The 72,089-nt window shown below is 40.6% G+C and overlaps 1 protein-coding gene, 1 long non-coding RNA gene and 1 pseudogene across 4 annotated transcripts in view; 2 read left to right on the top strand and 1 right to left on the bottom strand.

Annotated features, from left to right (window-relative positions):
• Positions 1-13,487: 13,487 nt before the first annotated feature.
• Positions 13,488-39,588, bottom strand: LOC122657094 (protein FAR1-RELATED SEQUENCE 5-like). Of its 2 annotated transcripts, XM_043851864.1 has the most exons (5): positions 39,432-39,588; positions 38,047-38,613; positions 29,616-29,626; positions 14,131-14,153; positions 13,830-13,883 (listed from the first exon to the last, which is right to left on the bottom strand). In XM_043851864.1, coding segments are annotated over exons 1-5 (633 nt in total). In that variant the 5' UTR covers positions 39,433-39,588; the 3' UTR covers positions 13,830-13,852. The 2 variants fall into 2 exon arrangements, with proteins under 2 accessions (XP_043707798.1, XP_043707799.1); XM_043851863.1 differs by lacking the exons at positions 14,131-14,153; positions 29,616-29,626 and having other exon boundaries at positions 13,488-13,883; positions 38,048-38,613; positions 39,432-39,587.
• A 572-nt stretch (positions 39,589-40,160) lies between these two features.
• On the top strand, positions 40,161-41,876 carry LOC122656199 (annotated as a pseudogene).
• Positions 41,877-66,130: 24,254 nt separating this feature from the next.
• The window catches only part of LOC122656526, a 16,993-nt gene continuing 11,034 nt past the window's right edge, over positions 66,131-72,089 (top strand). Inside the window, exons 1-2 of one of the 2 annotated variants that reach the window (XR_006332116.1) lie at positions 66,131-66,658; positions 68,846-68,848. This is a non-coding gene — a long non-coding RNA (uncharacterized LOC122656526). Of the gene's footprint in view, positions 66,659-68,845; positions 68,849-71,181; positions 71,187-72,089 lie in introns of both variants that reach the window. The other variant, XR_006332117.1, reaches the window with a different exon arrangement.

Here is a 72,089-nt window from a genome sequence, read left to right on the forward strand (position 1 = left end):
GACTTGGATCTCAATGGTTAAAACTCCCAGAACCTTTCTTCTTGTGTTGTCATATGCTCGGATTGTCTGAGCAGAGGTTTTCATACGAGTGAGGTCTAGCCCCATGTAACCTGCCACCTTGAGAGGTATGACATTGGGAGCTGATCCGTTGTCTATTAAGATGTAGGGGACCCAATTCCCATTACATTCTACGGTAATGTGTAAGGCCCAATTATGATTCTTTCCTCCAAGTGGCAAATCATCATCGGAGAATGAGAGAGAATGTGTGGCATAGGTAGCCCCACAATGTTTGAAAGTTCTTATGGGCCCATCTCTATTGGTACCTGAACTTTGTTGAGTGCTTTCAGAACTGCTTCCCGATGTGGCGATGAGGCCATCAATAACCCCTAGATAGAGATATTGGCTTGTATCTTCTTTAATTGGTTCAAAACTTGATTTTCTAGATCGTACTTGCTCTGAGGTAAGGCAGGCGTGTACGGTTTCTCCACAATTAGATCCTTATCTTTGAAATTTCTTCCACTCCGGGTCTTGGATACTTTAGGTTCTCTTCCCTTGACAATGAGCTCTACCAGGCATAGCTCGTCATCTTCTAGGTCACTTTCAGTTATTACCAAGGTTCCTACCATTGGGCTCTTCCTTCTTGGATGAGTGACTTCGCCTTCCGCTTTCAAGGCAACGATCATCTCTCGGGCCTTTCAAAGAGTCTTGGACAAGGCTTCTTGCTTCCCACAAATATGTCTGACAAGTTGGTCACGTTTTGGTTTTCTTGGGCCTACTGGCATCATCTGCTGGATCATTTCAAAGACCTCACTAGCTAACTTTTGGAACCTCATGGCTTCATCTAAGGATCCGAAATGTTCTTCATTTTTTTTATGTTTCCTCACCATTGGAGATCACTGAATGAATGTTGCTTGTAGGGTCTCTCATTTGATCATCCACATTGATGTTGTAGAGATAGAACCTATCATGTGCCTGTGCCCATTCGTGATACTCCTCACTTCCACGGTCTAGAGATGCTGGAGGACTTTTGCACAAATCTTTTGCCAAAGCGAACACGAGAGCAACCTCATCCTCTTCCTGATAGCTTTTGTCTGTAGGTACCACCTTAAAGAGCATTTGGTGAATCTTATCGACCATTTTGAGGATCCCCCTTGCTTCAAATGGAAGGGACCAAGCTCTTGGCCCACAGATTTCTTCATACTGGTTGACCTTAGGTTCTTCTTCTGTTTCAAATGCTTCATCGGGTAGTTCACAACCAGTGCTTTCATCCATTACTTTGTTGTTCAGAATTTTATTGGATGTTTCTTCTTCTAACGCTTCTTCAAAATCCTGATGACTTGGATCCTCTTATTCTTCCCCACTGCTATCAATAGGGTGAATTTCTCTTGTTGAATCAAAGTACAGGTCACCGGTATTGATGTTGCCGACCCAATTCTCCCATCCTCCCATCATTCTTAGTGGACCGGCATAGGGGAACTCATCTGAGTATAACATAGGATCTTGGGGTGGATTCCCAAAGAAATCCTTAGTTAATGCCAGGTTAGCCAGGCCATGTTCCTCAGCTCATGTAGCATTCTCTGGAGTGCATCTTCTTCTGCAGGTAATTCTATCTTTTCAACTTGTTCTGCCAAATGGGCACACACCATGTTCGGGAAGCTGGAAGTTGCTTGATACATGATGTCATGGGCCGTGGATATTAGCTCAAGGATGTCTTGCACTTGATGGAAGACGCTCATGCCCCATCTATTGAAGTCTTCCTCTTTGATGAACCATGCTCTTCTCGGATTTTTAGGAGACCTTTCTCCCTTGCTGCTGCTACTTCCCTCATTTTCAGGAGTTAAGGGTTGGATGAGATCAGTTGGGTCAACTCTGTCATTATCTGCTCCAATGTTGTTTATTGTAGTTTCAAGGGAGAAATCATCTTCAGAATGTGACTCGAAGTCTTCTTCTTCACTGTCATTGGCACTTCCTTCCATCTGGATAAAGAGTCTCCAGAGAGAGTCTCGCCAATGGCTAGCACCAATACAACTTGGATCAGGCTTGGTGTGACCTCTTCAATGATTTTTGTATTATCTTCAGGTGGCATTCCCCCAATTGGTTGAATGTGAACCATCAGGTTAGTAGATTCATCTTCGTCTTTTGAGTTTTCCACATATGCCATGTGGCTGATCTTGTAGTCGGTGAACCCCGACTTACTCAATTGTGCATGAGGCCCAAGGCTGTCTAATCCATTCTCTAGGTATTCCAGCTTCATTGTGCGATGATCGAAGGCTATTCCCTCCCCTCAATCACACCGCTATCCACCTTCTCTGAATTTTCCATTACAATTGATTCTGGCACAGTAAACACATACCATCATCCTTTTTTCTCTCCTCTTCCGAGCGTATCAGCTCCGTCCGCGAAAAGGTGTTGGTTGAGCTTCAATCATTTCTCTCCTATACATATCTCTTAGGAAATTGCTAATGTTGGTTCTAGCTTCTGCTAAGAGGTCCATCTGCCACATGAGATGCATCTTATCCCTCCAAACTCTTTTTAACTCCTTTAAGGGACCCCCTACGGGCTGAATCAAAGTGGTTGGGTCTAAACCCGAAACATCCTCTTGCAACATATTCACCCCATGGTTTGGCAAAGGGTTAGTAGTTATATTGGGCTGCTGTTCCACTCTCAATGCTATCTTCCCTACCTCAATCAGGTCTTGTATGGCATGCTTGAAGTGTATGCATCTGTCGGTCTGGTGACCTTTCTGATTGTGATAGTAGCAGTGAAATTCTGGCTTGTATCCTAGAGGCAGATTGACCAAATCTATATGCCTCTGTGGTACGACATCCAACATCCCTTCCCTCTTGAGCTTGAAGAAGAGGCAAGCAGGACTTATATTGCCAAAAGTAAACTGTCTAAGAGAGGCTGACTGTTCTGCTTGGATAACCAATGGCGTCGTCACTATTGGCAAAATCTTCTTCTCAGTGTACTGGCTAATAGTGACTGCATTCACTTCAGGACCCTTCCCCCTTCCTACTTTACTGTTCTTGTTGAGGTATGACCCAGAGGCCTCCTTAGTCGAAGCCTATGCTTGTTTTCCCTTGAAGAGCTTGTCTTCAATTCGCTTTCCCGTAGCTATGAGTGCTTCAAAGGTTTTGATGTGCTGACAGTAAAGATGGTCATGGTACTCCCCATGTAAGTTCTCCAGAATCATTTCCACTTGCTCTACTTCATTTGGATGTTTCCACATCCTGGATGCGTTCTCACGGAACCTCATGATGAAATTGGAAAATCCTTCGTCGGCTCCTTGCCTCAAGGTCTCCAATTCACGCTGAGTAATACCTACCTTAGTGTTGTAAGAATACTGCTTGGTGAACTCCTTCACCACTGCCGACCAACTTTGAGTTTGAGTCTGGTCTAACTGGGTGAGCTACCTCAAAGCTGATCCAGCCAATGAGTAAAGGAAGGCTTGACCCATTTGATCCTCAGTAAGATCCCATGACTTGGCCACAGTAATGAAGATTTTCAGGTGGGCTTTCGGGTCCCCCGTCCCGTCGAACTTGTCAAGCTTTCATTTAAAGTCTTCAGGTATTCTTCCCATTGGGAAGAAGACCAAATCATCTTCTGGTTTTGCTACCACTTTTCCTTGCAAAGCAATCTCCAATTTTTCAACTTTCTCCCTCATCTGTTTCTCTCTTTCAGTCTCAGGGGGATTCTGTGGGGGTGTTGAGGACCACAACATCTTCTTCCTCTATCACCACCTTGGGTTGTACTTTGGGTACTGGCATCACCCTAGGTTCTCCGGGGGTTTGTGCATTGTCTCCTCGAGACTGACTCTGCCTCTCCTAAACCATCTGTGTGACTAGTTGGCTCATCTCAGTCATCTCTCTTCTCATGCTGACCATTTCTTGACTCAAAACTTCTCCAGAAGAATTGGCCTTTGGTGGATCCATGGTACTCGTAAACGGAGGTCCTATTGGACTCTGCCTTGCGGGACTAAAAGATGGACTGTGATTTCTGTTGGACGAAGGGAATGGAGACTGGTGGAGGTGGGCTCAAGTCAATCGGCCAGCCTGACGGTCCCAAGCGGGTAACAAAGGGATCTTTCGTCCATAGTTGTCATGGCGTCCTGGCGCTGGAGAAGGTTGCATGGCGACCTACGCCATGGCGTCCCTCTTCAATTTCTTCTTCCTGTCTTCGATTTCTTCTTCCCTCTTCGATTTCTTCTTTCCCTCTTCGATTTCTTTCGATTTCTTCTTCAATTTCTGAATTTTCTTCTTAAAACTTGTGAAACAATAGAGAAAAAATAAAACATGGCTTGAGTATACATCTATTAAAACATCAAAAATATAGAAAATAAAAAATAAAACATGGTCGACATGCTCACCATGGCAACGCCATGGCGGGCGACATGTCGATATATCGACATGACACCCCTCCACCGACTTGGATCGCCATAACGCCGTGACAACTATGCTTCCGTTGTGAAATTGTGCCTTACAAGGGCGAAAGATTGTTTTAGGATTTCATGTGACAAACAAATTATCATTTTTCTGTGTTTTTTTATCTTTTTTAATTTTTTTCTTTTCTTATGGTTGTAGGTATACATATCTATGTTCTGGTTTACAAAGCAAATATACAAACAGTGGTTGGATGGCATAACGATCCATTCCTGACCTCTTTGCTCCACTTCTGGCCATAAATCCTCTCTTGTTTAATGGCTCCCAGAGATTGTATTAGGATCGTCACGAAAGGGGTTTCCCGAAGATCTCCTAATGGTCTATCTTCAGTTAATGTAGAGTACCTTCCATTTTGGGATAACCAGAGCTCCATTAATGACATAATGTACCAGGCGGTGTACCATTTTTTGAGGGACTATCGAGGCTACATTTTTTTTATACACCATCCCGGACGATTGTGTTGCTTTCATCGAGGGACTATCGAGGGACAAATGGAGCCCTTCCTCATGACAAGTAAACTACATTAAGGAGGATATACTGCTAGGATCCTCGTTTTCGGCCCCGAAGGGTTGCTACGTTAGCTTGTGGCGTATCCTAATCATATATGGTCTAATTTCCTCTATATGATGCATGCAATGGGTAGGCTGATAGGACAAAAAAGGTCACCCTTGACAAAATCGATATACCTATCGCTCGTGGGCGCGAGTTGTCAGTACGTGGTCCTTTTGAGATACCTGGAGCATAGGTCACACGATCTTAGAGTACTCAAACTAGTCTTTTCGGGTAGCAGAGTACCCCACGACACACTAGTGAATACCCTCATCAGTGAGGTCACACAATCCCAGAGTAATCAAACTAATGCCCTTTTTGAGTAGCGGAGTACCCCACAACACACTAGTGAATACCCTCGTTGGTGACTTTATAAACTCGTACAGTAAATATCAAGGGTTGTGGCTTCGCCGTGAATTACTCATATCTACATATGGGGTCCAACGACTAACCACGGGGCTGTGTGTTTCTATGCAGTGTTGTGTGTGCATGATAGTGGTGGCGGAAGCAGGTATCATCCGATCTCAGAATACTTAGTATGATGTGCCCCACCTCCCCGGGGATAGAGGCACAACAGGTAGTACCCTCATCGTTTGACTTGACTTCGAACACGCATGATGTAGTTAGTACACAAAAGGGGTTAGCCAAACATGTCATCAAACAATAATGTAGAAGGAAGAATATTCTTACGTTCAACGGTAGCATCTAGTATTGAAAGCTTGACCATCAATCTCCAGCAGAGTCGCCACTGTGAGGATCCGTTCCCAGAACCGTGGGGTTTCTGCAGCTCGGTGGGGTTTGGGGGATTAGCTCCTCGGTTGGAGAGAGAGAAGAAATGCCTCTTCTCAAATGGTTGTGATTCATTGGGGGATGGGGGTCATACAATTGAATGAAATGGAGTCGCCACCTAGGATTAGGGCCTAGGACCCATGGGTGTAGCCCTTTGAAGGGCTACGGGACTTCGTTTGGTTTGGTTAGAGATTCGGGTTAAGTGGTCAGGTTACGAGAGTGGGAAGGTGTTAGGCACCCACCTCATCCGGGTAAACTGGTCTTTCTATTAGATGCTGGTTTTTGAATATTCTTCCTTCGTAGATGTCATATTTCCACATGTTCAGCTAAAATGATGAGCACATTGCTTAATTAAATTAACTACTGTACACTACGCAGTTATAATTTAAAGGACTAAATTGCTACAGAATTAAAATGCGGTGAAAGAATTAAATACTTGTATGCGTTTAAACCAATGCAGTTATATGGGACGAATCGTGTCCCCCAGCTCAAGTAGAGGTAAAAGACTGGCTTTGTCCTTTGTCGAATAGAGTAATGACGTTCAAAAGTAATTACCTAGGTGTCAGGCAGAATAACGGCATCAAAAAAATATCTGGGAAGTACTTACCCGGATGTTGGGTAGCTTAACGGCGTACGGGTGTCGGGTGCTGGGACCTTGGACAACGTAATGGCGTCGGAGAGCTTCGGAAGCTAGGCTTCTTCAAATATCGAACAGAGTAATGGCGCGTAGGTGTCGGATACTAGGACCTCAGACAGAATAATGACGTCGAAAAGTGCTTCGAAAACTAGGGATTAGGACATCGGGCAAGGGGACTAGGCCATGGGAGGCTTCGGGTTTTTGGACAGAACTGGGTTAGAAAGGCGGGTCCAGAGGACCTGGACTCCAAACAGAGGGACTAGGCTCGAAGGCTCGAAATCGGACAGGGGCATGGCCCCGAAACTAGGAAAAAGATAAAAAATTGAGAAAATAGAGCTCTGGGGTCCCCCCTCTCCTCCACTTGAGAACTTGTGGAAATGAGGGGTGGGGTGCTATTTATAGGGAAAAGTTCATCTGATGGGGGCCATGGGGGATTTGGCGGGGCCACGGGATGAAAAATCTCGTCTGGGGTACCCTGGCAGCACCGCGGCCAGGGGTGCGATGTCGTGGCCAAGGAATATTCCCTAACAGCGGCGCTGCCGCACGATGCCAACGTCGGGCATGGTGCTGCCCTGCCTGGTGGTGTCGCAGTCGTACGCGATGCCGCTGGGCGTCTTGGGGGTCATTCCAGGAATGCGGAGAGTCTGTGAGTGGAAACACAATGGAACCGGGGGTGTCCGAGCTATCCCAAAGGAAAGGAGTATTTAAAGGGCATTGCTAGTCTTTCGCGTCCGATTGTTGGCATTGCTGGGGGGGGGTGTGACAAAATCCAGCGTCTACAGTAGGCAATTGATGTTGTACTATCTCAAGATCTATACCAAGCATATCTTCATAGGACCATTCAAAAACCTCCTCAAATTACTTCAGGAGAGCTATCATTTGGCAAACTTCTTTTTCATTGGGAGAGGAGCCAATTTTTACCATTAGGGGGTATTATTCTGATCCCAAAATTATGGAGCAAGTGTCCCCGCGGATGGGTTGTGCTTTCCTTTGTTTCAATTGTTTTATTAAATGGCGGTGTTCAATAACATCACCATCATCAAAGGAATAGAGAGAAAAAGAAGAAGACAACATATACTCGGAATCATAAATTTCATTCATAATAAAAGCTAGAGTACAAGTGGACTCAATAGATTGGAATACATTCAAAAACAAACTCGATAACAAACTTAGACGAGATTGACCTGGAGTTGGCTACATCCTTGAGACTCTATGACATGGAAACTTTCAGAGACACTTGTCCAATTCATGAGAGGCTCGCGGAGAGGGTGAATTAGCAACTGTGGTGTCGGCCCTTTTCAGTCTTCAGTAGGAACCATTGCTACTTCGAGTAGACCACCGATGTTTAGATCCTCCTTACTTGCTTTCAATTCCATCTGCTCTAATTCATATGTGATCTGGTCTAGGTTATCTTGGAAGAAGGTCTAAAATCCCATCTGGAAGTTTCCTATGTTGTTGTCAAACCATGGTTCGATATTCCTACAGTATGGGAAATCCTCTCCTTCTTTGACAAAGTACCCATTCAGAGTCTTGAAATAGGGGGTTAGGTCCTTTCGGGGCTTTCCTAACCTTAGAGTAAATGTCGCAGCCTTTTGGTTCTTCAAACCACTTTAATGACTAGCCTTGCCTATTCCCGCAAGTTTCTCTTCATATCCAAGTCCATGACGATTGGCATTGATTGGAAAATCAAGGAATTGAGGGATCCCTTGTTGATTCTTCCCCAATTCTATAGGGATTAGTATACATGAAAGTAAGGGAAAATTATAGCACATCACACATAAAGCGAGTATTGTACATAGATGATGGGTTATGATAATACCATGCATAATGAAATTACAACAACTATGAGACATGTGAAAAGGGAGTAAAGCCTGGGCTAGGTGCATGCACGGAGGTATGCAAGGCATGACAGGGTGTGGACCTAGTATGTATGAATGGCAAAAAAAGGGGAAGGATCATGGAGCAATGAATGCATAATAATAGTGAGCATGGCATGGTGGGAATAAGACATGATGATACTAAGTACTCAAGAAACTCAGAGACAAAATGCATAAGCATGTGAAAATATTGCAATCGTGATACGATGAGGAAAGAAAGTAAAGGGGAATCTTAGTTATAGGGGATGAGGTTCATACATTGAAGACTAAAGACATAATAAAGAGGATTATGTATAATCACCATCTAAAAAGATGGGATCACACATCCCAAGTGGAGATGCAAAGTAAAAGAATGAAAGAAAGTGATAAACCCGGTGAAAACAAATGAAAAGTGAGTCTTACCTACTGGGAAAAGACTTGAACTCAAGATGTTGGAGGCTTCCCTTTGTGACTCAAGAGGAGAAGTATTCATAGATAGTATCACTACTAGTATGGGTTGCTCTTGTTCTCCCTTGGACAACACTTCATCGCAACACTTAAAAATCACCAAGTGTTGATGACTTTAAGCTATCAACTAAGGACTCAAAAATCCAAGGACCCTTGAGAGAGAGAGAGAGTGTATTTATAGTTGTAGAGAGGTGTGTGCACTTCCAAATTTGTGCTTGGATCAGAGATTTATCTGGATCGCTGGTGAAGCATCAAAGAAGGTGTTCTCGCATTGACGGTGGGTGTTTAGTCAAACTTATGGCCAATGCGGTCTGGGTAAGTGGTTTGTTGCCAAAGTTTAAGTTTTTTTGGGGCCTAAGGGAGCCAAAGTTCAGATCCAAGTTACCAAAGTCATGAAAGGAAGTGAAATCAGAGCTAAACATGGTAGTTTGTGTATCCTATAATCAAAATTGAAGTGGGATTGAGTTGATATCGAGGAGGGGTAAGGTCGACATCGACCTGATGTCGATGAACAAGCGTCGACATCGGTGAAGTATTTTTTTAATGTTGGTGATAAAGGGTCTGAATGTCGAGGGTACATAGATATTCTAAGGGCTCTATTTGACATTCACAGGGGGAGGGTAGGTTCAATATCGGTTTGGGGTCTTTGAATGTCAGCCCTGGGCTCAAGTGTCAACAAGAGAATTTGGGTTGTTTTTGCTGGTTCTGTGCTAGGCCAAGTTGGTTCGAAGGAGGACTAGGTCGGGTCTAGCCCTTCCAGGGGTGGTTTGGAGTATCTATTGGTGTTTATTTTGACTCCGGTGAAGGTTTGTGGGGTTGATCCTTTCAAGGGTATTTTGGGTGAAAGATTTGTGAATAGATTTGGGAAATATGCACTTGCGTTACATCTATAGATACATCGAATCTATGCCTTGAAGGGTGCTCATCATTGTAATGGAAAACCTCCAAGGGAAATGACAAAATGAGGTGTTTATAGTTGTGCAATGATTCTCTATCCTTAAAGATTGCAAGGATCCTCTTATCCTCTAAAAAGATTTGTCAATGTGTAATTTCTCCACCTATTATATTGAAAGGAAAATATTAGTGGAATTTTCTCAAAGTGTTGTGAGGAGTGGACGTAGACTCTTGGAATCAAACAACTATAAATCTTATGTCCTCTTTATTTGTGTGTTTGATTTTGAATTATTTAACTTACAATTCCGCATCATATAAGAAATTCACTTACTTATGTAATTATTCGAAAAAGAGGCAAAATCCACTAGTAATAACCTATTCACTCCTTCTAAGTTATTTCATATGCAATGTATGAGAACCTTGTTAACATAAAATAAAGTATGCAGAAGTTAATATACTAATCTTTCTTTATTATTGCGTGGATATTTGCTCAATTGAACTATTGCCAATGAATGAGAACCTAGTTAATGAAAAATAAGATATATCGAAGTTTGTATAGTTACCTTTTTGATTCTATGAAGATTTCTCAATAAACATTCTTCATGTTTATATTTGACAAAGAATCTCATGTTGAGGGAGAGGTTTTGCTTCCCACATCATCATAGTTTGTCATCTCAAAAAGGGAGAGATTGTTGAACCTAGAAGATTCTAGATGATTGTGTGTTTTGGATATGTGGGTGTTCTAGCATGTTTGTTAATGTGCTAAGAAAAGGATGAAACCCAAGTACTTGGTGCAACTATTGATGGAAGAAATGACAAGTTGCTTAAAGATCTGTTGTCGACATACTTCCGTGAAGCTAAAGATTGATCCAACTTTGAAGAACAAATTGATAACATATCAAGATGAAATCCAATCAAGTTGAAGGCATCTGAAGATATAAGATTTTCTCTTTAATTGTATAATATGTAATCCTTATGTCCAATCATGTAATCCTTACGTTGATGTCCACAAGATGAGAAAGCCCAAGTAAAAGTCAACTAAAGATCTAAATGAACAAACCCAAGAAACAAGGTGGTTTGACTTAGAAAAATAAATGACTTTACTATTTACGGACTTCCATGGGTAGTATAGCCATCTATCCTTACCAAGGTTCTAAAACTCGGGTTTCTACCAGCTAGAAAACGAGTTCATCTCGGTTTCGACCATGTCTCGATCGAAACTTGGGACTTTCTCCAGGCTAACTTGAACTTGGTTTTGAGGCCCAAAAGTTTTTTTTTTTGCCCTGATTCTTGTTGTACTGCCTATTTTTGACATTTTAAACTTAATCCATGCATTAGTTTCACATAGAGAACACTAAAAATATTACTTGTGGTTTTGATCCAAGTTTGATATTGTATATTGTTCTTGGACATGATATCAAATAAGATTTGACCGGAACATAACTCCTTCAATATAAATGATATTTAAGCAATCTTGGATTTATTAGAAAGCTTTGTTTTGATAGCTTTCCAATAAGCCCAAGATTGCTTAAATCTAATTTATATTGAAACAGTTACCTACCGGTCAAACTTAATTTGGTGTGCACGAATGCTGTCAAAATCGCTTTGAATGAAAATAATTTTTTGGACATCAAAACAAATGAATATTTTACCGCACTTCTAGTTTTTAGCAATGTTTTACAATATTAAGATTTATGGAATTTTTAGATATGAGAAAAACCTCAGCATTAGTAAGTTGAAAATTGCACCTATCGTAAAAAAATCTAATTTTTGTTCTTGAACTGGGGGGTTGACTTTTTTTCCTTTTGGAATTTGATTTTTTAACTATTTTTATTGGATTCAAATAGGGGGTATATGCTTATTTATAAATAATATCTTAATTAAATGAAATACAAATACAAAAACATTTACTTAAATGATATTAGACATAACTATGTGTCTGTCTTGGTTTCTGGCATAAATACCTGCCTGTCCTAGTTTCGAGCCAAGTTTCCCCTAGTTTCGATAGGCATATGTGTCGAAACCACTGAAATATGGTCGAAACCATTGAAACCCAGTCGAATCCAGGGATTTTATAAAATCCCCCTTCAACTCGTCTCGGAAACCTAGGAAACCGAGTTAACTCGATGGTTTCGACAAGTTTCGATCGAGTTTTTGTTCCATGATCCTTACAAAGAAATACTAAGTTATTACTAAGATATCTCTAATAAACAAACATGCCTATATTGATTATCCATGGATAGTCCTGACGGACTTCTATCTCTGAGTCATGTTTCCAGACTTTCATGGGGGTCATGTGGACTTCCGTCCTATGAACATTTAATGTTCAGCAGTAGTGATGCTTGACTAGATTTGAATGTATTAAATGTACCACTTGGACCTTAACCAATTGGTGGAATTCTAAACATCTTCATTGACGTTAAAAGAACTCCAATAGCTAGATTTCTTGGACATTAAAGTTGATTTCTTGAAGACCTAAATGGTTTTAGTACTACTCATACCCGAGAAAACTTGAGTCACTTAAACTTAGTAAGAATTTGCACCTTTTGAAATATCAACTTAAGAAGGGTTGTGACCTTGTGAGAATCGTTGTGAGCTTAAATTGGTATGGATTCAGACTTGTAAGTTGTCATTTTACTCTTTGTGCTTGTATAGATCGGTTTGTACTGCATGTACATGTGCTTGCGGATGTGTTCTATAATAGGAGGAAGAAATCATAGGCCTATATGGCTCAAATAAGAAATCCTTGATCAGTGTGAGCCGGGTGGTCAATCCAAAGGATTGTGACTGAGAGGTGTGAGGCTTGATTCCTGTTATTGTGAAAAGGAGCTTGATAGTGGACATTATTAGCCTATGTAGCCCGGGTAGTGGACGTAAGAGTAGTGAATCTGAACTACTCTAAAATCGTTTGTCTCTCATTGTCTTTATCTCTTACTCTTGCATTTTGCTATTGCTTTGTTTTAATTGTTTGCTACATATCGCAAGAAAGCATATGAAAGCATTGTCATCCAATTCAACCCCTCTTGGGTGTTGCCATTCGATACTACAATCCCTATTCATCGTCTTGCAGTCTTGGCCACGGGAAGTAAATGTAGTTCAGATATCGTGGATGATATAACCTCTCTTTTTTTTTTTTTTTTATAATTTCTATTTATAAGAAAATTAAAAAAAACAAAAAGAAGAAGAAAGGGACACTTGGTCCTAATGACATAGTCATTATGATGTTCACTTGAGGCACCACCACAGAACAATATGATGAACTGGTTGAGACTGAAAATTCATGCATGGACCTTTTGGTTCCAAAATTTGAAAGATTTCGGGGGTCATTGATACAAAATTGATTGGGGAGCCAGGCTGTCCATAAGTTTGAGAACTCTATTTGTTGGGATGTTTTCAATAGAACTATTACAATTTCCTTACCTAATAGCAGATAGAAAAGGAAAATGTCATTCCTATTGGCTAATGTAGAAACAAAGGTCCAGTAAAGCACATAAAGAGATCTATAAAAACAAAAAAACAAAAAACAAAAAAGGAATGAGAACACTACCTGGTTGCATGCGGTGATTTCCACCTTTATATGGGGGTGTGGTAGTCATTTTGCACGGTCCTGTGTCTGGACAGAGAGGCCGCACACCATACACAACCAGATACCGTTCTTTTTCAACCCCCCACCCCCCCAAAAAAAAAAAAAAAAGCAAAACAAAATAGACAACCATTGGAAGTCTCGGTAAAAGCTTGAATGAGTTTAACTTCCCTAAAACTATAGAGTGACCTTCCTCTTTACGGAGCTGGACCAAAGAAAACAGATTGCTCTCTAATATCCCTGACTCTTAATCTAGTGACAGTCTGAAGTTCTAGATGGGTAGGAGCTGTTGCCAGCACTATTATAAACTGTTATGGCGGAAAATGAAAAAAATGAAAACAAGGGTACATAGCATGTTAGAGAAGTTCCCATCAGATGCAGGAATGTTGAGAAAAAAGAGATGACCAGCTCTCAATCCATTAGAGAAAGTGGAAGCTTCATGCCCTAAATTCTAGACTTTAGTGGTATGCGTGGTATGCATAGTCATGATCCTCAGATTCTATTTCTTTTACATTCTCAACTATATCATGAACACTTTTCGTTAGGTGATTAGTGTGTATCTCAATATCCTTTAAGACCATTTCCAGTTGTTCTCGACATTCTGCCAATTTTTGATTTGCACGGTGAAGCTCAGTTGTCAGTTCCCGAATTTTCTTGTCCTTCTCATCCTACAAACAAGAAGAAAAAACATGCAAACCTGATCAGTATCATTACTGAATGGTTTATGTAGGTAATATAGAACTAAATGTTAGCGAAATATAGTTTTAGAAGTTGAAAGGATTTGAATGTGTAGAAAATCAAAGGGATGACTACCAAGTTCAGTTATGAGGCAAGACACTCTGCACAAGCAAGAACGGTAGCAATGAAGGAGGGGGGAAAAAGAAAGACAAAAATAAGAAAATTGTGAAGACCAACCATTCCATGAGCAAGTTTTTATTCTTAGCAAATGATAATAACAATTTACCTTAGAACTAGCCACCTAGAAAACTTCAGGACCAGATTCAACAAGTAGGAAAAATATGAAAAGAAAAACTCAAGATTGGAATAGCAGTCACTGAATCATTCAAATCCTTCAGGACCAATGATATTAAAAAAAAAAAAAACCCAACAGGTGAGCACACTGCAGTCTGCACTCATGTAAAGGTGAACACATATATTAAGTGTCAACATGGAGTGTCATCATGAAACATTATAAACTTTGAAATATAGAACCTGTACATTATTTTTATTACACTGTCATAAATCCAAACATAGAAAATTCATGATTTCTTGTTAACTCTTCCCATCTTTTACGAATATTCTCCTTTTCAGTCTAAAGTGACAGAGTCTTTTTAATTTATAGTGTAGAATGGAGATTACAACCTTTGAAAAATAAGGTAAGCTAGGTAAGAATGAGTTAGCTCTTATCCTAACATACAAATATACAATGAACCTGGATGATCTAGTCATAATTCCATCCTTCACAGGAATTCATTACCATGACCCTCCACTGTTCTTACACTAGTCAACGCACCATAATACATATCTTTAATTATGTCCACATATATACTCGAAACTCTTCTCTTCTCTAGTATTTTCCAGATTAACTCTCCAAGGACTCTGTCATAAGCTTTTTCTAGGTCAATAAAGACCATGTGGAGATCCTTTATGCAATCTCTAAATCTTTCCATGAGTCTCCTAAGTATATAGCTTCTGTCATGGATCTTCCTAGCATAAAACCAAATTGGTTATCTGTAACAGTACTTTCTTGTCTCAAAAGGGCTTCAATAACCATCTCCCATAATTTCATAGTATGACTCAGTTTTATGCCTATAGTTTATTGCAACTCCGAATATCACCTTTAATTTTGTAAATCGGAACCACAATTCTTCTCCTCCTTCCATTTGGAATTTTCCTTGTGCTCATTGTTAGCCAAGATAAACTATAGATTTCTAAGCTCTTCCACACTTCTATTGGGACCCCATCTGAGCCTAGTGCCTTTCCTACTTTCATCCTCCTTAAAGCTTTTTTTTATTTCAGAAACCCTAATCTTTCGTACATATCTACATGTAGTGTCTTTTGATGGGTAATGCAGTCTTACGGGACACTTTACTCGAAAAGTCTTCATTTAGTAGGCTGTATGATGTAGATACAAGCATTAAGAAGAGAGGAACCACAATAGAATTCAGAACAAAGTTATTGTTCACGAGTTACTGTTCGTGTGGTAATGTTCACGTGAATAGTGTCACAGCCCATATTTTGCCTTGTGTGGGAATGATTTTTAGAAGATCTTGTGAGCCATTGGAGATACCAAGTGGAAAAATATTCTATCCCAATGCTGTTATAGTTTTAGTTTCTATTTTCAGTTTTAGAAAGTAGATTTTATTTCATAACAATAGAATATCAGGTAGTTACTAATTTCAGTCTTTCTATTTCATGTAATAGCAATAGGGAGATTTGATTTCTATTTTTGTTTCTTTCTATTTGCATCTTTAGAACTACTTAGGCAGCAAGTTTTTCAAGTTTAATTTTTTAGTAACTGAATCCTATATATTGACCCAAGGGGTCTCCACACGATTTAATGAATGAAGTTATGTTGCTGTTTTGCAATGCATTGTCCTGAGAGAGGCTGAGAAGGGTGAGATACCCAGAGTAAGATGCCCAGGCTGAGATAACCAACCCCTCCTATCCCTATCCCTTGTCTTCCTTCCCTACTCGATCTCCCTTCCCTCTCTTTTACTTTCTATTTTGTTCCCTGCCTACAACACTGCTACCATGGATTCTTGTGGAGAACAGAGACTTGTTTGAAGCCCTTCATCAAGCCATACAACTGTTGGAAGCTTGCCTGCTGGCTAAGATATCAACCAACACCTGCGGCTGGGTAGTTCAATCAACTTTTCCTGCTGCAACTTCAAGCCTCTGGAACTTGAGATCCTACCATTGTTTTCCAGTTATAATTGGAGGACAAACTTCTATCGACATCCCCTCCATTCGATGCCAATTTGGGTTAGATCTGCTGGCTGGGTTAGTCTATATTCACTAAGCTTCTATTTTCATATTCTAGTTTCTAATTCTGAGACCCTGTGTTATCTCAGCCAATCCTCATAGTTTGGACCTGAAATTTTCAGGGGTTATTCACCCTATGGAGATCAATATGAATATAAGTCCCATCTGAGTTTTCTAGCTGCTATTTCTGGTTGAGTCGATAATCTGATTGTTATTGTCTATTACAGACCTGTGGTAGTGCTGATTAGACTGCTGATTGTTGACCCATTGTGTTTGGAATATAAGGCCATATTGTGGGCTATTGTTGAGGATTAGGAAACCTATTTATTCTACTGTTTCAGACCTGAGTTCCAGAATTGCATCATTATTTTCAAATCTGAAACCAGTACCAATATTGGTGTTGTTTGTGATCCTGAACGGGGTTGGATAGATCATGTCTAGCCTTACATTACTGTAGAAATAATCTTTCCATCTCTCCTTAATGTCCCCATCCCTTATTAGTACTTTATCATCTTCACAGATCTGATGTTGTAATGTTTGAGTGATCAATGCTACCAGCCCAAGAGCTTTATTTATAATAAAATCTCAGAGGAAAAAATTACATATCTTCCCCTTCACTAACCGACTCTACTAGTTAGAGTCGGTGAAGGGGTAAAAATCCAAATATGCCCACCAGGGCATATTACATACAATTTAACACTCCCCCTCAAGTTGGAGCATAGCTATCAGACATGCCCAACTTGGACAAAAAAATGATGAAATTTTTTACCTCCTAATCCCTTAGTGAACACATCAGCCAGTTGATCACCAGACGACACAAAGGGTACACAAACCAATCCACTTTCAAGCTTTTCCATGATGAAGTGTCGGTCAATCTCCACGTGCTTGGGGCGGTCATGTTGCACTGGGTTATGGGCAATGCTAATTGCAACTTTATTGTCACAGTATAACATCATTGGAAGCGGAGTAGAAACACCAAGGTCTTGGAGTAGACTTCGACGCCATAACAGTTCACAAATTCCTTGGGCCATTGCACGGAATTCTGCCTCAGCACCCGATCTAGCCACAACATCTTGCTTCTTACTACGCCATGTGACTAGATTGCCACCAACGAATGTGCAATACCTAGTAATAGACTACTGGTTTAGGGAACCAGCCCAATCAGCATCGGTGAAGGTTTCAACCCGAATATTATCATAAGGAGATACAAGTATTCCCTTTCCTGGTGCTGACTTCAAGTAGCGGAGAATCTGAAAGACGGCATCCATATGAGTGAAATAAGGATCATGCATAAACTGTCTTACCAAATTCACTGCAAAGGCAATGTCAGGTCGTGTATGAGAGAGATAAATCAGCTTTCCTACTAACCGTTGATAACGGCCCTTGTCAACTGGTTCACCATCACATTCCTAAAGCCGGGTATTAGCCTCCAAAGGTGTGTCACTAGGATGACAGCCCAATAATCCTGTTTCTGATAGGAGATCTAGGATGTTTTTTTTTTTGGGAAAGAAATATGCCTTCGAATGACCGGCAACCTCAATCCTAAGAAAATACCTTAGCTTTCCCAAATCTTTTATTTCAAATTCTCGTCCCAAAAAATCCTTGAGACGAATAATCTCACCACTGTCATTCCCAATAACCATAATGTCATCAACATATATGATGAGAATAGTAACTTTGCCACCAGTCCGCTTGATGAACAAGGTATGATCAGCATTGCTCTGTTTGAAACCAACAGAGGTCATGGCCTTGTGAAATCTGCCAAACCAGGCTCGAGGGGACTGTTTCTGTCCATATAACGCCCGCTTCAGCTTACAAACTTTGCTACTGGTTATATCGGTTGAAAAACCAGTAGGAAAATCCATGTACACCTCCTCATCAAGCTCTCCATGGAGGAAAAAATTCTTCACATCAAGTTGCTAAAGATCCCATCCGAGATTTACAACACATGATAACAAGACCTCACAGTATTAAGCTTTGCCACTAGAGCAAACAGAGGAAAGAGAGGAAACAAAGGTACAATAAGGAGATAAAGACTCATAAGAAATAACATGAGATATAGGATGCTGGGTGCAAGTCCTGGTACCTTTACAAAGAGCAATAGGTAACTCAGGAGAAGAGATATTACCAGGAGATATTGGATCTGGTTCAAGAGACTCCAATTGAATAGGTACAGGTGCTAGAGTGGTGGTGGTCTCAACTTGCTTGTTTCTGGCGCGACTCCTCTGATAGGTTTGAAGATTTGGATCATCAATTTTCTTCTAAACACGTGGAGTATGCTCCCCCTTACTTGAAACTGCAATATCTTCACCACTCTCCCTTTGAGAAACACCATTATCAGGAATAGGAACAGGAACACCAGCACTATCAAGAGATCGAACAGAGTCTTCAAGAACAAACACATCTGCACTACTACTCTCCCCTTGAAGAGGTGGAGGTGAATAGTAGGAGACAGCCTAATGAAATACAACATCCATACTCACTATGATACAACGAGTAGGAGGATAATAACACTTGTATCCTTTCTAGGTATGAGAATAGCCCAAGAAAATGCAACGTAAACCACAAGGTTCCATTTTTCCAGGAGAATGGATGTGCCAAACATAGCAAACACAACAAAATTTTTGGGAGGAACAGCGATAGATGAGGACCCTTGCAAGACTTCAATAGGAGCACGGGCATCCAAAATGCGAGTGGGTATACGATTTATGAGATAAGCAACGGTAAGGACAACATCGTTCCAATACTGAGAAGGAACATTGACGGGCAAACATGAGCACACAAGCAACTTCCAACAAATGGTGGTTCTTCTGTTCAGCCACCCCATTTTGAGCAGGGGTATCGACACAACTTGTTTGGTGAACTATCCCATGATCAACAAGATACTTCTAAAACTGGCCCTTAGTGTATTCCTTGTCGTTATCACTTCGAAGAATTTTAACGGTAGCTTGATATTGGGTCTGAACCATCTTATGGAACAGTTGAAAGCACTGGAACACTTCACTCTTATGTTGCACCATGTAGACCCATGTAGTGCGAGAGTGACAGTCTATAAAGGTTACAAACCACCGATGACCAGAAATGGATGCTCAGCGAGAAGGACCCCATACATCAGTATGCACCAAATGAAAAACAAAAATACTTCTTTTATTAACTGGTAAATAAGTAGACCAAGTCTGTTTGGCCAAAACACATGCCTCACAGAAAAACTCGTCTTTATTACAATGCTGAACTAATTTAAGAAAAACATGGGACACGGTTCCCAAAGGTGGATGACCAAGGCGGCAGTGCCAGTGATGGAGATCAGAAGTAGCAGAATGGAGATGATGTAATGGAGAGGGTAATGTTGTTAGTGGAGTAGGAGAACCATCTTCGAGCAAATAGAGACCACCATGCACCTTACCACATCCAATCGTCTTCCACTCTTCCCTATCACCAAATCCTGAAAAATACAATGGGACGGAAAGAAGGTTACTTTGCAATTTAAATATCTAGTTAAACTACTAATTGAAAGAAGATTAGTAGTAAAATTAGGAATGTGTAAAACCGAAGATAGGGTAATGGACGGAGAGCAGCATATGGAACCCTTTCCAGGTACAGAAGAAAGAGAACCATCTGCTACTCGAACTTTGTCCTTGCCTGAAGAAGGAGAGTATTTATGAAAAAGACTTGATAATCCTGTCAAATGATCAATGGCACTGGGGTCGATAATCCAAGGGCTGGATACAACCGATACACAGTGACCAACGAAAGGAGTACCTGAGTGAGCAAAATGAGAACCTGAAGAAGTATGAGCAATTGCAGCAGGAGTGGAAGATGCAGTGGCAGCAAATGAACCCTTCAACATTTGACCGAAGGCTTGAAGTTCTTCCTGGGAGAGACCAGTTTCGGTAGTGGGTCCTATGGTGACTGTCTCAATGTGATTAGCCTTTGTCTTGGACTTACCACGGGCAGCATGTTTGGCCTCAAAATCTGCAGGTTTCCCATGGAGTTTCCAGCATGTAGCCTTGGTATGATACGGTTTGTTGCAATGCTCACACTTAACTGGCTCTTTAGAGGAGGTATTAGTGCGAGAAGATCCATCAGTAACATGAGTAGAGCTAGAAACAATCTGTAATGCAGATCGATCAGTAGTGGGTACTTGAAGCATGGCAGCCCGACAAGTCTCTTCATATGTACCAAGGCATAGGCCTGCTCTAGGGTGGAAAAAGATGATCTACTAAGAACTTGAACACGAATCTAATCGTATTCAACATTCAGCCCAGCCAAGAAGTCATACACTCTGATTTTATCAACATGCCTGGGATAAGTGGCAATATCAAGTGCACAAGTAGGCTGGTAATCAGTGTCATGATCCAACTGTTGCCACAGACTACGGAGAACAGCATAGTACTGAGAGGTGGACAGTTCTTTCTGGGTGGTGTCATGAACTTTCTTCCGGAGTTCATACACTTGAGCATTATTTCCCACATGTCCATAGGTCTCTTTTGCAGCTGTCCAGATTTGAGTGGCAGTATCCAATAGCAAGTATCCACTAGCAAGATCAGATTGCATAGAATTCAAAAGAAAGGACAATACCAGGGAATCATTGGAGATCCATTGATCTAGAGCAGCCCCTTCTTCAGATGGCTTCATAGTAGTCCTAGTAATGTGTCCCATAAGGCCGCGATCAGCAATAATTAAGTAGGTAGACCTAGACCACATTAGGTAGTTGGTAACATCAGGTTTTATTGCGGCAGCCTAGGGAAGGTACTCATTGCGAGTCTGTCCTTCCATTCCTGATGTGGTTGTACTGATGTCTGAATTAGTGCCCATCAATCAATAACCAACAACCAGCAAGAGGTGCAAATCGATGAGGCAAAATTACCCAAAAAACTCAGATCGATTTCTGGAAATAAAATCAACTCCAAAGAGGGGAAAACCCAATATCTTCAATTTTAGCCAAGAGAAAGGGCCAGAAAATGGACCGAGTGCACCTTTAGGGTATACAAGCCTTCCCTCAAAAAATCAGCAGCATCCAGAAAAGGCAGCCCCAAACTCGATAAAGCAGGTTTTTGAAAAAACCTGAAAATTGAGATTGATAGAATCAACTTTTGTAATCTGAAGATGGATGTGATAGGTGCTATCCAGAATGGCAGATGTGGATCTCCAATAGAGGAAGACTCGATCTCCAGTGCTGAGAAGACTTGATCTCCAAAAAAAAGGTGAAGACTCCAAATCACAGGAAGGTGGGCAGCAGTTATCGATCCAGATTTTGTTTCTAAATCACTGATTGGTTGATTGAGGTGAAGAGGAAGGCAGCAACTAGATCAATTGATCACCTCATCAATGCCGCCCTTTAAGAATGATTAGAACCAAGAAGAAGAAGAAGAGAGAAGAAAGAGAAGCGATGGGGAGGGGGGGTTGTTCTGTAACCTAACTCAGTTTATGGCTCTGATAACATGTTAACAGAACAGATCTGATGTTTTAATGCTTGAGTGATCAATGTCCCAAGAGCTTTATTTATAATAAAATCTCAGAGGAAAATATTACATATCTGCCCCTTCACTAACCGACTCTACTAGTTAGAGTCGGTGAAGGGGTAAAAGCCCAAACCTCCACGGCATATTACATGCAACTTAACAAGATCCAACATGGTCAAGATCTCTCTTCCTTCGCCTCATTTTAGCTATCTTATAGAAAGCTTTTTTCCCCTTCCTTTGTGCTCAGATTGTTATGAAGATCTTCATATTTCTTCCCTCTTGCTTTTCCCACAATCTTCATAGCTACATTTCTGGCAAATTTATACCTTTTTAGATCCTCTATATCCTTAGTCCTTTGCCATGTCTTAAAACTAGCTTTCTTAGTCTTAATGGCTGCTTGAATCTCATCATCCCACCACCAAGTCTCCATAGAGGAGTGGCATTTTCCTTTCTTTGCCTAAGACACCTTTTGCAACCTTCTTAATACAAGTAGCACATTACAAGATCTCGGCAAGATCTCGCCGAGAACTTGTAAAAGTTTTGGTTTCATGAAGTCACAAGATGAGATGGTAGGTGATACAGGATTTGTGAAAGATCTCGGTCGAGACCTCGGTATCTCGCTGAGATCTCGGGTTATATCTTGATCTCGAGTCGAACCAGACCAAACCAAGGCTATAAAAGGCATTGTTTCGGCGAGATTTCGACCTCAACTCGAAATCTTGGCTCTAGCTCTCCTCTCTCGCTCTGCTGTGAAGGAAAAACACCTCCAAGTGAGGGTTTTGGTGCTTTTTTTTGGCAAACCTCACATCAACTGAAGATTAAAGCTAGGAGATTCAAGATTTAAGCTTCAACATCAAGAGAGGGAGCTGCATTGCATCTCAAGAACAGTTTTAGGTAAAAAAAAATACCTAAATGGTAGGACTTGTCACAAGCTTGATTCGACAACAACAACAACAACAATATGGCTGTTATGATGATCCGGCCCAACACTCATTTCAATACTAGCTACTCTCAAATGGTAGGACTTGTTACACGGTTACACTTGTATTTGTTTAATCTATGTCTCTTTCCAAGTTTCCAACAATTATTAACAAACAAGTGTCGAAGAGCTTGATCATATTCACAATCACCATGTATGATTATGAATATGATGCCTAATGCTTAAATGGTTTATGGATTGATGTTTCTTAATTCTTAATGCTTAATTAAGTTTTTTTACACCTCTATTTTAATCATATGTATTCTAAATATTGTGTGGAATAGCCTAGGATAGAGCTCACCTATGTCGTAGACTACCAACCTAAGGTCTGAAGTCAAAGTACCATTTTGGGTTTAAATTTGTAAAGACTAATGTTTCCATTGTGTTTAGAAGGCCTAAAATAGGATGGATGTCAAGTTTCAGGACCTATCTTGGCCATACGGCCACCGAAACCTACCACCAAGTCAATATGGGAAAAAATACACCAACTCGCCGAGATCTTGGCAAAACTCGATTTCGTGGCTTGGCAAAACCAGGGACGAAACTGAGACCTAAAACCTTGACAAGTAGGCAACTCATTCCACATCGTATTAGTGTCTCCCTCAAAGTCCCACTTTGCTTGATTGATCACTTTACCAGTAAATGATTTCAAGATAGTTTTTTTAAGCTCCACCACCTTATCCTAGGGCAAATAAGCTTATCTTTCTTATGATTCTGCATAATGAGGCACATATTCATGACCCCTAATCTATGTTGTGTGGTTAGGCTCTCCCCTGGTATAACCTCACAGTCCTTACATAACAATCTATTAGACCTTCTAGTTACGAAGAAATCAATTTGGCTACTATGATGCTTACTTTTGAAGGTAACTAAACGCTCCTCTCTTTCCGAAGTAAGTGTTTACAATGGATAAGTGATAAGCCACAGCAAAATCTAAAATTGAGATCCTCTTATTCCTCTCTCCAAAACCATATTCTCCATGTACACCTTCATAGCCTCTACGATCTCTCCCAACATGTCTATCTAGATCACCCCCTATAATAATCTTTTCTCCTTGACTATAAAACATTGCACTAACCTATCCATGTGTTCCCAAAATTGTAACTTACTACTTTCATCCAATCCAACTTGTGCGTGAGCGCTAACTATATCGACAACCTATTTCTCCAACACAAGCTAAATGGATATAATCCTATCTCCAAATCTTCTAACATCCACCATATCATTCTTTAAATTTTTATCCACTACTATGCCCTCTCCATTTCTATTACTTTTAGCCCCCATATACCAAAGTTTAAAGTCGTCCAACTCCTTAGCTTTTTTAACCTTCCATCTAGTCTCTTGATTACAGGTTATGTTAATCCTTCTCCTCATAACATCTATCAATTTTTGAATCTTACCTATTAAGATCCAATGTTCCAAGATGCTAACCTAATCCTACACATTTGGCTAGCTTTTTTACCCTCACTTGTCCACGGTGCGAGAACCCTTGCCTACGTATCAGTTATCACCATATCCAAGCACCGACGTAGCACACCACTTATAGGGGATGCCCTAGCAAACCCTTGCTCACTTTTCATTACACCCGAGTTATAGTCTAGCGTGTCGGTTATTCTGGCGGGGAATGTCCTAGCATAACGTTAATAATATAAGGTTCTAGAATTCATGTTAAAAAAGGGTTTGGCTAGGTTTTTTTCCGGTGCCGGTTGCCAACCTAATGCACCAACCCTCCTCCTTTATCAGGGCTTGGGACTGGCAATAAACATTGGCCAGTTCTATAGTTTTATAAAAAAAATTTGGCCTTAAAAGTGAATACCATCAAATTCGCATCTGCCTGGTTGATGAGTGGAGGACTTCATTTAAGACCAAAAAAAAAGGACTTTACAAGTGGGCAGTCATGCCCTCGGTCTTACCAACTCACCAAGCATCTTCATGTGCATTATGACTCGGTTACTTCGTCCCTTTATTAGAAATTTTTAGTTTATTCTAATGACATATTAATTTACAAGAAGAAAGAGGACAGCCACCTTAATCAATGAGGCATGTAATGAGGATACTTCGAGTTGAAAAGCTCTACATTAATTTTGTTGAAATAAGTAGTTATAGGGGCAGAAGTGTCTTTGTGCTTTAGTTATTTGTTTATTGTGTCGTTTCTGTATGAGGCATATTTGTCCTTTTTAACTCTTTGACTTAATTATAAATATATTGGAGCAGACCTGTGGCAGATTATTCTATTCTGTCCGCAGGTCCTCTCCTCTCTTTTGAGGCTTGTGTGTTTCTCTCTTCTTCTTCTTCTCCTTCATTCTCTGATCTGATTACTAAGTTCTGGTTAACTAACATGGTATCAGAGCTTTTTTAATCAGAGTAGAGCGTGAGCTTTTTTAATCAGAGTAGAGCGTGAGCTTTTTTAATCAGAGTAGAGCGCGCCCCCCCCCCCCCACCCCACGATCTTCTTCTGATTTCTCTCCATCATTTTTAGCCGGTGGTGTGCAGCAACCTATAGCTGCCTTTACTATGGTATAAATCCACTCCTATAGAAGCATTCATGGGGTGATTTCTACTACTATCTACCCTATTTGATGATCGATTAGAGTTCTCTCTTACCTACTCTTGAAGGCTGCTTCAATCGATGTCAGGATAAAACCCTAACAATTATCGATTTGTCTCTGGGAAGGCTGTTGTTGAAGTTCTGCGGTTCAAGGCTGTTTCTACATGTTATTTATTGCTTCTGGGAGCTGTTGCAACCTGGTTTGACTGTTGGGGCTGCTTATTTAAAGGTCTACTTATCCTTCCAAGAAACCCTGAGATCAACTCTGTTGTTTGGAAACCCTGAGATCGACTCTGTTTTTTTGTTCTTGGCTGCCCTCATTAAGTGTGGTATTGCTGCTGTTTTTTGGTTTCTCTTATTGCTGCTGATTGGTTATCTTTTATTGGTTGCTGCTGCCATCTTTCTCTTACTGCTGAATCAACTACCATTGTTGCTTGTCCTTATTGGTTCCTAACGTATACCTATCATGGCTGATTCAAAGACAACCCAAGACAATGTTAATGTTCAGATTACCTCCATTAAATTGAAGGGGAATTCCAACTACCTACTGTGGGCACAAGCTGTCCGGGTTTACATTATAACTAAGGACAAGCTTAGCTACATTACCTCTCCTCCTCCAGAACCTGACTCTAAGGATTACAGCACATGGAATAAGGAGAATGCTATTATTTTAATTTGGTAATGGAACAGCATGGAGCCGGATATCGCTGCGAATGTTATGTTTCAGACCACGGCAAAGGGAGTTTGGGACAACCTCAAGGATACATACTCTCAAGAGAAGAGTATGACATGTATCTTCGACCTTTATGAGAAATTGTTTCAGTTTCAGCAGGGAGACAAGTCTCTCCAAGACTATTACAGTTCTTTCAAAGGCAAGGTTGAAGAGTTAAATGTCTTCCAGCCTCTTACTAGTTACTACAGACATTGAAAAGTTGAAGGCCCCAAGGAATGAGTTTTTTGTCTCTAAGTTTTTGGCTGGTTTAAGTCCTAGTCTCAAGGCTGTTAAAGGACATCTGTTGGCTGGTGAATCTGTCCCTACTTTGAATGACACCTTTTCTCGGTTGCAGCAGATTGTCTCTCCTAGCTCCAAGCCTGAAACAAACCCCAAGGAAAATTCTGCTTTCACTACTGCTAGAGGCCGTGGTAGAGGACGTAGCTTTGGTGGTCGGAATTCTGGTAGGCAGCATATTGATAAAGCAGCCCGATTGTGTTCTTATTATGGGAAGACTGATCACACTGTGGACACATGCTGGTCCAAGCATGGGAAACCCGAATGGGCTCAAAACTTGGCCAATCATGCAGCTTTTGAAGATGGTAATGATTGTGCTACGCCTAGTGATACTAAGGCTGGTTCTACTGTGGGAGATTCGTCTACCAACCTCCGTGATGAGATGCAACAACTTATGCGTCATATCAAGAGTCTGGAATCATCCACTTCCACTTCTGGGGCATCCACCACTGCTGCCACGCTAGCTCATGCAGGTACACCTGCTGCTCTCTTTCCACTACTTCCACACCCTGGATCATTGATTCGGGGGCTTCCGCTTACATGACTGGTAAGTCATCTGTTTTTAGTACTATTACTTCTAGCTATCACACCCCTCCTGTTGTTGTGGCCAATGGTTCCTCTACTCCCGTTACCGGATATGGTACTGTTTCTCTTAATTCTAGACTTTCTCTTTCTTCTGTCTTACATGTTCCCCAATTTCCTTTAAGTCTTCTTTCCGTCAGTCAACTAACTAAAAATCTGAATTGCTCAGTAACCTTCTTTCCTTCTTACTGTGTTTTTCAGGACCTTAACACGAGGGAGACAATTGGTGGAGGGTGTGAGAAAGATGGACTATATTATCTGAATGGTGCTGTCCCGTCTGCTTCAGCTGCAGCTACTTTTGTTGGTGGAGAGTCTCTATTTCAATGGCATTGTAGGCTAGGCCATTTATCTTTGTCTAGGTTAAAAGTTGTTTTTCCCCAGTTTAAGTCTTTAAATAAATTAGAGTGTAAGGACTGCAAGTTGGGTAAGCATCATCGTGCTACTTTTCCCTCTCGTCCTATGCCCCGTAGTGATTCTTTATTTTCCTTAGTGCATTCAGATGTGTGGGGTCCTTGTCGTGCAAGCAATAGACATGGTTTTCGTTATTTTGTCACTTTTGTGGATGATTATTCCCGAACTACTTGGCTGTACCTCTTAAAGGATAGATCAGAATTTTTATCTGTGTTTCAAAATTTTTGCAATGAAATAAAAACTCAGTTTAATGCCTCTGTTAAAATTTTTCGGTCCGATAATGCTATAGAGTTTGTTCAAATTGAGATCTCATCTTTTTGTGTTGCTAATGAAATGATTCATCAAACTAGTTGCTCCTATACTCTTCAATAGAATGGGGTAGCGGAACGAAAGAATAGGCGCTTACTTGAAATTGCCAGGGCCCTCATGTTGCATATGTAGGTGCCCAAATATTTTTGGTGTGATGCAGTTCTTACTGCATGTTTTTTGATTAACCGAATGCCATCTTCTGTTCTTGGTGACAAGTCACCATTTTCTATTTTATTTCCCAATGTTTCGAGTTTTAGTTTGCCTCTTCGTGTTTTTGGTTGTATTTGCTTTGTTCATAATCTCCATTTCTATGCTGATAAATTGGACCCTTGGTCTACCAAATGTATCTTCTCGGGTTACTCTAGGACCCAAAAGGGATATAGGTGCTATGACCCCCTCACTAGAAGGCAATTTGTGAGTGCGGATGTCACCTTTTTCGAAGGTACATCCTATTTTTCTGATCAGCCCACCGTGTCTAGTGATCCATTAGCTGTGTCTGACCCTTCTCCCATCCCTGCCATCATTGCTTTATCTACTTCTCCACTACAGGTGTATCGGAGCAAGAGGCATTTTGGGCAGCTCCATACAGATCAGCCTGGCCCTTCTGCATCGCTTCCTGTACCTTCTTCGACCTCTGGTGGAGATCCAGTCTTACCTATTCTTCTTGACTTACCAGCTGATTCGGATCCTAATGACTTACCCATTGCCACTCGGAAAGGTAAACGTCCGTGTACTCAGAAATCTTTAGTTACCTATCCTATTGAGAAGTTTGTCTCTTTATCCCATCTTCCGGTTTCTCCTCATAGTCTTGCTACCTCTTTGTCTTGTTATACTATTCCTCACACTCACATTGAGGCTCTTAAAAACCCTGCCTAGAAACAAGCTATGGATGTGGAAATGGATGCTTTACTGACTCGACATACATGGGAGTTGGTAGATTTACCTCCTGGTAAGGAACTGGTTAAGTGTCGTTAGGTGTACACTATTAAGTATTACTCTCATGGGTCTGTTGAGCGGCTGAAATCCTGCCTGGTTGCTAAGGGGTACACCCAGACTTATGGTGTAGATTATTTTGAGACCTTCTCTCCTGTGGCTAGGCTGAATTCTGTTCGCCTCATTATTTCTCTGGCTGTGAATTTTGATTGGTCCTTATACCAATTGGACATTAAAAATGCCTTCCTTCATGGTGACCTGCTCGAAAAGGTCTATATGGAGCAACCTCCGGGGTATGTTGCTCAGGGGGAGGATAGTAGATGTGTGTGTAGGCTGCACAAGGCCATTTATGGGCTGAAACAGTCTCCCCGTGCTTGGTTTGAGAAGCTTAGTTCTTTTGTGACTGGTTTTGGGTTTACTCAGTGCTTTTCAAACCATTCTATGTTTGTTCGCCGCCGAGGAGAGAGATTGGTGGTTCTTGTGGTTTATGTTGATGACATTATCATATCTGGAAATGATGAGAGTGGGATCAAGGAGGTGAAAAGTTATTTACAACAGCATTTTCAAACTAAAGATTTGGGCCAGCTTCACTACTTCCTTGGGATTGAGGTTTTCGAAGTAAAAAGGGAATCAGCCTGTCTCAAAGGAAGTATGTATTAGACCTCTTGACCGAAACTGGTATGCTTACTGCCAAACCAGTAGATATTCCTATGGATCCTAATCACAATTTTGGCTCCGATGATGGTGAGGGTCTTAAGCATGTTTACACTTACAGAAGTTTGGTTGGAAAGTTGTTATATTTGACAGTCACTAGGCCAGACATTAGTTAGATTTAGGTTAGGGCGATAAGTAGGAGAGGAGGAAGAAGTTGGCGGAAGGAGGAGTCAAGATAAGAGAGAAGAGAATATGTTACATTGTGAATACAGTTGTGTTGGAGAGACTTCTCCATACATCTATATTACTTCAAACATAATAAGGAGAGAATTACATCCACCTCCCTAGGGAGGTACAAGGGAAATAAAGAAAAAAGAACAGAATTACATAATAAGGCAACTAGTAAGGAGACTAGTTCCTAAACTACCCCTATTAAATTACTTCTAACACTCCCCCTCAAGCTAGAGAATATATATCATGCATTCCCAGCTTGCTTAGGAGAGTACTAAACTGAGAAGAGCCAAGAGCCTTGGTGAAGATATCTGCCAACTGATCATCAGTCTTCACAAAAGGAGTACAAATACAATCAGAGTCTATCTTCTCCTTAATGAAATGCCTATCAACCTCAATGTGCTTAGTCCAGTCATGTTGAACAGGGTTGTGAGCAATACTGATGGCAGCCTTGTTGTCACAGTACAGCCTCATGGGTCCTTCAGGGTCAAATCCCAGTTCCTAAACAAGTCCTTTTAACCAGATGAGCTCACACACTCCATGTGTCATAGCTCTAAATTCTGCCTCGGCACTAGACCTGGCTACAACATGTTGTTTCTTACTTCTCCATACGACTAAGTTACCTCCCACAAAGGTACAATAGCCAGAGGTAGATCTCCTGTCTGTAATGGAACCATCCCAATCGGCATCTGTGAAACCTTCCACTCTCAAGTGATTGTGCCTTGCATACAACAGTCCTTTCCCTGTAGAGAACTTCAAATACCTTAGAATGCGATACACAACATCCAAGTGGCCACTCTTGGGAGCATGCATGAATTGGCTGACCACCCCCACTGCAAAAGAGATATCTGGCCGAGTCATAGAGAGATAGATAAGCTTCCCCTCTAGCCTTTGATACTTCCCCGCATCAACAAGAGAAGAACCACAATCCTCTCCTAGTTTGTGATTCTGCTCAATAGGAGAGCTTGCTGGTTTGCAGCCTAACATCCCTGTCTCTGTCAACAAATCAAGAATAAACCTCCTCTGACATATGTTGATTCCTCTCTTGGTCCTTGATACTTCAATTCTTAAGAAGTACTTCAAGGGACCCAGATCTTTGATCTCAAATTGCTGTGCCAAGTAGCTCTTCAATTTACCTATCTCAGTTGTATCATCTCCTGTGACCACGATATCGTCAACATAATGAGAGTTGTGATAGTACCATTACTCCGCTTGGTAAAGATAGTGTGATCAGCTTGGCTCTGGGAATATCCATTCTTCAGAATAGCCTGTCGAAAGCACTCAAACCATGCGTTTGGTCACTGTTTAAGACCATATAGAGCCTTCTTAAGGAGGCACACTTTCCCTTCAGCTGAAGGCATCTTGAAGCCTAGTGGGGTTTGCATGTACACTTCCTCTTCCAAGTCGCCATGAAGGAAGGCATTCTTCACATCCAACTGATATAAAGGCCAATCTTTATTGGCAGCTAAAGATAAAAGAACTCTTATTAAGTTATGCTTGGCCACAGGAGCAAATGTCTCCTAGTAGTCAATTCCATAGACTTGACTGTACCCCTTGGCCACCAACCTTGCTTTGTTTCTCTCAACACTGCCATCAGATTTATACTTGATTGTGTAGACCCATCTGCATCCAACTGGGACACGTCCCTTGGGAAGGTCCACAAGCTGCCACGTACCATTCTTCTCAAGTGCCACCATCTCCTCAGACATGACTTGTCTCCACTTTGGGTCAGACATAGCATTAATGGCATTCTTGGGAATGGAAGCAGTAGAGAGAGTAGTAATAAAGGCAAGACCTGTAGGAGAAAGTGCATCATAGGAAATAAACTGGGATATAGGATTAGTACAAGCTCTTTTCCCTTTCCTAACAACAATAGGAAGGTCCAAATCAGATGGAGGAGAAGGAATGTCACCTAATTGAGAAGAATGAATCTCAGGATGCGGATCTGGATCTGAGGACTCTTGGTAGGTTTTCTTTCCTGTATTATGCAAGCCTTCACCTTTTTTGTATGTAATATGGTAATCCTTCTCCTTACCAAAACCACTTTCAACAACCAATTCTGTATTCCCCCTGGTTGATCATCAGCCTCAACCACATCTACAATCCTGTGTTTTCCAATGTCAAGCATAAAAGGAGATGTAGGTAGAGGAGAAAGGAAGAAATCATCAGTAGCCTGTTCACTCCCACAATTCTCCCCCTGAAGAGGATACTGAGAAGGGACAAAGAAAGGGACAGACTCAAGAAAGGTAACATCCTTGGAAATGATACATCTGCGGGAAGAGGGGCGATAACACTTGTAACTTTTGGTAGTAGAAGAGTACCCAAGGTAAAGACACTTGAGAGCTTTGGGGTCAAGTTTAGTGCGAGCAGATTTGTTTACATGCACATAACAAACACAACCAAAGACTCTAGGGGGAAAAGAAAAAGTAGAGGCCTTGGGAGATAAGATGTCCAAGGGAGATTTGAAAGTAAGAAGCTTGGTAGGCATACGATTGATGAGAAAGGAGGCAGTAAGAAGAGCCGCAGACCAGAAGGTCTTGGGGACATGTATGCCAAACAAGAGACTATGGGTGACCTCCAGTAGATGGCGATTTTTCCTCTTAGCAACCCCATTTTGTTGGGGCGTATCAACACACGCTCATAGTTGTCATGGCGTCGCCATGGCTTCGCCATGGCGTCCTGGCGCTGGAGAGGGCTGCATGGCGACCTACGCCATGGCGACCCTCTTTGATTTCTTCTTCCTGACTCTCTTTCCCTCTTCGATTTCTTCTTCCTGTCTTCGATTTCTTCTTCCCTCTTCGATTTCTTCTTTCCCTCTTCGATTTCTTTCGATTTCTTCTTTCCCTCTTCGATTTCTTCTTCGATTTCTGAATTTTCTTCTTAAAACTTGAGAAACAATAGAGAAAAAATAAAACATGGCTTGAGTATACATCTATTAACACATTAAAAATAGAGAAAATAAAAAATAAAACATGGTCGACATGCTCGCCATGGCGGGCGACATGTCGATATATCGATGTGACACCCCTCCACCGACTTGGATCGCCGTGACGCCGTGACAACTATGCACACGCTAGCTGATGGATAATGCCATAAGTAGTAAAGAAGGTTTGAAGGCCACCAAACATGTACTCTCCCCCTTTATCAGATCGAACAATTTTGATTCGAGTCTCAAATTAAGTAAGAATCATTTGATAAAAATTCTGAAAGGCATCACAAACATCACTATTATACTTCAGAAGAACATGCCATGTAGCTCGTGAAAAATCATCAACAAATGACACAAAGTAACAATAACCAAATAAAAAAGTAGTAGGGGAAGGACCCCAAACATCAGTATGCACAATATGGAAAGGAGCAACAATTCTATTACCATGATAAGGATATAAAGACCAACAATGTTTGGCAAACATACATGGTTCACATTGAAAAACATGAGAAGAGGCAATAGAAGAAAATAAGAGAGGCAATTGTTTCCTCATTACAACAAAAGATGGATGGCCAAGACGACGATGCCATAACATAACAGAATCCACAGAATTACTATCATTATGGCCGCACACATAGGATTGAGTTGTGGGCAAAAAAGGGTCAAAAAGATAGAGGCCTTGCTCCTCACGTCCACTACCAATAATCCTCTTCGTCACCAAATCCTGAAAAAGACAGTGAGAAGGAAAAAATGTGACACAATAGTTGACAGATTTAATCAGATGACCCACAGATAAAAGGTTCAGTGTAAGGTTAGGGACATGAAGAACAGAAGTAAAGGAAATAGATGATGTCACAGGGATATTACCCTTACCAGAGATGGAGGAAAGGGAGCCATCAGCTACCCTAACCTTACCCTTACCAAAGCAAATGGTATAAGAATCATAATAATGAGACGTACCAGTCATGTGGTCTGTGAGACCAGAGTCAATGACCCAAGACTGGGCGGCAGTAGAAGCTGAGGTGGAGACCTATAAAGCTGAGGATGATGAGGAGCCAGCCACACTAGATGTAGAAGATGTGCTCAACTGTGGCACGACCCTGCGAACCACTGCATCCATAAAGGTGGAGTCATCCTGTGGAGCATCAGCCTCAGTTGTCGCAGAATGAGCTCAAGCTCCCCCTCTACGGCCACCACGACCACGTGTACCAGGAGGACGACCATGGAGAGACCAACACCTATCCTTGGTGTATCTAGTTCGTCCACAATTATCACATTTAAATCTGTCTCGCCCAACTCCACTGGCACCAACTGTCTCCACAGTACTGGCTTCCTCACGGTTAGGCCCTTGGCCTCTACCACCTCCACGAGTATCTCGAAAAGAACTGGAATTGAGGGCTGACCTCTCATGAGATGATGCTGGTGGTGGTTCCATAGTAAGCCGCCGAGTCTCCTCACTCTGTAAGTGACTACAGACCTCACTAAGAGAGGGCAGGGGAGACCGGCCTAACAGCTGGAGTCTAACTGGTTCATAGTCAAGGTTCAGACCACCAAGTAAAGAGAGGACATGCTCCTTTTCAAGAGTCAGATACACCTTTGCTTCATCCCCTGGGTTGGTCAAATGAAGGTCCCTGTAGTGGTCATACTCCTCCACAAGACTAAGGAAAACACTGTAGTACTTAGAAATAGTTCTGTCACCCTGCTTCATTGAGTGAATTTTTTGATGGAGTTGATAGACCTTGGCAGAGTCACCTACTCTATCAAAGGCTACAGAGACACTATCCCAGATAGCTTTGGCAGTTTCTTTCCTTCTAAACCTTCTCCCAATCTCAAGCTTCATGGAGAAGATCAACCATGTCATAACTGTAGAATTTTCAGTCTCCCATTTATCAAAAGTAGGTGAACCAGCTTCTGGAGCCTTAATAGTACCTATGATATATCCAAGTTTTCCTCTACTTCTAAGGGAAAGTCTCACAGAATGTGACCAATCCAAGTAATTAGTACCATCAAGCTTTACAAAGGAAATCTATTGGTGAGTGCTCTCATAAACCAACTAAGGAGTTGTTGAAGGGGGCTGTGAATCAGCCGAACCAAGCTTAGAAGACTCTGTACCAACCATCATGTAAGGGAAATGGTACTTGACCATATACTAGGGTACCAATCCAAGTGGGGAGTACACACTCAACCCAAAGAGAACCAAATACAAGGAAAAAACAGAGGCAGAATTGAAAAAACTGCACCCTAATACATTCCAATAGATAGCATCAATCTCAAACAAGTTCAACCTGCTTCACAAAAGCTGTGCACAAGCATAACTCACCAAAGGAGATAGAGTATTACAGTCCAAATATGAGAAAACCAGAAATTGAGCATTCTCGGCTTTACCTGGGCAGAAAATAGAGCTCCACGAAAAAAGGATAGTACTCTTATGGAGTCTCCAAGTAGCAAGAAGGAGCACAAGGGTCTTCACCAGCATTCTTGGGCGATTCTAGTGACATAGTCCAAGCTCCAAAACCCTGCCGAGATAGAGAGAAACAGAAACTCCAAGGTGGAGCAGACGGTAACTCTAGCAGTGGCTAGAGAAGCTTCAAAACATTCAGGGAGCTTCCTCCAAGCTCAAATAATAGTTGCAGACCTGAGAATAGGTTGTACTAAACCTATTTCATTCTCCTTTCAACAGGTTTCTTACATATGGAGCTTCTCCTTGAAACCCTTTGTTCCCTAGGGTTTTAAAGAGAAGAAAAGAATGGGAACAAGGAGATAGATTCGACTCTCAAACCCTAAGGCTCTGATACCAAGTTAGATTTAGGTTAGGGAGATAAGTAGTAGAGGAGGAAGAAGTTGGAGGAAGAAGAAGGAGTCAAGATAAGAGAGAAGAGAGAAGAGAATATGTTATGTTGTGAATACAATTGTGTTGGAGAGACTTCTCCATACACCTATATTACTTCAAACATAATAAGGAGAGAATTACATCCACCTCCCTAGGGAGGTACAAGGGAAATAAAGAAGAAAGAACAGAATTACATAATAAGACAACTAGTAAGGAGACTAGTTCCTAAACTACCCCTATTACATGACATCTAACAACATTTCCTATGTTGTTAGGGTTCTCAGCCAGTTTATGCAATCCCCTTGCAAGTCACATTGGGATGCAGCTATTCAGGTTCTTCGATATTTGAAGGGAGCTCCTGGAAAGGGGCTGATTTATCGGCCAAATAAACACATGGAGCTTGTTGCCTACTCTGATGCAGATTGGGCAGGTTCAGCCAGTGACCGTCGATCTACTACAGAATATTGTACCTTTGTTGGAGGAAATCTGGTTATATGGCGAAGTAAGAAACAGACCACGGTTGCCAGATCCAATGCTGAAACAGAGTATAGAGCCATGGCTCATACCACTACAAAGTTGATGTGGATTAGATCTCTCTTTCTTGAGATGAGGTTTCCGGTTCTGTTGAAATAGGTTACTTATCCCCTACCCGATTGGGGTAAGCAGTCCTAATTCTATTAGGACTGCCCCCTAACCGATTGGGGAAGTACCCCTAGTTAGATTAGGATGTTTCCTCTTTATTCCCTTTTATTTTTCTCCTTTTTTATTGTTTATCTCCCTCAACCGAATCCTAGTTTGGTATTCCTAGTTGTACTAGGAATCCCTAATATGATTAGGACTGAGGTTGATTCCTATTTGTACTTGGATCCTTATCATTCTACTTAATATAAATACAAGGCCTGTGTGATCTAAGGATCAAAAAAGTCTTACCCTAATTCAATTATCTCTACATGGTATCACGGTTCCAACCCCTATGGCCCTATGAAGATGTTTTGTGACAACCAGACTGCTATCTATATTGCTAGTAATCTGGTCTTCCATGAGAGGACTAAGCATATAGAAGTGGATTGTCATTTTGTTCGCAGCACTATTTTGAAGAAACTGGTTGAAACACCGTTTGTCTCTTCGTCTGATCAGGTTGCTGATGTGTTCACAAAGTCTTGCTCTTGGTTTTAAGTCCTGTTGTAACAAGCTGAGCATGGGTGATGTATATGCTCCAGCTTGAGGGGGAGTGTTGAAATAAGTAGTTATAGGGGCAGAAGTGTCTTTGTGCTTTAGTTATTTGTTTACTGTGTCATTTCTGTATGAGGGCATATTTGTCCTTTTTAACTCTTTGACTTAATTATAAATATATTGGAGCAGACCTGCGGCAGATTATTCTATTCTGTCCGCAGGTCCTCTCCTCTTTTTTGAGGCTTGTGTGTTTCTCTCTTCTTCTTCTTCTTTCTTGTCTTCTTCTCCTTCTTCATTCTCTGATCTGATTACCAAGTTCTGGTTAACTAACAAATTTGAAGAAGTGAACTTTCTTTCAAACTACCTAAGGTTATATTCTTTGGGTTCATTATATCTTTGAGACGTGTCGAGGTTAATCCAGAGAAAGCCAAGAGTATCCTAGACTAGCCAGTACCAAAGACCCTCACTGAAGTCAAAGCTTCTATGCCTTGCTTCATTTTATCGCTGGTTCATCGAAAATTTCAGTTGATCACTGAGTGTATGAAGCTGAGAAAAGGGAAGTTCAAGTGGATGCCCATAGCTACCAAGGCTTTCAAGCTTATTAAATGGAAGATGACTGAAGCTCCCATTTACAGCTTTCAGAGTTTGACCGGGTGTTTGAGATAGCAACAGACACCTCCCATATTGGTATTGGAGGAGCTCTCATGCAAGGTCATCCCATTGCCCTCTATAGTGAGAAACTTAACGATGCTAAACAACATTATTCTACCTATGACTTTAAACACTACGCCGTTATACAAGTACTGAAGCATTGGAGATACTATCACATCATCAAAGAATTTATCTTTTTCATTGATTATGAAGCACTCGAGCACCTACATTCACAAAAGTCAATAAACAACCATCATGCTAAATGAGTTGCATATCTTCAGGAGTTCTTCCTCTAAAGTACAAGGTTGGGAAAGAGAACACAATTGCAGACACTTTGAGCAGAAAAGTGTTGACCCTACACACTTTCTCTGTTTCTCAACCTATTGTACGAGTATTTCCCACATTAAAGGTGAGTATGCCTCAGACAAAGATTGCTTGACCATCTACCAAATGTTACAGAAATGTGTGAGGGAACTTAAGTACCCACTTCACAACGGTATCTTTGTTAGGGACACAATTATGCATTCCCAACCCATCACTATGGCAGCCCCTTTTACAGGAATTGCACGGCAAAGGACTTAGTGAACATTTTGGTTGAGACAATACCCTTTCACAGGCAGCTGACAGATATTATAAACCATACTTAAGAAGATCTGGCCAGGACTGAATGGTCAAAGTACCCAGATAATTCTATGAGCCATCAACTATAGCAACGAAATAAGAGACAGAGAGAGTTTCATTTTTTCACCATTGAGTGTTTCAAGCCATAGCTACTACGTAGTTAAATATGTCTAGAAAATATCTAAGAAAGCTACCATATTACATTGTTCAAGAAACTATCACAGCATACAAAAGAGAAGCCTGCAGAGGAATTTGAACTTTAGGTGGGAGATTTTCCTGAAAAGTTCATAAAGAATTGTATAGTATTCCCAGTAAAGGGTACAACAAGTTTTTTATGGTTAGTTTATCTGATGAGGTTAATACAATAAAAGCCATCAAGGTAACTAAGTATTCAAAAAAATAAGAAAAATTCCAAAACGATAAGCTCAAAGAGAGATACCAGACCAACAACAGAGGCTGTCTAAGAATTAAGAAGGAGACAAAAGTATCAGTGATATCAAAATAAATGAAAAGTAATTAACTGACCTGAGGTCGAGCCTGGATTGTACCTTGACGACCCTTACCAGCAGGTATCCCCAAAGGATGACTATGCTCTGTTTCAAGTTTTGTAACAACCCATTTTCCAGACTTCTCTTTGCGTACCATGACCATTGCCTTGCAACCTTCCCTTGTGACTGCCCGTGGCTTCCTTACTTCAAGACACTTGGTTTTCTTATTATTTACACGGAAACCCTCTTTGTTACAAAGAAACCTTCTACTAATAACTGATCCATCGCGACCTGAACGATGGCAATTTCCAACACGGATAATAAACCCTACACGCCTAGCATATGCATCATAGTATATCATGGCAGACTCTTCAGATTCAAACTCCATACCAATATAAGGATCAATATTTCCATCTAGTAGATCAGCATGTTTAACTAACTTCAATCCATCAGGAATTTCAATCAATTCCCCAGCATCTCCTCCACCAGTCACCTGTACTAGTGCATTTTCTATAATCTTGGCGTCCATATCCCCATCAGATTCCATTCTACCAGGATCTTCTATCATTCTATCACCATCACAAGTGTACTCTCCAAAGTTCACTGTCACATGAAATAGTCCATCCTATCACCCTCCAAAGCTACATAAGACTCAAAATTTTCAATGATAAAATCCAAAGAAGAAAATTACATTGTCTCCTGGTTACCCAACTGACCAGCCCCACATACAACAACAAATATACCACTCAAAATGGTTATTGATTAATTCAACAACTAGGTATTAAAAGCAGCACTGTTAATCAAATATAAAGCATTTTTTTATGGGAAGCTTGTGCACAAACAGAAGATTATTCATCTCTATCTGTTGCTCTGTTACTTCTGTAATGAATATCTCAGACACTCTGTCAAACAAATGGCAGACATCAAACTCTATGCACAACACACGGAACCATAACCATCTGCCGAAATCGACAGAAAAGGGTTTCAACTTCCAAAATCATTTTAAACTTCAATCCATGAATACCATCAAAAGGAGCAAAAAAACATCTCCGAGAAATCGAAACTGTTAACAGAAATTAGGAGAATCGTTCCGTTTCATTAAAATCTTTCACAAATGAAACTCCCCATGTTTTACCTCTAATGAATCCAAGAAAAGCAATATAATAGCATAAAAATATTATATTACTTTAACGGTCTGGTCATTCAAGCTTGAATCGACTCAGATTTAATTAACAATCTAGTAAGCTTCTAAACTCAGAATTTCAGGGTTTGTTTTTGGGTTTCTTTCTCCCTATTTCCTTTCTTTTATTTTTCTTTCTTTTCTTTTCTTTTTTTTTTTCCCCTTCATTTTTTTAAATGGAAACGATCGCATGTTTTTCAAGGTAGAATAATAGAATAAGAAACGAAACCAAGTAACTCACTCGAGTCTTATGTTCTGCCTTTGCTAACGTGCTTCTTCTCCTCCTTTCTTCTTCCCCCTCGTTTGCGATGAAATTTGTGGGTTATTCGCCTTACTGAGATGGGATAAGAGACAAATTAAAGGTTATGGTTATGGGTCTTCCTCTAGGCTCCCCGATAGATGGGCCATAAATCTAACGGTTTAGATTGCAAGTTAACCAAGGAATAATGCTGATGAAGAACATGGGATTTCCTTGTATAAACATTCCTATAATTACTATTTGGCATGCACACTGAGCATCAATAATTAGAGATGTTTCGTCAATTAATTAAGGGAGAGGAATTCACCCCCAAAAAAAAGGGTAATTTACACATACCATCCCTGACGGTTAAAGAAAGTATAATTTTATCCCCTAGTTTTGGATAATTCTGTGTACCCCCTAAGGTTTACAAACGTTAATAAATACACTCATTCCATCAGTTCATGACTAACAGTATTAAAATTAAGAGGAAAATTGACCAAATTGCCCTCATCTTCCCCAAATCTGAAACCCTCTTCACCCCTTCACTACCTCTTCTCCTTCTAAAACCTAATCGTTTCCATTTCTCACTTTGTATGGGAGACTTGGTGGTTTGCTTCTCTTCTAAAACATGTGTGGTAGATCACCCAATTAAGAAGGTAGGTGTAGTGTAGCTCTCCATTTCTGATTTTGTTTTAAAGATTTATAGATTGATACAGTTTTTAATTCCCTCTCTTTCTCTCTCAATGGCTTCTTCATCTTCTTCTACAGTTTCGGAACGAATGGGTATTCCCGGAGCTTCATTCGTAGAAGATGATCAGACTTATCTCACACAATCAGGCTTGGATGCAAACTCTGCCCTCTCATTTCTTCAAGAGAGGCTTCAACAGTACAAATTGGTCGAGATGAAGCTTCTTGCTCAGTAGAGGGATCTTCAGGCAAAGATACCACACATTGAGAAATGCTTAGATATAGTTGCCACATTACAAGCTCAGAAGGGTACCAGTGAGGCATTGATCACCGATTTTGAAGTATCAAAGGGCTTATATTCCCGGGCACGTATCGACAATACTAATTCTGTTTGCCTATGGCTTGGCGCAAATGTCATGTTGGAGTCATGGAACAAAAACTCAATCGAAACCTGTTGAAACCATCGAGTTAACTCGGTTTCCCAGGTTTTCGAGACGAGTTGAAGGGGGATTTTATAAAATCCCTGGATTCGGCTGGGTTTCGATGGTTTCGATCAATTTCGACCATATTTTGGTGGTTTCGACACATATGCCCATCGAAATTAAGGGAAACTTGGCTCGAAACTTGGACAGACAGATATTTATGCTAGAAACTGCCAGAAACCAGGATAGACACTTAGTTATGTCTAATATCATTTAAGTAAATCATTTACTTAAGATATTATTCATAAATAAGCAAATACCCCATATTTGAATCTAATAAAAATAGTTAAAAAATCAAATTCCAAAAGAAAAATAAGTCAACCCCCTAGTTCAAGAACAAAAACTAGATTTTTTATGGTAAGTGTAGTTTTCAACTTTCTAATGCTGGGGTTTTTCTTAAATCTAAAAATTCCATAAATGTCAATATGGCAAAACATTGCTAAAAACCAAAAGTGCAGTAAAATATTCATTTGTTTTGATATCCAAAAAAATATTTTCATTAAGAGTGATTTTGACAGCATTCGCACACACCAAATTAAGTTTGATCGGTACACAACTCCTTCAATATAAATCAGATTTAAGCAATCTTGGACTTATTGGAAAGCTATCAAAACAAAGCTTTCTAACAAATCCAAGATTACTTAAATCTCATTTATATTGAAGGAGTTATGTTCCAGTCAAACCTTATTTGATACCATGTCCAAGAACAATATACAGTATCAAACTTGGATCAAAACCACAAGTAATATTTTTAGTGTTCTCTTAGTGTTCTCTATGTGAAACTAATGCATGGATTGAGTTTAAAATGTCAAAAATAGGCAACACAACAAGAATCAGGGCAAAAAACCAATTTCTGGGTCTCGAAACCAAGGTTCGAGTTAGCCTGGAGAAAGTCCCAAGTTTCGACCGAGATATCGTCAAAACCGAGATGAACTCGTTTTCTGGCTGGTCAAAACCTAGTCGAAACCCGAGTTTTAGAACCTTGGTTGGAGTATTCATGTGAAGAGGTTGTTGCTCTTCTACAAAAGAATCTAGAAAATGCTAGAGCTAGTTTAGAAGTCCTTGTTGGTGATCTACAATTCGTGAGAGATCAAGTGACAATAAACCAGGTCACAATTGCTCGTGTGTATAATTGGGATGTTCATCAGCGTAGAAGTAGGCAAGTTGCTGCCCCAAAGGAGTCCTGAAGTTTCTCCTTCACCTAGACTGTTACTAACTATGCATTTCGGGCGGCATTCTTGGCTTTTCCAAGCTAAAAGTTTGTTAGTTCCATTATGTTGTCATTTTCCCATTAAAGACCCTAAGAACACTACAATAGTTCATTAATTCTTAGTTCAGGATTTTTGAGGAAGGAAGCTCTTGATGTCTGTCCTGAAATTCGACTAGGTTTTAGAAGGAGAAGAGGTAGTGAAGGGGTGAGGAGCTGAAGGGGTGAAAAGGGTTTCAGGTGCAGGTTAGGGTTCTTTAAGAATAAAAATGAGGGTTTCAGATTTGGAGAAGATGAGAGCAATTTGGTCAATTTCCCTCTTAATTTTTACACTGTTAGTCATGAAGTGACAGAATGGGTGTATTTGTTAATGTTTGTAAACCTCAGGGGGGTACGCAGAATTATCCAAAATTGGGGGGTAAAATTATACTTTCGTTAAACTTTAGGGGTGGTATGTGTAAATTACCTAAAAAAAATTTGATACCATCTTTTTTTTTTTTGGGTACAATTCACCAAACAAAATTAAGGGAGAGGAGACCTGCGTTTTGATAATTTCTTTCACATAAGCTTCTCATACAAGTTGTATTAAAGACATATTTTTATTTATGTTAACACCCAATTTTCGGTCAATAAAACGAGCTAGTAGATTTTAGGCCCAAGAGACCTTTGGACCAAAGAAGAACCAGTGCAAGAGTTGGTCGACCAAGAATGGGTTGGCTTTATTGCAACATGACCGAAGCGGTTACAATCAGTCTATCACATTCTGGTATTTGCAGTTGTGATTGGTTCATAGCTCCAGCAGTTCTAACTTTACAGAAAAACATGGAAAGTGGACTGAACAGTTTCAAACCGTTAGAGTTGGGATTTCATGAGAAAAGAGTATAAAATTATAGGGAGAAAGTTCTCCGTTTGAGAGTGTGGCATACGCCAGCAGGCTCAGCATTCCCATGAGTCTATCTCTCTCCTCCCCATATGAAAAGACACCTCTACCTCCTTGTTTTGAGGAGGAAAGAGATAGACACATGGGAGTGCTGGTGTAGGCCACACTCCCGAACAAAGAACTACTTCCCAAAATTATAAATGGAAAACCCTACAAAGAAAGAGAGGAGGTTTTTGCAGACATCACATCACATCAGATCAAATCTACTCTACTTTACTTTTCATTGCTTTGTTGTAATTAGAATTAGGATTAATTTATCTCCAAATCATAGTATAGTAGTGCTCTCCAACGAACACTCTCGTATGTTTTTGTTGATTTAGGCTTTAATCATCTCTTTCTCTTTCTTTTCTTTTTTTTGGGAGTTAAATCATTTCAGTTTTAGGATCTGTTATTTGTGTGTTTGCTTCCGTTAAGTATTTGTAGCATTATGGTTCTTTGTGTATTGAAATTCCTTGGTGCAATCAAGGTGGAGAATAATTTGCGTTCTTCTGATAGAAGTCAGAATGATCTCTTAGGTAATCACACTCTACGATTCTTTGTTGCCCCCGACACGCCTCGCACTTAACCGCACATTTGCAACTGAAATTATTGCCAACAGTTTATTTCAATTCATGTGAAGAAAAAAAAAATGCGAGGAAAATAAGAGAAATAGACTTGATCGAATTTTGGAGAATTGCTAATGAGGGGGTAAAGGTGTAGTATGCGTTAGGGATTGGAAATGGGAGAAGAAAAAAAATGAAAAAAGGGGAGAATATTCAGGAGTGTTTTAAGGAAGATGAGGGGTTTTTAGTGAATGTATATTGAGAACCTTGTTAAAGGAAGGTGGAACTATTTTGGAAAGATCATCATCATCAACTTTTGAATTTTTTTTTTTTTTTTTTTTTGATAAAGATCAACTGTTGAATTTGATGTACATAAAAACATCCCTTCAATGAACAATTGACATGTGGTAGAAGAGTAATCAAAGAAAGTAACCTAGCTAAAGCTGATAAGAATTGTTAAGAAATGTGTTCATCGGCATTAGAGCCCCGACAGGACTGAAACTCTACACAGGGAACTGACTCTCCACTAGCAGAGTTGTACTAGGATTCAGACTCTCCACCACTTACGAGAGGATAGGGTACACTCCCTAATTTGAGTGGGGCATGAACACCACTTCGTCATGCACAAGGGAGATAATCGAATTCCCTAAGAGGGGATTTTTCTTCAAATCATGACTCTGCAGTCGCCTCTCCAACCACCTAGCCTTTATGTAGTAAAGGAGAGCCCAAGGTAGATTCATTCTACAAATACTCGAAGCTATTGCTCTTTCTAGACTTCTTCCTCCTACTGTTGTTGCACAGATTTGACTTAGGCATCGGAAAGTCCCCCCTCTGAGTCTGCTCTGGGTATCTCTTGTGCAATTCTCCTTTTGTAGGTCGTAACATCATCAACTCAGATTCTAGTGTAACATATTGGCGCCGTATGTGGGAACAAAAAGAGTAATACAGACAATTTTAACCATGACAAAAGGGGCAACATATGTAGCAGCTTTGAACTGACCTCGGGCATCCCAAGAAATTCCTGATGAAGGAAATCAGGACATCCCCGAACGTAGCCAGGGGATGCATTGATCTAAACAAACTCCGCCCAACCAATAGTGGATCCCTCCAGTAATCCCTCACAATGAAAATCGTGGTTATAGAACCCGAAGCAGAACTCGACAAACAAACTGTCAACGTAACCAGGGTGCTGAACAACCCGATCTACAAGCTTTTGTGACTCATCCACAATTCAATGCTTTGTAGCAAATCCAGGACCTGATGCATGACATTCAATAGAACTCAGGGAACTCATCTCGCCTATTCGCGTGAGGCACCAGGCCAAGTAGCCCAGAATGTTCATGCCAACAAACATAGTAGCTCGGGCTCCCCATAATCTATTGGGTTAGTCATGGATAACATTCTAGGGAGTGAGCCATACACAGATTTGGCAATGATTGAATGATCAAACTATAGCAAGTGCATTAGTAATTAGGAGTTTATGGTGACCAAACCATGCATGAGTGTGGTGGTGATCGAAAGGTTTTAAGCAATTCATCCATACAGGGCACAATAGTAATTGGGTTATCAAACTGTACACAAGTGCAAAAGTAATCGAAAGATTTGAAGGACTATCAAACTGTATGCGAGTACAGAAATTATTGGAAGAGTTAAATGATAGTCAAACTATACGCGAGTGTAGAAGATCAAAAGATCATGGTGTTCAAACCGCATATGAGTCCGGTAGTGATAAAAAAGTTTTAGAGAGTTTGATAGTGATCATATAATCAAGCCATATGTGGTCTAATAGTGATCAAATGATAGAGATCAAAAGATCAAAGGGATGGTCAAACTATACATGAGTGTAGTAGGGATCAAAGGATCGATAAATCTATAAATGAGTACATCGAAAGGGGATCAAAAGATTCAAAAGGTAATTAATCTATACATAAGTATAGCGAGGATCAAAATGATCAAGGGGTTGATCAATCTGTACATGAGTACAACGGGGATCAAAAGAGTCAAAGCGTGATCAAATTATATGCAAGTATAATGAAGATCAAAAAGCTCAAGGGGTAGATTAATATGTACATGAGTACAGCGGAGATTAAAATATTCAAAGGGTAATCAAGCTATACGCAAGTGTAGTGAGGATCAAAACGATCAATAGTTCGATCAATCTATACACGAGTATAGTAGGGATCAAAAGATTCAAGGGGTGATTGTCACACCCTGCCCAAAATAGACCAAGGCCTATGTAACCGAATGTCCATTAACATTCCCAAAACCACAAAGGTCTCAGTTTTGTGGGTAACTCACAGTTAAAAATCAAGGTCAAACATAGATTATTAGAGAATTTCAGCGGAAGATCATATATTACAATAAAAATCTTTTTTAGAATTCTAAGTGTTACCATAGGTATATATTAAGTAAACAAAGTACTATTCAAGCTTTACAACCAACATAATTACATATAAACCAAAAGATTGTTCCAAAAGTAACCCAATCCATCAGGATTTAACACAGAGTCGCACAGTAAACACATAAATAAGATAAGTTATGCCCCTCGGGCTCCAACTCCGCATAGTCACCATCGATAGCAACTCCTAGATTAACATCATCCTCCAGCATTGGGTATCCCTACCTGCAAAATCATCTAAAAAAGGGAAATTCCACGGGAGTGAGCTCCATTGAGCCCAATGAATAAAATAAACCATGCAGGCAATCGCAGAACATATGAAACCTATATGCATGAGATTCAATTTCATCTTTTAGTCCACCTAACAACAATGTCTAAGTCACTAGGTTGATGTTAGTGCAACAACTCAGGAAACATACACCGCTTCTTCCGTTCATCACTGCGTTGCAACCTCAATTGTTGTCCTAGAGCCACTTAGGTCATGATATCGCATACCATCCATCTGGCAGACCTCGATAACCATAGTCAACCCTACCCTAGTGCTCTCGCAACTCAGCAACCCTTCTCACACCTTAGTTAGTAGAGAGATATGGCTACCAATACGTAAATCCATGTTGGTAAGAGTCGTAGCATAATGTGAGGTCGGGATGGGCAACAGTAAGAATAGGCTGGGTGGCTCTCCACCAAGCGTCTACCTCACCTTGCAACTTATAAGTAGCACATATAATTTATGCTCGTTGGTACAACCTAAAATAGAAAAGGCTTTCTCCATTCATGAACCCACTTAGCTGGAAACAAGGGGTCCTTGGTCAACCTGGAGAAAGTCATCGGTTGCAGCTTCTAGAATCTCTCAATAACCTTGGAAATGTCCACCAAGCAGGTGCCAAAATCGCCACCAGAGTAGGATGTGTAGCGGGCTTAAAAAAAGAACTAAAACAAGAAGACGAAAAATGCGAAGTGCAGCAAAAGATTGAACATGTGGGAGGATTTGAACGAATTCCTTTTTCTTTCATTTCCAATTAAAGGGAGAGCACTAAGTTACTTAAGAAATGGCACAGTTAGGAAGGCCTTATACCATTACGCTCACGAGTAGCCAAGCCAGGAGTTCGAGTTTTGTATTTAAGCAGGCAAATCAGTGCAGCTAAGTAGCGAAGTAAGCAAATTTGGTTGTTCGAGCTAAGAAAGTAGATCGGGTTAGGGAACAATAGGCAGTTTACATACTTGCTTGTTAAAGCCTGAAAGAAGCCCATAAGGCACAATTACAACTATGACCATTGGATAGTAAAAATGGAAGGGTTGAAGTTGCAAAATTAGGCATAGGGTATATGAATAGCACTGATCATGGATTCCGGCGTTATGGAGGAAAAGCTGATTATCTTAACTAGTTATGGCAGTTGCAGTACAACAATGAAATCACAATGCATCGTAGAAGCTTAAGAGCTGGTGGCAACCGAATACCTTTCACACCTAACCAAGGCTTTTGCCAACAACCTTTCTTTTAAAATCCACTTGGTGAACCTAGCCAAAGTCTAGGAAGAGCTAAAAAAGCTTAAAGAGACAGTGGCTCAAAGCCTTAAGAAGAAATAGAAAGATTCGTATGAAGAGATCCTCAACCCTATGATCCTAGTTGTTTGCCTCCTGGGCGCTACTCCGCTATGCGCTACTCATGGTGCTACTGTAGAGAAGATTAAATTTGAAGATGGTTACATTCCATGCTTTTGCTTTTCACCACTGAAGAGACCTATGGGTCACTACTAACCGCTTTTGGTCCAAAAGATTTGGGCTAGCTATTTCCATTGGTTACATCTACACCGGAGGAGCAATGGGGACTGGAGTGGCATTGCTTGCAGCCCTAGGTTAATCGCCAGCTTGGTACCGAGCATCCATATGTGCCATAACCTGTTGTTGTTGTTGTTGGAAGGTAGCCCAAATGTTGTCCATACAGTCATGCTACTGGGCTTGGAACCCTCTCAAAATGGCACCCATAAGGCCACAATATGGCTGACCTCATGAGCTGTCGCATACGTCAGGGTAGCGAGATTGGTAGTGCCGAAGGTCCCAGACGCTTCTCGTTTAGGTGAGGTAGGCTTGTTCTTGCTTTGGTTTCAGGTGCGCACCATGGTTGAATTCCTACGAGGAAATCTATTATACTCGCACCCAAGATACTAATATCATAATCTCATTCTTATGCCACGTAGATGGAGCTAAAGTCTATGTCGGTGAGTTGTTTGCTATGGTCATCAAACCAACCCATAAGATCATTGACCAGTTCACGGGGTTGACTGTCGAGGATAGATTCCTCAATCGAGGGTGGGGAAAATTCATCGATGATGACTTCACCGATTTCCTTCCTAGCACGAGTCCCAAGAGTGAGGACTATTGGAAGGTGCATCCTGTGTCGTGCCACTTTGACACTTCGTGCCATAGTGCAGTCAGTGTTGATGCAATGAAACTCTTTGGGCTCTCGGATGACACACTATGATGGAAGAAGGTTAAACTACTAACCTTAATTTTTGCTTGTTTATTTCCCTCTCAAAGTCCTTGAAGTGCGGGCCAAGGCCTGGGGACCTTACTCTACATGTTTAGCCTTTTCTATAGGAATGGATCCACGAACGGACCCACTGTTGATGAGTCCAGTCGAAGATCCGTTCGTGCTGTTTGGTGTTTTATATTGAGACTTCTCATGGGATTCATGTACCTCGTATCCCGGATACCCTAGACATGTTCTTGAGCATGGTGGACCCCACCCCTATCTATCCCTTACATTGATGGGCCATGTAAGTAGGCTCACAAGGCTTAACTTAAACAAAAATGGGTTTTATGAACTGTGGACCTAGCCAAACAAGCCCTAAGTGGGCCACTTGCTATAAATAGATCATGAAGGCCATTTATTGGCTCATTCATTTCCCACCAACTAGAACCATGGAAGCTAGAGCAAGAAGAGAAGAAAGGAAGGAGAGAAAGAAGGGAAGAAGGAGGAGATGGTGGAGATGGTGAGGCTTGCCTTGGAGGGCTATCTTTGGGCTCCATCCTTGTCTAGGTAAGCTCTCTCTCTCTCTTTCTCATCTCTACTTAAAGGGAAGTTAAAGCCCTTCATGGACCGATCCTAACCTAGGGTTCCATTTGGAACCCAAGAATTTTCACAAACCCATATGGCTTAATTGAGAGTTAATGTCTTAATTGAACCCTAAGGATCCCATTGACCCCATATTGAGTGTAAAGATTGAATGCCTCAAACCCTAGGATCAGATATTGGTGATCCAATTCATTGGGTCTACAAACCCCTGATCGTGTCGTTAAGAGATAAAAAATAGACCCTAATTAGAACTAATAGAACAGTGGTAAGTAGGGATCGAATCCACAGGGAACTGGAAGGCTAAAACACTAAGGATGAAATATAGTCGTTTCAGGTTTTGATTAAACTAAATAAAAAACAATAATTTAATTAACTGTAAGGGATACTAAAACTCAATTTGAGAGATGAAAGAGATAGACTGTCTTCATGTTTCGAATCCACATTGATTCATTAGTTAATTTATGGCATACACTTACGGTTCATTACAGCTACAAGCCTAATGACACCACAGAATGATAAATTGTAATTCGACCTAGTTATAACGTATCTTGTTGATCACTATCGTCTTTCGCTTTTGGCTTAGCACGCTTAGTTCGGTCAGTTATAGACTGTCATCGATTTTAATTACAACCACAGGAATACCATTGCTTGAATAGAGAAGATGAATCACAGAAACAAATTCCCTAAAGTAGATTTAGCAATAAAATCCATTCAATGAAATAAAATTATAAGTCTTAACATCAAGCAATCAAATGTATCATCCATAAATTTAATTAACAAAATTCAATGCTTCTTCTACCTAAAGACAGAAGATACTTAGCCACTCATGGGGCTAACTGACAGGGGGCAGCAATGGTGATCTTCCACGGAATGCCAAGTGCAAGAATAGCTATGGTGAAGAATGGATTTATCGTTGAAACGATGGAGAGCAAGGCTAGGGTGATGGTGGTGAAGTGTGTGATGCGTCTTTGTCCCTTTGCTGGTTCGGAGATCCAAAAGCAATACAAAAGAAAACGAGAGAGCCAAGAGAGAGATCGTCAAGCCTCCTTTTGGAGAGAAAATGAAAGATAAGATAAATAGGGAACCGTTGAAGGATTTTTTATGAGATGGAAGAGAGATAGAATCGTGTAAAGATTTTGGGAAAACGTGACAGAAGTTTTAGGGAGATAGGGATTTTAGGAAAGAGATAGGAATTCGGTGGGAGAGATTTTGGGGTTGAAAGGGACGTGAGGTGGAAGGATTTTGTGAGAGAGATTTGAAGAGAGAAAGTGGGAGAGAGAAAAGGTATGATAGGGATTGAAAAGGATTGGGGAGAGAGAAGATGGAAGAGAGATCACGTGGAGGGAAAGGGAGAGAAGAGAGTTTTAGGAGAGATGGCAGAACGTGGGCAGCATGTGAGTGAAGAGAGAGAAACGTGGGGCAAAGGAGATTTAGGGAGAGATAATAGGAGAGATGGGAAGCAGAGAGCACGTGGAGGGGACTGAAATTAAAGGGAAGAGAGATTGAGAGAAATTTTAGGAGAGAAAGTGGAAATCCATGTGAGAGGAGTTGGGAATTAGAGAGGAAATAGGAGAGAGAGACATGGAGAGAAATTCTAGGAAAGGGGGAAAGCCGTGGCTAGCCTTCTGCGCACAACCTATTCTCCAAATGTAATTCCCTATATGCCCCTTTTGTAACCACTTTTGCTTTTCCTCTTTTGCCCTTGCACATAAGTCCTATAACACCCTACAATCACAATGAAGTAGAAAATGGAATTAATTAAATCAAAGATATTAAATTAAAACCAACAATTAAATAGAAATTCAATGCATAATTACAGCCCAATCTACCCCTTAATTAATATGTTGGTTACACTCCTACTAATTGATTGCATTGATTTAATATCACCCAAAGGCCTCTTTGTTAATGAATCCTAGACCTAGGATTTCAGTTACCCTCATGCCCTGGATTTGAGCATTATTGCTTTAAATTCCTTAGACTTTAAATTCCTTAGTTTGGTTATGGTAGAGTGACCTTAGGAAACCCTTTGGCATCCTCCCATGGCCTCTAGGGCCTTAAGGATTCCAAAAAAAATGGAATTTAGAAGGGGAAACCCTACAAAAGTCCAAGCTTACCTCGAACGGATGCACCAATGGAACCACACTAAATGGATCCATTCGAGGATCCGTTCCACTTATAAACATCCAGGCCTCAAATGGATCCAGCAACGGACCTAGGTTCTGATGCATCCATTCGAACTCGGTTTTGTTGTACTGAATAATAATCTTTGGGGACCCTCTTGGGATCCCATCTGCACACCCCAACACTAGTATTCATGCTTTCCTAGGTGAGTAACCTATGGTGGGGAAACATATATTACGCCGAGCAGGTAATAAGCAACACGAGCGACATGCAAACTATTAAGTGAGTGGGTTTGGGTAATTTCTTGGGTTTGACTATATCTATGCATATCCATTACTATATTGAATTGCATTCATTATCAAGCATGTTGCATAATTGCATTCTATATCTTGATTGTTGAGTTGTTATGAGTATCATTGTGGATGGTGTGAGCTTTCCTATATCGGGTTACGGTGCTGAGAAGTATCGATATCGGAACCCTAGGAATGTATGGGTTGCTAATGCATGTCATATTGATTTGTATGCGTCATGTTGTGCTGGTACCCGAGTGCTAGATGGAATGGGACATTGATGTACCTGGAATACCTCTCTACACAATAGGATCCATGTAGTATTATTGCGGTTAGGTTTCTGTTTCCTATGCTACGACCCTTGCCAATAGGGGTTTAGGTGTTGGATGATTAGGGCTTCCTGCCGCCTGTGGAGTGTGAGAGAGGCCAGGTCAGGGATGACCACTGGTCATCGGGGTCTGCCTCTGGGTGGTCTAGGACTACGGTCGATGCGGACCCAATGGTAACAATTGAGGTTTCACTGTGATGATAAATTAAGTGATTCACAGTGTCTCCCGAGTTGTTATAGTAGCATATACCTATTGACTTAGAAATGTATGTTAGGTGGAAAAATATTAGTAGCTACATGCACCATGGACTATTTTTGAACTGTGTGTATATGCATCCCCATCCCCTTACTGGCCTAGTAGAGCTCACCTCTTATGTACACTCTTTTTAGATGTTGATGCAGATGATGGCTATTTTACGAGTCTTGAGGTTCAGTCCTCGAACTATGATTCTATTGGTTCTGAGGACCCGGGGCTATGACAGAGGAGCACGGCAATGGATGTCCTTGTGATGACTTTCCTTATAGAGCACCTTGATTTGGGATTTGATCCCTTTTGATTATTTTGGGGCTTCGTGCCCTTGTATAAACATTTCATTGTTATACTTACATATTTTGAGTAGTTATGTCATGGTCAGTCGGATTAATTGTTTTAAAACCTTACTATGTATCACATAACCGATTAAACATATTGTAACTACTATTTAGACCCTTCCGCTATAATTGATCTCAAATTGGAAATGTAATATTTCTTGGTTTCCATGCTCTAATATTTATGTATGTTATATTAGTCTTGACTGTGATTCGGGACATTGCATTTATGATCTTTGTAGTGTTGTGGGATGAGACGTGTCATCCCAGTCATACCCTTTTTATGTACTTTATTTCTCTATCGAGATGGGGGCGTGATAGGATGGTATCAGAGAGTGATGCTTTGCACCGATCATAGTCTGGCGGAAACACCTGATTTAGGTTTAAATCTAAAGTCTTACAAACTCATAAATTACAAGTGTGTGACCTAGGGAGAAGACTAGCTAGGTGTTATACCCGCACTCGAGATCCTAATATTTTATTGTTATCCTTGTGACGTATAGATGGTGCTGCCATGTATGCCGATGAGTTGTTTGCGATGGTCGTCAAGCCTAGCCACAAAATCATTAACTGTGACACGGGTTTACCCGGCTAGGAAAGATTCCTCAATCGGGAATAGGGGAAATTCATCGATGTCAACTTCATCGACTATCCTCCTAGCACAAGTCCAAAGAGCAAGGAGCACCGGAGAACACATCCTATGTCGTGCCATATCGACACTTTGTCTCACGACGAGGTAGCATTGAAGTGAGGAAACTCTTCGGGATCATAGAGGATACACCGCGATGGTTGAGGGATAAGTTACCCACCTTGTTTACACTTATGTATACTACCCTCCATGATCTTGAAGTGCAGGATTAAGCCTGGAGACCCTTCCTTTGTGTTTTAGACCTTTTAGTTGTAACGGATTTACGAATGGACCCACTGCTAGTGAGTCCGTTCGATAATCCATTTGTGCTGTTAGGTTTTTTTTGTGTTTCCTTATGTGGGACCCACGTCCTCGTGTTTCAAACACGATGGCCATGTCCCCGGACATGGTGGACCCCACTCGTAACCTCCCTTACATTTGTTGGACCTTGATTATAGGCCCACAAGGCCCAAAATTTGTTTAATGAGAAATAGGCTAAGAAGGCCCAAGCCAAATAGGCCTTAAGAGGCCAGGCCATTCATTTGCCATTTACTAAGCCCACCAACCAAAACCGATCATTCCAAGAGGAGAAGAGAAGAAGGAAGGTAGAGGAGAAGGGAGCTTGCCACTTGGAGGGCTCACTGTTGGCATCATCAACAAGGTAAGCTCACCTCATTCATTACACTCTCTCTCTCTTTTCCACCAAAACCCTATCGGTTGAACCCTCCCTTCCTGGGACACAAGGTCTCATCCATATTTCCATTGATGACTCATCCAAAGTCTAAGAACCTCACTTTAACTTATGATTGTTGTTTAAGACCCCAAGTCCTAACCCTAGAAATGGAAACCTTGGAGGGATCCAAATCATGAATCCCCAAGACCAAGCTAGGGCTAGGTCCTCTTGACCATGTTGGACATTGTAATGACCCTCTCCAAGCCCTAAGACCATAAAACATCTAAGGATTTGGGTTACAAATCAGATAACTTTGGATCGAATGGATTCAGCAATGGAGGCATCGGGCCTCCGTTCGAGAATCTGTTAAGCCTTATAAGGTTTAAAATCTAAATTTTGGCCTGAATGGATTCACCAACAGACCTAGGGTCCTGCCTCCATTCGAGAATCCATTCAGCCCATATAACCCATTTTCTCTCAGGTTTTTCATTACTAAGAACGGATTCACCAACGGATCCACTGGGTGTGCCTTCGTTTAAGAATCCATTCGAGTTCTTTGATGCTGTTCTGAATGATAGCACTTAGGGACTCTTTATGGGACCCACCTATACCTTCTAAAACCTTATTCATGCATCCCTAGGTAGTCTAACTGGTACTAGGGAACTTGTACCAAAGCAACCTCTTCTAAATACCCGAACGATATGCGAATCTTTATGAGTAGGTTTTGGGCATTTATTTGGGTTTGCTTATTTATATCCATACATGTATATTACTGCTTGCATCATTATGATCATGATTGCATAATTGCATTTATTACTTATTTGATGATGATGTGGATCGTGTTGGTTTACGGTGCCGGAACCCTAGAATTATGTGAACTTGCAACTTGCATGTCATTCTTGCCTGTATGCACCGTGTTGTGCTGGTATCCGGGTGTTAGATTGAATGGGACACTGATACACTCGAAGTACCTCTCGACATGATAGGATTCATGTAGCATATCTATGGTTAGGATCAATTCCCTATGCTACGATCCTTACCAACAGGGGTTTAAGTTGGGTAGCCAGAGCACTTTCCACCTGAGGAGAGTTTGAGAGACCAGGCCAGGGGTAGTAGTAGTTATTGGGGTCTGCCTTTGAGTGGTATGATGCTACGGCCGGCGTGGGCAGTAGCATATGCCTTGACTTAGTATTGTGTGTTAGGTGGCAAATGGTTAATAATAACATGCACCGTGGACTATTTGTGTTTTGTGTGTATGTGCATCCCCATCCCCTCACTAGCTCGATGGAGCTAACCCCCGTGTATACACTCTTTTTAGATGATGATATAGGTGGTGGCTACTTTGTTGGACTTGAGGTTAAAACCTTGGGATATGATAACATTGGTGCTGAGGATTCGGAAGCTATGACTGAGGAGCATGGCGATGGATGCCCTTGCGATGACTGTGCTTACGGAACACCCTAATTAGTGGGACTTGTTCCTTTTTTATTTTTTTGGGGCTTAATGCCCCTGTATAAACATCTATGTTATACCATTTTGTAGTTACTTGATGGTCTTAGGGAAATGTGTAACTACAGTACTATTTATCATTTAGCCAGTGAACATCTTGTAACTATTAGTTATTAATGCTTCCACTTACTTTCTGATCTATATGAAATGTTATATTTCTTTACTTTGCATTCTAATATTATCATGTTTAATATTGGTTTATTGACTGTGGCTTGGAACACTGTATCTGTGATCCTGGAGGCTTATTTGGATGACACGTGTCATCCTAATCACACCCTTTATATTATTATATTTCTTATTGAAATAGGGGCATGCCAGCATGGTATCAGAGAGAGATGCTCTGCACCAACCACAGTCTAGCAGAGACTCCTGATTTACTCAACACAATTAGGATCTAATTTAAAAGCTTTTAAGAGAATAAGTGTGCAAACTTAAGGAGAGGACTAGCTAGGGAGAAACCCGATAACGGCAGGAAATAATAGGAACAACAGTGGAAAGAAAGAATATATATATATTAGCCGCCTACCCCGAAATGGAATGGGATGGAATAGAAAGAACGTGATGCGCTAGTGCTATAGGGTCGGTTTTTTATTTTGGGAGGGGGGATAAGAAGGTGAAGAAGCAAGATTATCCCCCCCGACTGGCAGCTGCTGGGTCTCCCCATATCTCTTAAACTTCCCCCGGTCTTCGGCCTGAGCTGTATGAGGCAAAAACTCATCCCATGTACGGTTCGGGCCCTTGCTTGTTTAGGTTGAAGCGCGTTAGCGCAGTAGTTTGATTGCGTATCGCACTAGGCGCTCATGTTTTTTGGCTTCGCTGGGTGTAATGGATAAAACTAATACCCATAATGATTATCCGCTGCTAGTTTGCCTTACTCTATAGGGGCTTGTAGTTGATTCTTTCTTCGTTTGTTTAGTGGTTTTCCCTTTATGTCTGAGGACCTCCCTGTCATCGTATCTTGTGCCAGAATCACTTTCAGGCTTCTTATCACTTTCCCATTAGTGGCAGTTTTGTCTCCCATCCCTATCGGATAGTAACTGATCAACCTACTATTGGGGTTCCAGAGCATATCTTTTTCCATTATTGGTAGATTTATATCTCGGAGTGGACTAAGGCATCAATCAGAACTCCAAGCCCTATCACTTGGGAATATATGCTTCCCTAGCAGCTTGCCAGAGAAAAATGAAGCCTTAGGAAAAGATTGATCTAAGGCCGCATCATAATGGTTAGTCTCAAAAAACTGAACCTCTTTGCTCTCTATTTTTTGTTTTTTTTTTATGCGAAGATGTTTTAGGGTTAGGGGGCATTGAGATAGGAGTGGGATTCGAAGCAAAAGAAGGTTGTTTTCTAATGGCGAGATTGGCTTTCTTACAATCTGCAATAGAATGACCTTAAAGATGACAATGTTTGCAGAAAGAGATATTACCTTCAAACTATAGTTTCTGCCAAAAGCCTTCATTAGGCCCTGTACCAATCCAAACTTTGGTTGGTAACGGATTGGATAAATCGACCTCCATGCAAACACGTGCATGTATGGGATGGGTTAAAGTAATGGTGCTCTAATCTGCTCTCAAGAAGTGGCCAAAGGAGCTGACTATCTCATTCAACAATATGGAAGAAGGGAAGAGGCAATTGGGGAAGTTTTAGCCTGACTATAGCATGTGAAGAATCTCGTTTGGGATCGAATTGAGAAGACCATTTGAAAAGCCTAAAGAGAGAAGTCTCGATCTTGTGGGATTCTCGTGGCGCTTGATATTTTAGGCACTAGTTCAATTAACTTAGCCAACGAGAAGAAAGACAAGTACAACTGCACTAACAGATCTACACAGTCATCTCTTTGCCATATTTTCATACGGTAGAAAGATGGTATGATCCGGGGTAAGCCCATCCTCATAAGAAACGATAGGCACAGGTAGTAAGGAATGTTTAAACTTAAGGGTCCTGTAACTCATCTGCAAAGATGAGGAACACTGCTTCAAATACAAAGTAGTGAATAACGGACCCGATTTCCTTCCTAACCGTATAACCTCTTTGCTGAAGAGGTAAGCAGCAATACAAATCTCCTTAGACAGACCATAAAAAAGATTATCAAGGAGGCTTAAGGCGTTCAGCTTGGGACTATCGGGTGAGAGGCAAGAACTTTACTAGTTAACCTACTTCAATGGACAAACAAAATAGACAAGACAGATGGATGAAGGGGGATAGGTTCCTCTGGTCCAAAGAGTGAAAGATCGGAGGTGAAGCCTCCGGTAACAGAGCCACCACAAGGGCAGTGAAAACTACTAGTGCATCTCTCCCTATCCTACGGCTTTTGCGGACTTGAGCTTATTGGCAAAGAATGTGTTATTATCCTCCTTGTACAGTCAAATTACATAGATAGTCCTTCATGGCACCATTCCTGGTTATCACCAGGGTGATGGGGAGGCGCTTCCGCACCTTCCACACATCCGTGAGGCTTGTAAAAGTGCTGAATAGATGTGTTGAGAGGCATCAAAACCTACACTTCATATGGACTCGAAAGAGTTGACGGTTGTGTGTGGTAAGACGATATATACACCAACCCAATAAAGATTTGACAATGACAAACTTTCCACTCCTTCGGAGCTTGATTTGAACGGCCCTAGCCCTCAATTCCAAAACAAAAGCTTTGATTGGACTGAGGTTCGTGCAAGGTGAGAATAGGAACTAATAACGATGGTTCGAGGTTGAGCTCATCGGCCGCCCCCCTATAGAGTAAGTGGCTTAGGGGTAATTCTCAGGGTTAGGTACATCAATGGGAGATAGGAATTGAGATTGTTGAGAGCGCCTATAACCAAACTTTATCGATTCAAAATATTCTATCGTATGTGCCAATTGTTCCCTCAGGCCATTTTCCACAGATTGGTTGAAAGAGAGCTCCGCTTCTGACCCTAATCTGTGAGCAAGAAGAACCTGGTCAAAGTGTCCCACGGGCATCTCAAACTTCAATTTTTAGCTACAGAAACCAAGGTTCTATCAAGAGTTTTTTACCCTCCATCCCGACCTAGGATCCAATGAAGCTTATCTATTCCCCACCTTAAGAAATAAGAATCTTGAGATGGTGGTAAGGGTCGGATTCTAATGTTCACAAGCACTTGGATTCTAATAGTAGGCGATTAAAGCTTATCCCTTAATAGTAGCGCTCTGATTGAACGGTAATAAATAGGGGGAACCTACATATAGAATAGTATAGATTCAGGGCTTGTAGCCACTATTACTATTAGACAGTCCCATCAGGCACTGATACACTATTAGGAGAGAAGCCTACTCGACTTAAGGGAGGGAGGATTGCGATAGGGAGCGGAATGTGACAAGAGGCCAATGCTATAGTTACTTATCAGGGGATTGGTAAAGGGAGTAATGACTAACCAAGGATAAAAAAATAGTAGAAGTTGTTGGATCATCTTTATCAATAAAGGGAGCATGAGTTATGTATTTGTAAGCCCAGATGCTTAATCATTTGCCTCCCCATATCCCTTGATCTACTTCATAGCTCCGATCATGGGTATTGTTTGCAATTCCCCAGACGACATGAAAGTGGGTGGGCAGAAAACCTAGTATACCCTTCTTCTAATAGTAGGTGGCTACATCTGTAAGAGGTGGGTGTTAATCGATAGAACAATAGTAGGGGAATTCATAATAGTAGGAGTTGTGTCTCCAACCAGCCACTAGGGATGAGAAAGGGGATGGAAGGGATGGAAGGGATGGACTAAATGAAACGAGATGGTTGGCTTGTGATCCCCATGGGAGAACCTGTTATTGGAGTGGAAAGCCCAGGCTCGACCTTTGCTAGGGAGAGCAGGTGCAGTAAGCGATAGCGAACACACCTCACCCTATTGAATTAAGAAAGGGCGACCACCCCTATCTGTTATTTTTATTAAACAGGGGGTCAATCTGCCAAAATAGAAGGAATGGATTCTTGACAACAACTTGAAGTGAAATTTCAGCTCACTTAGAGACATAATTGGACAATAGTTCCTTCTAAGAAAATGCATCTCTATGAGTGTAGTTTCTAAAAAAATTGGAATTAAGGCAAGTGAAGTTCAGATAATGGAGTTATATCTTTAACTAAGCGGGGTTAATCTGCCAGAGTAGCAGAATTTGATTCTTGAGTTGGGATTTAACATGCATGTATGGAATTGGGTTCTCATCATCAAATCAATCATGCAAGCTGATGTTTGGTTTGCAAATGCTTTAACTCAAGCACTCAAGGTGGTGAAGGTCAACATCAGTTTAACCTAGAACTAGGATTAGGTCCTATGGTTGGATTTAAGCATGCATGCAAAGAAATTGGGTTTATAATTTAATCAATTCATGAAAACCCAAGCATGCATGATGATAAAGATTCATGCCTAGTTATCCTAATATTTGAACTAAATCCTGGGTCTAAGAAAGAGTAGATGAAAGAAATCAGAAGTGAGATTAGGGCATGCATGTATGGCTTAGGCCTTTCCCAATTGTATCTTACTTGGATAGATTTAACATGCATGACCAAGGAAGGTTTAATTCAGCCTAAAACAGAATTGTGCATGATACTAGGTCTAGGTAAAGGGGTAGAAGGGGAACTAGAATAGGTTTAGAGATTCTTACTTATGCTTAGCAACTAGGGTAACTAAGTCTCTTCTTTCTCCTTACTGAAACAGTGTCGAATCACCCCGATTGTTAATGTCTTTGTGTATTAACTTTCCCTACATATTTCATAGGCCTAATGTATCATGTACTCGGGTAAGGCCTGAGAAATCAAGGGATGGTACCTATCTTAGGCTGTACATTTGGTGGTGAACTGTACACTTGCAAGGAGTTGGTGTTTACCTTCTTAACGGTATGTAGGTCCTCATCAACGGGACTACCTCATTAAATTCAACCATGGGATCAATGCATCATAGTGTATTGGTAGCTTTGACCTCGAGTTTCGGACCTTCATCCAAAAATCAAATTAGCTTGTATTTTTGGACATGGGTTTAACATTCCCCTAACCTTATAAGAATTTCATCCTCGAAATTGGACGTGTTTGGGAATTCAAGTAGGTGAGGATACTTCGACTGCCTTTCATCTTCTCGTCAATCGGACGTTCTTTGATCAGAGCGACTACTCCACAGTATCTTTACAACAAGATAATCCAGTTGTGGAGATTGTGCTCCTTACATCCCATAATCTCTTCGGGTTTCTTTTTGTAGGTTATGGCGACAGCAAGCTCAGGTGGTTCCTGAGTCAAGACATGACTCAAGTTCAGGAGGTACTTCTTCAACACCGATACATAGAATACGTCATGGACTTCTGCTAATTAGTACGCCACTGGTTATGATTCTCAGATTCAACTTCCTTTCTTATCAAACGGCATCACCCCTTTGGTTGGTGATACCCAAGGAAATACCTAACCGCCCACGGTGTACTTCAGGTCCTTCTGTCTCATATCGACATAACTCAATTTTTTGATTGCATTGCAAAGGTTTGGTTCTCAAACATATCCACCTCCCAACAAATTATCTAAATCACTCTCGGGTTTGGTTGATTTAATGTTCAGCTTAATTATAAGGGTTTAAGGGAAATTGAACCTCAAACATATACCTTAAGAAATCGCAAGATTGAACTATGTCTACGTATTTCATCCAATATCTACACTCTTATAATCCTGGGTCGTAAGACATAAGTCTAAATTACCTATGCTCACACGACTCTTTCCTATGAAAGCTTTCACTTTGGGTTCTCCAATACCTGACTCAACTTTAGGATGAATTGGAATATTGATGGAATCCCTATTGTTCGCTCCCAATAACGGAGGGGACATTTGGTGACCCATTACTCCATTCATACGTATTGTTGAGCAAGGTTTTGTCAAATCTTTCAGTTCCAGTTCCTTTCTGTCCTTGGTTGTCCTTATGTTGCTCATATCTATATTTATGTATTATTCATATTATATAATTATTTACTATTTGTGCTATGTACAATATAGATCCTTTTTTTTTTTTTTTTTTTTTTTTTTCATTTTTACTAATATTTTTTAACCATTATCTATATATCTTAATCTGTGTTTTATGATGCATTATTATTTGTTTATATATACTATCCATTATTTTGTATTCATTCTTGTTATATCTTTATTCTTACTTTACATTTTCCTTTCATTATTACTTTTATCCACTCCCATGCGCTTTCTTTTTTTTTTTTTGCATTTGTTATTCTATCTTGTAATCTACTCCTCATGTCGTACTTATACAAAAATATTGTTAGTCCCATAATGTTTTTTATTTTTTACTAAAATTGTATCTATTCGTTGTTGTATTGTGTCTTGTACTACTTATCTTAATCGTATTACACTATCTGCTTACATCTATGATCTACTTATATTTTACCTTATCATTTTTCATTTGCACTGTATTATACTAATATATATTATTATTTCTTTTATTGTCACCATCTTGTATAGTGTGAAACTGTAGCATGTGCATTGTGTGTCAAGAACAACATCTATTTTCTTTTGTATGTTTACCCTTGATATTTTTTTGTTAAATTTATTCATATTATTTTTATTCACATTCTATCTTAATTACATCGTTCTCATCCTATATATATCTACGTTATGTCACTCTACATATATCAATAGTATTACTACTCATGTTGTCATACCCAACATTTTTTATAACATAATATCTTAATATTTTATTTACATTGTTATATCTTGTATTTTTTTTTACAATGTACTATAATGTTATAAATAAATTTTTATTTTAGTATTATACACTAATTTACAAACATGAATGTATTTCTTTTGTATATGCTTTGTCTACTTTTATCTTATTTTAAATCTGTCTGTCTCTGGTCGATAAGAGTGGTGTCGCTATACAGAGGCTTTACATTACTTATTGAATGTATTGAGCAGGTATGGGAGTGCTTCAAATTTGTATGCCCTTCTTTATCATGAAAACTATGATGTGTCATGCCCAGAATCCAAGTGGTGGTAATTTTCCCTATGGGAGACTTCTCTCCCAAATCTTCTGACGCTCTAGAATTGATCTCACTGGGAAGATGATAGGTGGAGAGGGAATAGAGTCAATTAACAAGGCTTCCCTCAAGAGGATGAAGATGTATGATCTCCCATGGAAGGACGTGGAGGATGAGCGTTGCGAGGATGATCCTATGGATGCTAGAGTGTTGAGATTTGATACTACCGTTGGAGGCTATACTAGGCCTCATCATCACAGGGACCATGCCCGTCAGCTGGAGATTCTGAATGGGATGGCCAATGAAGATGCCTACCTCTTCCTTAGGGAATTTTAAGAGGTGTATGTTCTGATTAAAGTACAAAATTTATCTGATGATATAGTTAGACTTCGGTTCATAACCTTTGCTCTGAAGGACCAAGCCAAGAAGTGGCCCTATGGTTTGCTAACTAATTCCATTGTTACATGGGATCAGTTTACAATTTTCTTCTTGAAGAAATTTTTCCCTCTTCACAAAACCAATAAACTCAAGAGTGACATTCTTCAATTTAGGCAGAACCACATGAGTCCTTCTCTAGATTTATGGAAATGTTCAAGGATCTCCTCACCACGGTATTGACTTGTGGTAACTTTGCCAAATCATTTATGAGGGCATGGACTTTCAGACCAAGCAGCTACTAGAATCTATGTGTCCCACCGGATTTACATCTTTTACGGATGAGAATGAGGCTTGGACGTTTTTGATCAACTTGGCTGATAAGACTAGGGAATGGGAGTCCACCCAAGAGGCTGAAAGGACCACTAAGGGTTATCTCATTGAGGGTGTACCAGCCAAGGAAGCCAAATTAGATAGCCTCATCAAAAGGTTTTAAGCCATAGTACCTAAAGAGCCTATCCCAGTTAACCAAGTCAACTAGGTCTCCATGTGCAGTTGGTGCCACACACCTAGTCATCTTATGGAGGAATGCTCCAACACTTTTTTGGGTAATTCCAACACTGAAAATGTAAGTGCTCTTTATCAAAACAATTCTTATTGCAACACTTATAATCCAGGATGGAGAAATCACCCTAATTTCTCCTGGAACCAAGGGAATCAAGCAAGCCCATCCAACTTCCACCATCAAGGCCAGCCTGGTCCCCAAAGGCCTAATTTTGCACCACCAAACCAAAGTTTGGCTCATCGTTCTCTCCCTCCTCGTCCTAATCTAAGACTACAAATGAATTTTGCTAGGCCACCTCTCCTTGCACCTTATCAGCAACCCCCTGGGTTTACCAATGTTGGAGAGGCAGCAAGAATAAGTGAACATGAGAAAAGCATGGCCCTTCTCATGACAAGCCATAATAATGTGGAGAAGCAACTCACCCAGCTTGTTACAATTGTGCATGAGAGGGAAAAAGAAAAATTGCCTAGCCAACCTGAGCCAAATCCTAGACATCAGACTCACACTCAGCAAGGAGCCCTTGTTCCTCAGTTAAATAATGTACAGAGTCAACAACAACAACCGGAGCCCTCCAACCAATGTAATGCTATTTATTCCTTACGGAGTGGCCATGATTACCAATGGTATTTTTACCTGAAATCTTCATTGTCTGGCAATCCCGTTGGACATCCTTCTGTTGAGGCAAAATTTAAGCCTCAAATTCCAAGTTCATCTAAGGAGCCTGAAGAATCTCAGAATGATTTGGTTGATGAAACCAAAGATGTTTTTTCTAAGAAAGTCAAAGAAACCATCCCTGAAAGAGTGTATACTCCACCTGCCCCATTCCCAAATAGATTGGTTAGCAAGAAGTCTCCTTCTATGGAGAAAATACTAGATGTCTTTAAACAGGTTTAGGTGAATATCCCTTTGTTGGATGCTATAACCCAGGTCCTCGCTTATGCAAAAGTCCTCAAAGACTTATATACCCAGAAGCGGACCACCAATGTGCCCAAAAAGGCATTCTTAACTGCTCATATTAGTTCTCTCCTTGCACAGCCAGTCGCAGTCAAGCATGAGGACCCTGGGAGTCCCACCATATCTTGCACTATAGGCAACACCATTATTGATCATTTCTTCTTGGACCTTGGTGCAAGTGTGAACCTACTACCTTTTCATGTCTACCAACAATTGGGATTGGGAGAGCTGAAACCCACTAAAATCACTCTTCAGCTTGCAGATCGATAAGTAAAAACTCCTAAGGGGATGGTTGAGGATGTCCTACTCAAGGTTGGAAAATTTGTATTCCCAGTAGATTATATTGTCTTAGATACCCAACCTGTTGCAAACATCAAGGACCAAATCCCTATCATCTTGGGTAGACCATTCATTGCTACCAGTAATGCTTTTATCAATTGTAGGAATGGTCTCATGAAATTGTCTTTTGGCAACACATCTATGGACTTTAATGTGTTTAGGTTGGGCAAGCAGCCCAATATAGATGAGAAGGTGCATATGCTTCAGGGATTCCCTGATGACGTTGACACTTCCTTTGAGATTGATTTTGATTCAAAATTTTAGGAGTATATGGAGGAGTTAGAAGGTGTTGATGATACTGTCTTTTCTGAGGTCTGGAGCATCCAACCACCTGTGGAGCCCCTTGGAACCCTATCTACCTCCATTCCTAAATCCTCCATTATTGAGCCCCCCACATTATAGTTGAAAGCATTGCCCTCCAACCTAAAATATGCCTTCTTAGGACAAGATCAAACTCTTCCTATAATTATTGCCTCTGATTTGACACCCATTCAAGAGAAAGAGTTAATCTCACTTTTAAAAGCAAACAAAGAAGCCTTAGGTTGGTCGATGGCAGACCTCAAGGGTATTAGTCCATCTATTGTGCAACATCATATACATCTGATGGAGGATTCCAAACCCTCTATGGAACCCCAGAGATAGGCTAATCCTATAATACAGGAGGCCATCAAGAAAGAGATCTTAAAGTGCTTGGATCATAGAATAATATATCCCATATCTGATAGCCAATGGGTGAGCCTAGTGCATGTAGTACCCAAGAAATCTGGGGGTGTCTGTGGTTCAAAATGCCAATAATGAGTAGATTCCACCCGTATTCAAGGGTGGTGAGTGTGCATTGACTACAGAAAGTTAAATGCGGCAACGCAGAAGGACCACTTCCCTTTTCCTTTTATTGATCAGATGCTGGAGAGGCTAGCAGGCATGAGTATTACTGTTTCCTTGATGGATACTCTGGCTACAACCAAATTCCTATTGCCCTAGAAGACCAACATAAGACTATGTTCACATGCGCCTATGGAACATTTGCTTATCGACGCATGCCCTTTGGGCTTTGTAACGCCCCTGCTACATTCCAAAGGTGCATGATGAGCATCTTCTCTGACATGGTAGCACAATTCCTTGAAGTATTTATGGATGACTTTTCTATTCATGGCTCTACCTACTCTGACTATCTGCACCACCTTTCATTGGTACTCCAAAGATGCAGAGAGAAGAACTTGGTCTTAAACTGGGAGAAATGCCACTTTATGGTAAGGCAGGGCATAGTGCTAGGACATGTTATATCCAAAGATGGGATCATGGTGGACCTGATTGTGAACTTGTCACCTCCCAAGTCTGTTAAGGACATCCATTCCTTCTTGGGACGTGCTAGTTTTTATAGGAGGTTCATAAAAAATTTTAGTCATTTGGCTAGACCCCTTTCCAACCTGCTTGCCAAAGATCAACCCTTTGAGTTTTCTACTGAGTGCCTTGAGAGTTTCGAGCGATTAAAGAAGGAGTTGAATTCAGCCCCCATTATGAGAGCACCAGTGTGGACAGAGCCCTTCGAGCTAATGTGTGATGCATCTGATTTTGCCATAGGGGCTGTCCTAGGGCAGAGGATTAATAAACTGCCCCCATGTCATTTATTATGTAAGTAGGACTCTGAATGATGCACAGCTGAACTACACCACAGCAGAAAAAGAATTTTTAGCTATTGTGTTCGCTTTAGAGAAGTTCTGTGCCTACTTGATAGGCTCTCATGTTATTGTATACACGGACCATGCAGCCATCAAATATCATGTGCAGAAGAAGGATGCTAAAGCCCATCTCATTCGATGGGCTTTACTTCTACAAGAGTTTGATTCAAAGATTAAGGATAAGAAAGGGAGTGAGAATTTGGTTGCAAACCACTTATCTCGACTACCTAATTCCTTGATTATTGATTCTCCAGTCAATGAGCACTTTCCTGATGAACATCTGCTGGCAGTGTCTAGTGAACCTTGGTTCGTTGACATTATTAATTATCTAGTTATGGATGTGACGCCGGCACATTGGTCCACCCAAGATAAGTATCATTTCCATTCTCAAGTCAAATATTTCTTTTGGGATGATCCTTATCTCTTTAAGACTTGTCCTAGTCAGGTAATCAGAAGATGTGTGCCCGATCATGAGCAACACTCGATTTTATCCTTTTGCCATGATCAGGCCTGTGGAGGCCATTTGGGCCCAATAAGACTGCGGCCAAAGTATTACAGTGCAGATTTTACTGGCCCAACCTGTTCAGGGATGCATTCAATTACTATAAGGCATGTCCTTTATGTCAGTATTTAGGGAAGATCACTAGAAGGAACATGATGCCACTCAACCCAATCCTGGTAGTTGAGGTGTTTGACGTATGGGGAATTGATTTCATGGGCCCTTTCCCAAAGTCTTTTGGGAATGAATATATCTTATTGGCTGTGGACTACGTGTCCAAATGGATTGAGGCCCATGCTTATAGGACCAATGACCACAAGGTGGTCATTCAATTCTTAAAAGAGAACATCTTCTCCAAATTTGGTACCCCTAGAGCTATCATTAGTTGTGAAATCACCTAGAGGGGGGTGAATAGGTGATGCTAGTAAAAATAAAATCTTTTGCGAAAATATTGAGTTATTAACAAAACTTAAAGTAATTGCAAAAATAATACACAGATTTTATAGTGGTTCGGCCAAAACTTGCCTACATCCACTCCTCTCACCTTAGAGAGAATTCCACTAAAAACAATTGTTTGGCTTAAAATAATACCGCAAGCGTACGGGTCAATCGTAGCTACGGGTTGAACATGAAGAGATATATGCCACTTTATTTAACTAACTTAAAAGTAATGCAAAGTGAACCAAATTAAAGTGTTAAATTAAACTAATCAAACTAATAAAAATTAATGCATCCTAACTCATAAGCATCTAACAAAATTAAGGGATTAAGTTGGCGTCCTAACACATGAGCATCTAACCTATCAAACTAACGTAAATTGGAAGGAATAACAAAAACGCAGCCACACTTCATAACCACATAAAAAGAAATATGGGAATAAAAGTGCATCCACATACCACAACCATATAAAAAAATTAAAAGAAATAGAGGGAGAAGAAGAAGAAGATGGAGAGAGATAGAGGAGAGGGAGAATGCGATTAAGGGTTTAGAGAATGAGATACATTGATGTACTTGAACCGGATTGAACTTGCTTGCATGAATACTTGAATAAACTTACCATGGCTTCCTCTTCTAAATCTCCAAGTCTTTTCATCAATATAGGAACTTAGACTAGGAAGCTTTAAACTAAAACTATTTCAACCACATTGAAGATATTTAAGCAAAACCTATTACAACCATTAAACTAGACTTATGAAATCAAAACTAAGAACTTGAAAGAACTAATTTTATGAAATCAAAACTAAAAACTAGAAAGAACTAATCTTATGAAATCAAAACTAAAAACTAGAAAGCCAAAAATCACAATTTAGAAGGAAAAGAAGAGAAGAAATTTCACTAAGTGAATGAACAACATTACAAAGGAGAGGGTAGGGGTACTTATAGGGGGAAGAGAGGAGAAGAGAGAAGAGGGCAGTGTAGGAGAAATATTCCCTAAGAAAGAGAATATTCTCTTCTCCTTGCTCTTTTACAATGCCTTGAATCCCAAGAAAAAAAGAAAAAATAGAAAGAGGGAGAGAAGAGAATATTGTTTACATAAACCTTCTATTTTTAGAAAAGTAAATTTCTAATTCGAACTTGTGCTTCCTTTTCTTTGTAGATATCTTCTCCAAGCAATAAAATCAAAGCATCTTTGATTTTTCAACCTTCCATAGATGAGAAAATATCCTTCAAAATAAATCTATCCCAAGTGAAGTTCCAGGAGTGCCCTTGAAAAGTTGGAGGAGAGAGAGAGAGTGATGACTAGGATTCCACTCATAATTATTAAAATGCCAAATCTGTCCTTCAAAAAACGTGGAGCATGGGGTGGTTATATAGGCCTCACCATTATGTTTCTTGCGAAAAATCACCAAAATAGACTCAAATTTCGTCCAATTTGGAGTTGGGGAGCCTAAGATATCTCAAGTTGAAGTTGGACTGTCCAGAGCCCTCCAAATGGAATCTCTCGACTAACAGAAAAACTTCTTAGAATTATGCTAAAGCCCCTCAAATCTGAACTTCCGTTTTACTTTGTCCCCAGTCGACTGTCAATAATTATAAATAAGCCCCTACAGACCATTTTTGCCCGTCGTTACGGAAATGGCCGTAACTTCTTCGTTTCAACTCGGAATCAAGTGCCGTTTGAACCGTTGTGAAGCTGGCTCGATGGGCTACACATCCATACTATTAACACCTTTAAAGAGCTTAAAAACATTTTCTTACCATCATCTCCTCCATTTTCACAAGAATTTACCTAAACCTTAAAAAGCACAAGAAAGCACCGAGTAACTTTGTCCAATGTGGTAAAATATATGATTTATACCCTAAGATTTCACACATAAATGTGCTCATCAGATTCCCCCACACTTGAACGTTACTTGTCCTCAAGTAAACAAAAACAAAAACTAACCTAGAATGCAGAAAATCCTAATTCACTTTCGTAGGAATCACGGTTGCACTTAGCATGTGCAACAAGCCTTTAAATCCCTAGGTTACCCCCAGTGGACGAGTTGTGTCGTGGGTGTTTGCAGTGAATATACACCCAAAATTCAATAAAGCAAAAAGAATGATGTAAATTTTTCTCATGGCATAAGTAAGATAGTGCACACAATCTCCAAGAAATACTCAACTAAAGATTAAGGAGCCAAAGATTCCCCCACACTTGAATTTTATCATCCCATATCAATTCAAGCAACTAGCATATATCAAGATTAAGGGATCTTCTCTTATCTTCTGAACACTAATCACCTTCAGGTAAACCACTCATAGCATCGATGGAACCAAAGACTTAGGCTTTGAGTATTTTTTTTTACCATACTTTCTTTTCAGGCATTAAGGCAGAAGTTTTTTTTTTTCTCAACCATAACTCTATTTCTACTCCACTACTGTTCTCTGAATGACATGGTGGAGCATACACCAGACACCCAAATACTTGGTAGCTTTGCTTTTTGCATATATCCATAAGACATTGAGACATTGATGCAAGAGATTTTTTTTTTTTTTTGAGTTTCCATCCAAGGAATTTCGATCAAGTCACCCTACTTCATGAGGAACAGTGCCTTGTCTAGTCCCAAGGAATTCCACTTTTCTTTTTGTTTTCTCTCTTTCTTTTTTTTCCTTTCACTTTCACTTTCATGCCTTGCCATAAATAAATTGGTCTCAACTACTAACCAATAGATCAAAGGGGCCCATAAACACATAGAAGAATCTAACCATCAAATGAAATAGCACTCATATTTTCAAACTCAATCCCCATCACTGGACCCCATCACCAGATACAAACCAACTACCGTCCTTGAAAATGGATTTTTTATTATTTTGCATGCTAGGGCACCTAATTCCCTCTTTCTCTAGCTTTGCAATCAAAGAGACTTATGCACAAAACCAAAACTACTGCCATAATGAAAATTCACAAAATTCACCAATTAAGCCCAATACACCCCCCACACTTAATTCGTGCAGTGTCCTCAATGCATGCAGAAAAGAAAGAGTAAGGACAAGGGATGAGATGAGGGGGCTTACCAGATATAATCAATAAAGAGGATCATGAAGAGTCATAACCTCTACAAGAAGTACTAGGGGCAGCAACAGAAATCTCAATCCATGGTCAGTAAATGTAGAAAGAGCTTCAGAACCAGAATATACTCGACCATGAATTTTAGTAAAGTGAGACATAAGATGGAAGTTAAGTACAAATGAGAAATACCCAACAGGAAAATCTGTCCTCATGGGACAGTGAAAAAATGAAGGCATTGAAACTCAGGCCATAAATCCTCCCATTCTCTCTCGTGTGCAATGTAGAACACATGTCATTATCGTAAAATCAACCAAGAATGGATCACAGTAAGCATAAAAAGGATTATGAATAACCTCATCCAAATAATCATAAAAAATTGAAGGTTTACTCAAATCAATCCTAGCAATACAACTATCCACCATTTGCATAACTTGGTTTGCCAAATAAGAATCACGATAATATGCTTGGAGAGCATCATGACTAACATTGTCCTCCTCAATAAAATCATCATACCTAGGAGGTTTGGACAAATCAACATACGGGACAATCATGGGAGAATCAAATATGAAGGGTTGAGGAATGGAGGTGGATAGGGGTCCAAGGGGCTCCAATGGTGGTTGGATGCTCCAGACCTCAAATAAGGTAGTATCATCAATACCTTCTAAATCCTCCAAACAACTCTGAAATTCTGAATCAAAATAAAAAAAGAAAGTCTCATCATATGGGAATTCCTGAAGCACATGTACCTCTTCATCCATATCAGGCTACCTGCCCAACCTGAACACATTAAAATCCATAAAGGTATTGCCAAAAGAGAGCTTCATAAGACCATTCCTATAATTGATCAAAGCATTACTGGTAGCAAGGAAAGGTCTACCCAATATGATTGGGATCTGGTCCTTGAAGTTGGCAGTAGGTTAGGCATCTAAAACAATAAAGTCCACAGGAAAAATAAATTCTCCAACCTTCAATAGGACATCCTCAATCATTCCCTTAGGAACTTTAATCGACCTATCTGCAAGTTGAAGAGTAATTCTAGTCGGTTTCAGTTCTTCCAATCCTAGTTGTTGGTAGACATGAAAGGGTAACAGGTTCACACTTGCACCAAGGTCCAATAGGGCATGATCAATAGTAGTGTTGCCTATAGTGCAAGAGATGGTGGGGCTTCCAGGGTCCTTATACTTGGCTGCTATTGGCTGTGTGATAAGAGAACTGATATTGGCAACCAAGAATGCCTTTTTGGGCATATTGGTGGTTCGCTTTTGGGTGCATAAATCTTTGAGGACTTTAGCATAAGCGAGGACCTGGGCTATAGCATCCAGTAATGGAATGTTCACCGGAACCTGTTTAAAAACATCCAAAATTTTCTCCACGGAAGGAGACTTCTTGCTAACCAACCTATTTAGGAAAGGGGCAGGTAGGGTATAAACTCTCTCAGGGGTGGTCCTTTTCTCTTTCTCAACAGAATCATCTTTAGTATCCTCAACCAAATCATCTGGAATCTCTTCAGGTTCTTCAGACGAACTAGGAACAATAGGCACTTCAATGGCCTCATCAGAAGGGGGAGAATCAACAGGAGTATAAGATGGTAAAGACTGAGGTGTACTAGCCTGTTGATACTCACGGCCACTCCTTAAAGCATATACAACATTAACCTAGTTGGAGGGCCCTTGAAGCTGTTGGCCTTGCACCGGGTTGAGTAGGGGGGAGGGCTTGGGTACTTTGCTGAATACGAACCTGATGCCGAGGATTTGGCTCAGGTTGGCTAGGTAACTTTCCTGTTTCCCTCTCATGTACGATGGTGACAAGCTGGGTGAGCTGTCTCTCTATATTATTTTGTCCTATCATGAGAAAGGCTATCTTGCTCTCCATCTCACTCACTCTTGTTGCCTCTCCTGTATTGGTAAATCCTGGGGGTTGCTGATAAGGTACAAGGAGAGGAGGCCTAGCAGAATTCACAGAAGGTCCTAGATGAGGACGAGGGGGAAACGGGTTAGGAGACATGCCTTGGCTTTGTGGTGCATAGTTGGGCCTTTGGAGACCAAGCTGGCATTGATTATGGAAGTTGGATGGGTCTGCTTGGTTTCCTTGATTCCAAGAGAAATTGGGGTGATTTCTCCATCCTAGATTTTAAGTATTGCTATATGGATTATTTTGGTAGAGAACACTTATATTCTCAGTGTTGGAATTGCCTACCACAGTGTTGGGGCATTCCTCCAAAATATGTCCAGGTGTTTGGCACCAACTACATATTGACACCTGGCTGATCTAGTTAACAGGTATAGACTCTTTTAGAACTATGGACTCCAACCTTTTTATGAGACT

This window comes from Telopea speciosissima, chromosome 3 (genome assembly GCF_018873765.1).
Source record: "Telopea speciosissima isolate NSW1024214 ecotype Mountain lineage chromosome 3, Tspe_v1, whole genome shotgun sequence".
Taxonomy (NCBI): domain Eukaryota; kingdom Viridiplantae; phylum Streptophyta; class Magnoliopsida; order Proteales; family Proteaceae; genus Telopea; species Telopea speciosissima.

Coding starts and splice junctions, on each gene's coding strand:
- LOC122657094 (XM_043851863.1), bottom strand. Junction 13,884..38,047: donor CAATCCAGGCTCGACCTCAG/GTCAGTTAATTA, acceptor TCTTGTTTGTAG/GATGAGAAGGACAAGAAAAT.